The sequence below is a fragment of the Theobroma cacao genome, chromosome 9 (genome assembly GCF_000208745.1).
Source record: "Theobroma cacao cultivar B97-61/B2 chromosome 9, Criollo_cocoa_genome_V2, whole genome shotgun sequence".
NCBI classification, from domain to species: domain Eukaryota; kingdom Viridiplantae; phylum Streptophyta; class Magnoliopsida; order Malvales; family Malvaceae; genus Theobroma; species Theobroma cacao.
In genome coordinates, this window is record NC_030858.1 from 35,225,329 (window position 1) to 35,293,767 (window position 68,439).

The window sequence follows — 68,439 nt, forward strand, 5'->3', positions numbered from 1 at the left end:
AAATTGGAACTTTGTACGACAGGTTAAAAAGGTTAAACGTTCCCTTACGTTAGGAAAAACAGAACCAAGAAGCATTATCTTTTGCCAGAGTAGACACCCTGTCTGCATAATGTTTGAAGGGAAGAGATTGATTTGAAGGGAACAACAGCAATTAAAAGACCGGTTAATTGCCCACAAAGCAGACAGCACGATTGGTTTTCAACTTTCACATTTTACAATGTTAATTGTCAAGATCAACACAACTGCCTGGCGAGAAGATTTTAAGTAAAAGCGGCCCAGTGGCAGCAATTCTTTTCAAACATACCATCATTAATTTTAAATATAATAAGATTTATCTAATTATGAAAAACAGTAACTATATCATAAAATGGAAAAAAAAAAAAAAAACAATTTGTTGGGTTCATATACATGTGAAACATATTTTTGGCATAGGCAATTTATTCCTCTTGACTTCTTCGTTTTTGCCTGTTTTTTCAAAGATGGCATAGGCAATTTGTTCCTTATGCACAACTTGCCTGGTGGTAGTGAATTATCGTTTCCAATGCCCAACAGCGAAGGCAACATACATATATTCTCCATATTTTTTCAACTTCCATTACGTTCTTGGAGAAATTAAACTAGACCATCTAGAACTTCAATTTTTATGTACTATGAAAAAATAATTAAAAAATTAAATAAACTCCACTTACAGTCGGATGTACAGACGGTTTTGTCGACTGATAGGTTTTATGTTTGATACTTTATAATTAAATAAGAACAGTCCTCCAATAAATTAATGCATCCTTTTATCGACTAGACAAGACAAGTGATAATTTTTTTTTTTTTGAAAAAATCAATCCCGAAAGAATCTTCCCCATATGATATGATATCACCGAAATTCACCTTGTTTAATTGTTGTCTTCCTAATATGAAGCACGTAAAAAACATGGATAATGTACAACATATCACCTCCTCTTTCTAACTCCTAGCCCTACAACTGCAACCCCCCTTCAATATCCCCCCTAATAAGTCCACCATATCTTCGTCTAATTGCAAGCAAGACAACACACAATTATTGCAAGTTACGACCGAAATGAGTCTGAATAAAATTTTATTTGAGAAACATTTTAAAGGAAAATCTATTAACTCATGGATGGAGTGAAAACAAAAGTAATACGACAAAAGTTTTATTTGGGATTTTAACATCTTGTTATACCATTGGTCGATTATTTCAACAGAAAAAAAAAAGAAGACAAAAATAAATGGACCATCAAATGAATATATCAAAGTGGCAATATTTAATTTTATAATTTTAAAATACTTTTGTCATGTTCTTTTATTTGTTTATTGATACGCGATGATTCGTTCACCAATTTCTCAATAATTGCTTGGCTTATCTGAGCTGAAATCGCATTTTTATTAATAAGAGTTGAAATATAATTTACTTGGAAAGTTACGTATTGTATTGTTAATTATTTTAGATATTTACTCAATTTATAATGGAGTTTGAAGATACGCCTTGAACATATCTCAAGTTAAACGAATCAACGGCCTAGGTTGCATCGCCAGAACTAAGAAAAGTAAAAATCCATGTCAGCTATGAGATCCAGTTTATGGATGACACGTGGATGGTTGAAAAGAGGGGAGGGGCACGATAATTTTGACAATGTACGCTGCTGCTGAGTCAGAAATTGGAAATGGATAAAGCTTTAACCGTGAAAACTGGGGGGAACGGTCAAAAGTAACAGTAAAAACCAACCACGTGGCGAGAGGAGAGCGGTGGACCGGAAGAAGTGACGAAGCGGTGTCGTTTTGGGGCTTCACCTGAAGTTTTGCAACTATAAATACGTGGCGTTTGAGATCTTTAAAACACAGCTACGTGTTGGCTTCCCCTGATTACGCTCCGCTGTTTTCTCTGTTTCGTTGCTCTGCAAAATCCTTCTTCCTCGTCTCTGTTCTTTTATCCTTTTGTTTTTTTAAGGATTTTAAGACTACCCATTAGTTTAGTTTAGTTCTAGTTCTTGTAAAAAAAAAAAAAAGGGAAAAAAGGTGTCTGCGAGTGTTTATTATTGAAAGAAAATGTGTGGGATTTTAGCAGTTTTGGGTTGTTCTGATGATTCTCAAGCAAAAAGGGTTCGAGTACTGGAGCTTTCCCGCAGGCAATAATCTTTTCTTTCCACCTTTCCGTTTTTCTTTTTGGTCTCTACTCTTAGCTTTTGATGTTTGTGTCTTTAAAAGGTTGCATAAAATTGGTCAAATAGGTTTAAATAATGACAAGCTTTTTGAGTTTTGTTGCGTACAATGTAAAGAAAAAGAGTTCGGTGACTTAAGGTTTTTGTGTTTTTAATCCCTTGATTGTAAAGTTGAAAGCTCAAGGTAAAAAGTATAGATGCATTTTTATGTCGCATATTTCGGTTATGATGAAGTTCAACCTTGAACATGGTCTTGAATCCTTGATCATCAGAAGGTGGATAGCTTATACGGAAAATTTCCACCTTGAGAGGTTGCCAGAAACATTTTTTTTCTTAACTTGGTCTTGGTCGTGAATTCTTGATCATCATCATTTTTATGGACTACGGAGATGGAGGCGAGAGCAAGCCAAGCTCTGTCAAGAGTCTTGAAACAGGGAAAAAACAAAAGAGAGGGAGAGTCTATATTTAAAGATTCTAATTCAATCAGATAATGAAGACAAGCATAACAAATTTCCATTAGATTTATCACTTATTAGTTAGTGATGTGGCCATAATTTAACAATTATTTGGAGAAAAATATAGTAATATTTCTAAAAGAAAAATGATGGATGTAGAACAATCAGCTGAAATAGCTATACTACTACTCTTTTCAACAGGCTGAAGCACCGTGGTCCTGACTGGAGTGGGCTGTACCAACATGGAGACTGCTATCTGGCCCATCAACGCCTTGCCATCGTTGATCCTGCTTCCGGTGATCAGCCTCTCTTCAATGAGGACAAAAGTGTTGTTGTCACGGTAGGCCTTTAAGCTTTTTTCTATTTTTTTGTCTTAGTCGAGACAAGTGGCTCTGCCCTATGTGCCTTGAAAATGGAAAAACCCCAAAGAATTTGGGATATTGGAATAATTGTAATTTATGTGTAGTTATCGGTCATGAAGCAAAGTTACTAACAAAGGAAAAAAAATATGTGCTGAAAACCAGGTGAATGGAGAGATTTACAACCATGAAGAACTAAGGAAGAAGTTGGCAAACCACATGTTCAGAACTGGCAGTGATTGTGATGTTATTGCCCATCTGGTAATTCGATTCATTTGATTTTTGGTCAAATTTTGTTGTTTGTAAATTTTTGCTCAAACAAGTGTAAGTTGTTCTTTAAATTTGTACTATATGCTAGTATGAGGAGTATGGGGAAGACTTTGTGGACATGTTGGATGGAATCTTCTCATTTGTGCTGCTGGATACCCGTGACAACAGTTTCATTGTTGCACGTGATGCTATTGGGGTCACCTCCCTCTATTTTGGCTGGGGTCTTGATGGTATTATTTTCTTGCTTCCTCAAACAGTATTCTTTTGCATGGATTTATAGCTGTCTAAATTGTGATTGAAAATTGGTTTTTGCTAAAATTCTTTTCTACTTGTTATGTTCAGGTTCGGTTTGGATATCTTCAGAATTGAAAGGTTTGAATGATGACTGTGAACACTTTGAGACCTTTCCTCCTGGCCATTTGTACTCTAGCAAATTAGGAGGATTTAGGAGGTGGTACAACCCACCATGGTTCTCTGAGGCCATTCCATCAGTTCCATATGACCCCCTTGTTCTCAGACATGCATTTGAAAATGTAAGATTGATGAATTGCAGCCTGAGAAACATTTGACACTTACTAGACTAAGCAAAGAATTTTTTTTTCTTTTATTTTTGTGTAATTATAGCTTACTGGTCGGATTCAATATATTTGCAGGCTGTGATCAAAAGGTTGATGACCGATGTGCCTTTTGGAGTTCTGTTATCTGGAGGGCTTGATTCATCATTGGTCGCTTCTATCACAGCTCGGTACTTGGCTGGTACCAAGGCTGCCAAACATTGGGGAACACAGCTCCATTCTTTCTGTATCGGCCTAGAGGTAAAGCTCTACTAGCATAGGACGAAACCTTAAAGTACAGCTTTAAAGGATTTAATTGGTCCTTAAAACCTGTTTCTCAATTTGTCTGCAGGGTTCACCAGACCTGAAGGCTGCAAGGGAGGTTGCAGACTATCTGGCCACTGTTCATCATGAGTTTCACTTCACTGTTCAAGTATATTGACTGAATATTTAGTAATAGTTTTAATTCAAGAATTGTGGTCTAATAATTCTAGAGCAAGCTAAATTTCTCTCTAATGTGGCAGGATGGAATTGATGCCATCGAAGATGTCATATACCATATTGAAACCTATGACGTGACCACAATCAGGGCAAGCACTCCTATGTTTCTGATGTCACGAAAGATCAAGTCACTAGGAGTGAAGATGGTTATTTCTGGTGAAGGCTCTGATGAGATTTTTGGTGGATATTTGTACTTCCACAAGGCACCAAATAAGGAAGAATTCCACCGTGAAACATGCCACAAGGTAATAGATTATCTTACTTGGCGCTTTACGTATTAGCAAGAGGAGTTAGGATAGATGGATATAACCAAAACTGGTCTGTTTTGATACTTTTATGTAGATCATAGATGGATATAACCAAAACTGGTCTGTTTTGATACTTTTATGTAGATCAAGGCCCTCCACCAGTATGATTGCTTGAGAGCTAACAAAGCAACATCTGCATGGGGATTGGAGGCTCGAGTCCCCTTCTTAGACAAGGAATTTATCAATGTTGCCATGGCTATAGACCCTGAATCAAAGTTGGTACGTACTTAAACAAGTATTTCTCTTAAAGGAGAAAAGTATATTTGTTCCAGGAATTGCTTGGTTTATTCTTCCACAGACTTATCAAGAATGCTTCTCTATTTTTTGAATCAGATCAAAAAAGATCAAGGACGCATTGAGAAGTGGGTTCTTAGAAGGGCCTTTGATGATGAAGAGCGTCCCTACCTGCCAAAGGTGTTTTATCATCTTTTGTTGTCTTTGGTATTTGTCAACTAATTAAGTACCCAACTAACATGTCCTGTTTAATTTACCCTGCAGCATATCCTGTACAGGCAGAAAGAACAGTTTAGTGATGGTGTTGGTTATAGTTGGATCGATGGTCTCAAAGCCCATGCTGCCCAACATGTAAATATCTTTCTACTTCCTTTTATTGTCTTTCTTTTCCCCTCAATTCTTTTTGCTGTTTCCGTTAGTCTATTGTATATTTAATAACCATATATAATTTCCATTTGGAATCTGGAATTTTAAGTATACTAACTTGAGGAACAAATAATTCTCACCTTATACTTTCAGGTGACGGATAAAATGATGCTTAATGCTTCTTACATCTTCCCTCACAATACCCCAACTACAAAAGAAGCCTACTACTACAGGATGATTTTTGAGAGGTTCTTCCCTCAGGTGAATATCTAAATTTTGCTGTTTGAATACATTTATATATGCTTTTAACTTTCTCAGAAGTACTGATGACTAAAGTGATCATCCTCCTTTGCCTGGTCTAACAGAACTCCGCTAGATTGACTGTCCCTGGAGGAGCTAGTGTAGCATGCAGCACTGCTAAAGCTGTTGAGTGGGATGCTGCCTGGAAGAACAACCTTGACCCTTCAGGCAGGGCTGCCCTGGGGGTCCATCTCTCAGCTTATGACGCAGAGACACCTCTGAGCAACGTGCCATCCAAGGTTATTGATAGTATACCAAGGATGATGGACCTTCCAGGAGTTGCCATACAAAGTTAGCGCCTGCCTACTGGAGGGAAGCAGAATGTGTGAATCTAATAATTAAGAGTAGGATTTGTGGCATATCCATGCAACTTCAGAATGCTCTGTTGTATACGATAGGCGATGTGTACGAGTACTAAAATATTTTGTGGCCGTCTGATCATGTTTTCTTATCATCAACCTGCTGTTGTTTTTGCTTTTGCAGTGTGTTATCCATATTTTGCAGTGGAAGTTAATCATTAATTGAGAATCTTCCCTTTTGTTCTTATCATGTGCGAAAGCTTGAGCTGTTCCCATTTATAAGTTGCAATATGAAATGTGAAATCTGTTCTGTTCTTTTACTTATTATGACCTTTTCCCGAAACTAAATTAGTCCTTTGTTATTCTGGCTTCTTTTGTCAAATCCAGAAATCTTGTCCTTAGAAGACTGTTATGTCAATTAGCTCAGCCATTCAATAATTCGACAAGAAATATGCTGTCCCTACTAATTTAATGGAGCATTACCCAGTCTAAATTCTAGCTAATATTGGACTTGACAGGAGGAACTGTTGTGAGTATCATTATTGAGTAAGTGTCCTGTGGGAGGAGAGGGATGATTCAAGGAAGTTTGTCGAAGACCGAGTTGAGCAATTGGCTGTGAGGCAGCTCTAAGAAGTAGGACCTCTAATGGCCCAAACTGGCCCGCAAAAGGATCTAAGAAAAAACTTAAAAAGACCCAAAGCTTTTCCCTCCTTCCCTTTTCCTCCCATCTTGGCTCACATATCTAGTGATAATGGATATTGGCAACATAATAGTCTCAAAGACACCATCAGGAGAACAAATACGAAATAAGTTGCCTTATTTCTCTTTAGAAACAGTATGTGTTACTTTACAACAGAGGCTACACTAACCTTGACTAAACCGACGAGAGAGATACTATAGATGCAGAGTAAAGTGCATTTTTTCACCCTCTGCAAACCTATAATCAAAATTAATAATAATTAATTATAAAATGAAGAATACCACATACAATCTAATAGAACAACACCGTGTAGAATAGCTCATTCCAGGTATCAGGCAATCCAGGAAGGCACCAATGGCTACAATCAGCTGACCGGTCCGGGTTGGCCTTCTGAACAGGGCTTAAATCACCACTGTAAATTGAAGGGTGCCCATCTTTCCGAAGCTCAGAAAGCATGGTTATGTCCAACAAATATGCAGGAACGTGCATTTCCCTAATGACTTCATCCACCACTCTCATCTGGTCAGGGTATGTGCCGGGGTACGTAGCTTCGGTCATTGGCGTTGTTTCTCCATAACAGTTTTTTGTGGCGGCCACTGTTGCTCCAGCACTCCATTCACTTGGACTGTCAATGAAATTCCATCAAGATCATTGAATTTTGAATAGCAGTCAACTAACTAGCAAGTCTTATTAATCATGTGACACTAAATGGAGGTCATCTTACACCTCCGGGAGTCTTGTAATGAGACAGTATACATGTTTACATCTACTCCAAAAATCCAGTCCCAGATCAAAGAGGGTTTTTGGAATGTGTGAAGTAATTTTCTTTCTGACATATCAGTTATGAGAACAGAACAATATACTCATTCATGCATCATGTGTTTTTTGTGAGAGCCATGGGCAGTGGTCCACCGAAAAATAGCAGTGAGGCAAGGTGTGGTCGGGCATTTTGCAGGAACGTTTGTAGTGATATATTTCTAAGCATTTAATAATAAAGGGTCAGTTTCCACCGACACAAAACGTTGTTCAAAAAGACACTTTCCTCACTGTATCACGAGGTTACAGTTGTAAAAGGAAAGAGCAAGGAGTAAAATCAGCTAACCACATTACTAGTTCTTGTACTATTAGATCTTTTTTTGCTGCAAGTACTCCTATTCTTTAATCAATAAAAGTAATTTGACTATCTCATGAAAGATGGGGAGATGGGGGTGAGAAGAACTCGAGGGTAGTCTCAGTACATCAACCATCTATCATGTATTTCTCATGGGAGGCTGGCAAAATATCTCCCGTGATGAATGGTCGAGTGAAGTTGAAGAGTGTATGCACCAACATTTTGTCCTTTACTTCATTTAACAGATGACCGACACTGATATTTTTATACTGCTTCTTTTTTTTTCTGCAAGTGTGGTTTTTTTTGCCCTTTCACATCCATGAAGGACCCATAGTCCCACACCGATTTTCTTTGCAATCCATTCAATTATTTCCTGGTACCAGACCAGGGGCCATACTGCATAACTTCTTCCCAGTTTTAAGCTTTTTTTAAATAATGGTTCACACTCAGATATCTCCAACCTGTATGGTAACATTTACTGTAGTTGCTTACACAGTTGTAGTAATTTCGGCAAGTCGCCATAGGCTATCAGCCATTTGTTTAATCAGTCACACTCTTCTATAATCAATGTTCTGTTGGGATTAACCTAAGCAGACGAAAACTGAACTCAGGTTGGGGCGCTTCAGGCAGCCCTACTGCACAGCTCAGATTGGACCGAATTTTTAGTGCTTGGAGTCGTGTTACTTTTCCAGTTCCAAACACACAATTATTATTAATCAAAGCCTAGAGCTCCACTCCACACAATTATTATTAATCAAAGCCTAGAGCTCCACTCCACACAATTATATGAGAGAGAGGGGGAGAGAAGACTTACTCGTAATGTGTGGGGGAAATGGACTGGAAAAAGACCCTGGTTCTCGTTATGTCAACATTGGTGTCAACCCAATTGGCCCATGTTCTCAGCCCTTTCTCCAAAGCAACCAAACGATCCATGTCCTTGTAATACTTACCCCCTGACTCAATCAAATCCCACCTGTCCAGATTTACCTCAAGCTATTAAATTACACAAACAAATCCCATTTTACAGTAGTACATGGTCAGAGAAATAGAAAAATTGCCTACCCTTGGAGGGATCCTTTATGAGTCCACCAGTGGCCTGTGTTGAACAACAGCACGTCTGCCATTCGCCAGGCGTTTCCATTTCCAGCTATGTCCTCTAACTTCAGGATTCTCCTCCCTTGTACCACATCTATGTCTACCAAATATGGAGCTCGATAAAATGATATCGATAAACCATATTCCTGCATTAATTACCATTAAAACAAAAATTCAAAATCAATACACGTTTTTAGTGCTAAATAAGGATTTTGGGGGGAAGGAGTGTTAGTTTCAACTTCCAGTTTGAGCTGATTGAAATTGCACTCTCTAGCACATGGTAAGTCACACCAATGGAGGGAAAGAGACCGACAGGCCATCCTTAATGATTTGGGATACTAAATTGAAAGAACGCCAATTTATGATGCTTTCGAGGCAAGTACTACAGTATAACTCGAGGAAAAAAACAACCTAGCTAGTGCCTTGTAGTTGGCAACAATTTACATGCCTCTGGCAATATAATGCTCACTTTGGGTCCCTCAAACCGTCAAACGTCAAATCCATCTCTGCCCCTTACCCAGCACCTTTGGTTTTTGGCTAAAATACTGCTGTAAAGACACATTACGGTGCGCTTGAAACGCCCTTTTTGACCAGATTTTAAAAGCTTAAAACAAATTCTGCGTGTAAGGAAGAACAGTTCAAAAAAAAAAATTGTACACAATTTCTGGAAAGAAAAATTAGATCACAGACAGTAACCCCAAACTACAAAAGTTTCAAATAAAGTTAAGACAAAAGCAGTTGCTTCCAGCCTTCATTCCACCACCGTAGAAAACCTTTCTTTTTCTATTTTTTCAGCAGCATTATAATTTTTATAAGAGCTAAGGAATCGGAATAAAGTACTAACAAGCTTTCATAAGACTAACCAGGAACTTGAAGGTGGAGAAAGGATCTCCTCTGATCATCTGAGTCTGCGTTTGTGGATCTGCAGCTGAAATCATACAAATCAAAGACTCCCATTGATTCCTCCCCAGAGAGTCACCAACAAACATCACATTTCTCTCTCTCATTTTCGACAGAAACACAAGTCCATCGAACCTGACATAAAGATACTAAAACCAAAATCATCACAATGTAAAACATAAAAAAAAAAATGGCATTGCATTTTATATATAAAAAAGAAAACTAGCAGCAGAACAAAGCTATCTGATACCTTGGAAGCTGACAATTAAGAGGCTGCCATCGATATTTAAGGTAATCAGAATCAGGTCTTCCATTCATTTGGCAGTTGAATCCTGCATCTATGATTGGACAGCTGGAATATTGGTACAATGGATAAGTATCATCACGAACCCAAGTGCCTGCAAACAATGCACAAGTACTTTGGTTTGTTTGGAACATTGGCCTTCTATGTTGTGGGTGGCTATGGTGGTTCCTCAAGCTCATTATCAGAGCTGAAGAAGCTGTGTCGGATTGAAACAAGGCTAGACAAAGAATGGTTAGACATGACTTGAAAAGATGAAATGAAGGAGATTGGGGAAAAAGAGGGGCCATTTTGCAGAGCCTATAAGAGAAGTGATATTGAAAGAGAAAAAAGCCAAAAAAGAAAAGAGAGAGAAAGAGAGAGGGAGAGAGGGAAGAATTTGTATAGTATAAAGAGAAAGTGGGGCTTTAGATATATAGTTCCTGTTAAGTTCTTATAAAGGAGTACAGTTTTTTGTTCTGTTGTGGTGCATGTGAAGTTTAGCGGAGAGGCTGCTAGGCCTACACGTGAGTTTAAATGGAGTGTTTGCAGCTTGGCGGTGGATTCGTGTTGTTTGATTTAGGCCCTTTGAAACAGAGTCTCAGGCTTCCTTAATTCCTATTGGGGATTCTTTTTTGTCTGCAAGTTTATCTTTGTCCATTCCATGGGGTTTCCCTTTCCTAATTCCTCCCTCTTCTTGGGTTCTCTGCTAATCTGAATGTAATTAAATCGTGAGATTCTTGTCTGAAATGGTCAAAAATTGCAAATTTATAGAAAGAAAGAAGATGATATCATAAAGAAGGGAAGTCGTTGATAAAAGGAACTGGTCGGGAGATGGGGCCAAAACTGACAAAATGCAATATAATGTGTTCCTTTTTTCTTTTTCTTACAAATTTATTTTATTATTATATATTTTGGAGATGGTCGACATAAGACTCCGACTTGGCGTGTGGCCTTGTTGTAGATGTCGGGCTCTGGTAGGCGCCATAAAGTTTGATCCTTGATCTCTCGTCCCTCTGATCATCAAAAGAGAAGAATACTTGCTGCCATGAACAAAACCAAGATTTCCAACTTTCTATCCAACAAGGCAAATTTTTTTGCAAAAGCAAAATGTTCTTTGCTTTCCTTCATCCACATGCACAGAACATCATTCTTTAGCATTCAACTTTTTTTAGTTGATTAAACTACGGTGTGAGATTCATGTTTCATGATCATCTCCATCATCACCCATCTCTTACACATTAACAGAAACTTGATGCCAGTACTATACTTTTCTTCCTCTCGTCAGCTTTCTCAATCATCGGAAGAGTTCATCAGAGTGATGAAAGGAAAAATTTAATCCCAATCTGTTTGAGTCAATTTCAAGTTCATGGTACTAGAAATTATTGATCAGGTGGGCTGCCATTTTCAGCTAGAACTTTATCAATCCAAATTCAAATGATTTACCCGCTATGACCAGTCTCATTCGTTCAAAACAAGTTGCAACAACTAACATCAGTCATCACTGCAGGAGTCACGAGTGACAAGACTTAAAGAAGAAAAGTCGACGGTGATCTCGCTGCTGGGCCGATTACACAAGTGCATATAGCTGGTTGGGGGTCCAGACAGGGTTAAGTACGGTGGCTGAAAGCCATTAATACCACCAAAATGAATGGGCGAAAAAGTTGATTGTGATCAATGTGGATCGTGCAAGTTGTGACATAAGAAATTAGAAAGATTTGGTGTTGGAAACATCGCAGACTCTATAGCTGGGTGGGGGGGCGGGGCTAGCAACAGAAGCTTCTTTTGATATCTTTAGTTAAAGCGGTTGTACTTTCTACTTGGAAATTTCTTTCTCCAAGAAACGTCACTAGGTTTTTTAATAACAAAATCCAACAACTGACCCTAAACGTGTAAACTTTAACATTATCAAATATCAAATTAAAATTTAAGATTTGAGTAGTTATAAGGTTAGGAAATCTCATCAAATAATAAAGTTTAGATAAAATATTTCACAATAACGAGTACTTTATTTGTTGATATCTGAAAAAAAAATTAAATTATATAAAATCTAATCTCACACTCTTTATCAACAGTTAAATAATTCATGACGTTTGAGTGAGAATTGTTATTTCTTCTCATGATATACTTATGGTTAATTTTTTTTATATTGAAATTATCTTATCATAATAACGAATTAGGTAAGATTCATCAAAATATTATATGAAGTTTACATTTAGAAGTTTTTTTTCCTCAATCAATGAAATTTTTTTTATTAATAATGTAGAGGATTATTCTAAAGAAAACCATACATGATAGTTGCTCAGTCATAAAGATATGAACAAGTAATAGAAAAGAAAACAAATACAATACATATTTATCTTTAAAAACTAAAAAATCAAAAACACCCAACAAGAAAATCATATTGAAAACAACATAAAAATCAATCTAAAATTTCACCCGACAAAAACTCCGTTAGAACAAAAAGCCATTACAACACCAATAACAATGATAATATAAATCTAACTCCACTTTTCATCCATGAACCATCAAACGGTTTCCAAACCATAGAACAAATCCATCATACCATTACCACCTTCTTGCCCTTTCTTCTCCCTTTTTCACCAATTTTGTATATTTAAATTTGATGCTAAGTTCAAATAAATCCACCTCTCACGTAGTATTTTGTCATTTTTTTTATAAGTTATGGATCTTATGTAATTTTTTTGTTATTATTATATAATTATAGAATTATAATAAAATTAATTGTAAGGGATATCTTCCTTGTTTTAATATCTATTCTTTGGAGCAAAATTAAGAAACATCTGATTTTGATTGTAAAGGATAATAATATTTTTTTTGCATATCTTTCACAAAATTTTCAATCATAATAGTAATAATCAACGTTACAAAAGTTATTGTTTTAATATAATTTAGTCTAATTGCTTAATATATTTATTTTATTAACATAAGCAACATTTGAACCATCCAAACTAACATAATATTTTAAAAGGATGAAATATTCCTTAATAATTTTCTCCTTAACTTAAAATTAGTAAAATTGATCCGAACTTGAAAAATCTATTTAAACTTGATCTAACTCGATCGGACAAATGAAAGTCAATAACTTAACATGAAACAACTCGATTCTAAATTAATTTAAACTTAAATTAATACTAAGACAACAATTTAAAATTGACTCGACTAATGAAGACCCAATCCTTGCCACCTCTACCTTAGTTCAATGGTTAGTTTGATTAAATTAAATTAAAAAGGATAATGATTTAAGGGTAGGAAGTTGAAGGGCCTCATTATGGTTTATCTTTCCATTTTAATACCGCATTTGACATTTATTTCTTTACTTAAAGCAAAACTCATGAATTCCATTCATGGAGTTTACATTAGATTAGTTAGGAGTAATAGATTAGAACTGTTTCCCATACACGCTTTGATAATGACCTCGCCATGCATGGACAACACAAAACATGAATAAAATAGAACACATTGGTTTCTACAACTTTTGATGTTCTTATTATTCTTATAAATAAAATGCTCTGCAGAAAAGCATTCATTGGACAATTCAGTTCCCAAATTAAATTATTTAGGGAATAAGATAGCCAAGTTTCGATAACATTAACATCATCATTAATAAAGGAGGGAGGAGGGATTGGGCTATCAGGATAGGACAGAAAGTCATGGGTGAAAATGAATACAGCCTCCATTGAACCACAAAAGTTGCTGTCTTTGGACAAAATCCAAGAGCACATATAAAAAACAAGTGCCTTACGATCTTATTTTTACCTAATTATTATGGATTTTTTTACCAGAAAGTTGGACTAATTGCTATGAAAAATGGGTATGTCAGGAAACTAGAACCACCTAGCCAAGAGCTATAGAAGTAGGAAGTCTCCTTCTGTCCCCAAGTAGAAATTTGGAACCTCCTCTGCCTCATTCTCTTCCTCTCTGCCAGGCCTGCTTTCTCTTGTATCCTCCTTCCAAAGAAATGTTTAAGGAGTAATAAACCCAGAGTAGCTTCTAGGGTTGATCACATTGCCGTATCTATAGCTATAAAGTTTGAATATAAGTTTAATTTCCAAGAAGAAAAAGGTTTATGCCCTACTCTGTCTATCGACTTTCCATTTATTTATTTACTTATTTTTCTCTTGAATGGAAGGTAATAAATTGTCTATATTCAGATCACCAAGACAGGAATATACCATTATTTTACAAGATCTGTTGCTTCTTCAGAGGCTATCTTATGGCATTTTAGTTTCCACCCAAAAACCAATTAAACAGACATGAAGGAAAGGTAACTTTCACTAATATAAAAGAAGGTAATTGGATATGATATGCTTCTAAATTATACATCCATAAGGTTAATAGGGACAAAAGGATACTCAAAATAAGCTCTACGTTATTGATCCTAAAAGGTAATGAACTCTACATAATCTCCTAAACTATAACGTTAATAGTCTTTATCTGAGTTTGAGATGATCTGTCCGACTTATATTCTGTACAGAGGATTTACACATCCATGAGGTAAAATTTGGATGTCCTGCAGCCGGTCTACATGACAGCATCAAAAAACCATCTAGGCTAACCGTGGCACAATTCTTCCCAAGAGCAGCCTGGAAAATCATTCACTGGTCTAATTGCAGAATCTATGCGAACAAAGCAACACTCAGGCAGATATCCTCCTGCGCTTGTAGCACCTAATGGAATCACTACCACTGCATTTTCTTTTCTTATAATTGGTATCTACAACTGAGCACTCTGGATTGGCTTCAGTATCACATGGTTCATGGTCAATTTGAGTTGGTTGGTTTACCTTTAAATAAGAAGAGATCAAGTATCTTGTCAGAAAAGAAAGAGAAATGAGGATCAAAAGGAGATATAAAATGAAAGAATAGGTTAATGATGGAAAAAAATGAAACGCTTCAGAGTCAATAGAAGCACCATTACCACAATATGAACACAGTCTCCTTTATTACCACTCCCCCCACCTGCTTCAATCCTGCCGAAAACTTAAATCTGTTAGCGACTAATTGAGCACCATTGAAGACGGTAAGTTTGAAAAAGGAATAGAAAACCATGCAAATTCAAGAACAAAAAGAGGTTGCTCATGTGATATATAGTGGACTCAAGTAATGTTTAAACCAATATGATTCTAAAGGAGGATGGGAGGATTTTACCGGACTAATTTTCCTTCAACTTTAAAGACACATCAAACGTGGCACTGAGCAGAAACAATTAGATTGATAAATAGCTGGTATAATATTCAGTACAGCCTCATTTCAGATGAGTAAGGATTATATTCAGCTTGCCTAGAAATATGATGGAGCATGATTGATTTGGTGCCAGAATGAATGCAGATTGCAGATTTTCAAGTCATTCAAATTACAAACTGCTCTAATTCAAGCACACTGTTCTATCCTAAAGTGATAAAGTCCACTTCATCCTCAAGTTTGGTACTAGCCAAAAGAAAACTACGTAAAAGTATACAACCTTCCTTTCATTAATGTTAGTGGCTACAGCTCTTCATCATAGTTTCTTTCACAAGCTTAAGCAATAGTAACAATGCTGTTCAATTTTCCCTTCCCTAGATTGAATGGCATTAAAGGCCAAGAGCTATAATTGGTAACATGCCTTATTTTTCTCTGTCCCCTAATATTGATAAGGAATGGTTTACACACAATTAGGCCCCATTTGGAGCTGAGCTGAGGTGCAGCTGCGCACCTTTTTCAATCTCACCACAATAAATCTAAACTCTAATCTCATCATTACAGTTATCAATTTCACCGCTATCACTGTTTTCAATCTCACCGGAGCCAATCAAGCCCTTACTGTGGTTAAGATAATAGATATATAAATTAGATTCTTCTTTTCCAATAAAATTCAATGGGGATGAAAAAGAGGGGGAGAGACAAAAGTAGGCATGGGAGAAAGAAAAAAGGCAGTTCTAACAAACAATTTCTCAAAGATGAAGGGGAAGAAACAGGAGAATATCTGACTCATTTAAAATATTTTCCAAAAGAGAGATACACCAACTTAGCTCATGGCTTTATACATTAGCATAGATAGTGAGGTTACACATCTATGCATCTGTGTGTTTGAGTGAAGAGACAAAGGCATCTTCTTTCATACTTTGATCATTTCCAAAAGGATGGTAAGTGATATGCTTGAAATAATTCAGGGTTCAAAGAACACCAACCCATCGCTATTACTATCAAACACCATATCCAACTGAAGCATGCCAATCCAGTTGAATTATAGGTTTTCCTTACCTTACTATCAAGGTATTCTGTGCCAGTTAGTGCTTCACCAGTCTTCCTTTGCTTTAGTAGTACATTTACATACGCAGACATGGGGCATTCTAAGGTCACCAATTTTCATATTTTTATCGAATTTACAATATCATTTATATACCATGGACATTTGCTTGATGAGAATTGTCATTTTATGATCTCTTCTTCTCCAAACACATTCTCTTTACCAAGCAACTCAAATACTCAAAGTCAAGATGATTATCTAACAATATTTTCCTCCCATATAATCATGATTACCTGAATTTAATGACTGTCAGATATCCAAATGGATGATATTTACATAGGAGAGCTTTCATCTTTACAACCTGGTTAGAAGTCTAAGCCAGTAGTTATCATGAGTGTGACCATCCTAACAGGAAGAGTGAAGCTTGAGTGTTTTTTATTTTTTTCCAATTTCCCTTTTTTTATTTTTTTGCTAAATAGATTAAAAAAGAGGTGAGACATACTCCACTAGTCCTTGATCAATAAATCCATTGTCCTCGATTTGTCCTGCTTGAAATACTTCAGAGACTGCACTGGATCCATCGAGGTCGACATTATCACTGCTTTCAATAGCATCATTGTAAAGTTTGAACTGCGATCCTGCAAAACATGAATGAAACATGAATGTGATTCAGTGCAGTAATTAATACTTGAAGAAGGTGGCCAGGGAATAGGAAGTACCAATTGATAAGTTTGATTCCACTAAAGGTCTCTTAAGTAAAAGCTTCTGGCACATGATGGCACCCTGGAAATCTAAAAATGTATAATCTACATATGTTAATCTCTCAGAAGGCATCATCTTTGAAAATCCAAATGAAGTAGTCCACGTGTGTAGCACATTAGGAACAGCAGGTAATATCAGCCTCTGTACTCCTAATTCCATGAGTTTCTGAAGAAATCATGCAAGAAACACTAGTAAGAAATTTGTCAGATGCCACATATATTAGCGAATAAATGTGGGATTATATTGAACCCCAAAAATGTCGTGCAATGTGGTTCGCCCCCGCCCCCCTCTTTTTTATTCTCCTTGATTTTTTTTTTCTTTTTGAAATATTATCTCCAAAGAATATACATGGAATTAATCTACAGCCATTATATTCCTTCAAAACATGTAGCAGCATTAATTATAAAGTATCAATTCAATATTAGTACCTAATTATCAAAACAGACACTGAATTGAAATGTTTTACATATTTTGATGCTATATAAAATGTGAAAGACCATATAATCAACATGTAAAATTTTTTAATTTTGTAATCATATGCTTCATAAAATTTATAAATGCTGCCCTTTATAAATTAATCTTAGTGCTAAATTATTTTGAATTTTTAATATATTTATCAGGTCATAATGAAACCACAAGTCATATATCCATTTGAACCTGATTAAATCTCTAGACCTTAACCCTCAATTTTACAACTTGAAAACTGTCTTAGTTTCTAAAACATTGTTTGGAATCCTCATCGATGTGAAATTCACCAATAGTAAACATAAAGCACTACCAATAAAAGACCCTAGAAACATGATAAAAATTACCTTTTCAAGCTCGTTCATCAAAATTCGACACATTCCAAGTCGCCGATATTGAAACCTGGTACCAATTAAAGGTATTTCGGCCACCTTTTCTCCATGGACCCTTGAATAGACAAGTAGCAATTAAAACTACTATTATCAAAAAAAGCATGCGCACAAGACAGCCTAACTAAGAACTGTAGTCCTATACATCTTACTATCATTAATTAGAGAAGCTTACCTAACATTAGCAACGGTAATAAGTTCATCATGTCTTTCCAAAAGTATTGTGTAGAACCCTTGGAAGTTTAGGCGGTTAAGTTCTGAGCTGCAAAAGTCAAAATCACAAGGATCAAGCTTGAAGCTATTTCCTTATATTAAACACCCAAAACACGAATAAATCATCACTAATTATACCGAAGCAGCAACAATAGATTATGAAACTCAAGTATCAGCAGCAGAATAAGGCCCGATGGCCTAAATGCATAGACCTTGATAGGCTACCATATTAAATATAAGGAGGAGAAATCCAGGTCATTTGATACTAATTTAAAAATGTAGCCAATTTAAGCAATCAACTCCAAACAGGTTAAGGCAGATGGTCAGTCCAAGACAAAGTTTGGCCAGATTATTGAAGATAAATCACACAAAGTAGAGAAATCTGCTCTCTGTGATGCAGGCTTTGACAGCATGCATTGCCTACAGTTCTGCTGCCAGGAGTTTTTAAATCTACACTACTCCCCACATAAAGTGACAAGAATATATGAATTACAATGCTGCAACATGAACTAACAAGCATGCCAAAGATATAAAATTCAAACCAGTCCTCAAATCAAGAGGCAACATCAGAAAGAAAATCCGAGTAACATTGTTTAGGAACTGCAATAGTGGCATTCACCAAAACATTTAATATGGTTTCCATTTGTTCCTCAAATCATTTTAATAGCAAAAACCATGATAGTTGCAAATGAATCCAGACTTTGCAGCTACATTTTTCAGAATAGTAACAAGCACAACACCCAGTATATATTAAAGTTATCAAGATGACATCAGAAAACAAGAATTACCCACCTTCTACTGAATATAATATCTGCTACAAGATCTCTGCCGGTGTGAGGTTCTTTCACAGGCTCAAAACACTCATGCATCACATCAAGCGCAATGCTAAGCTTGCTGTAATTCTCAATTATGGCTTCGTTATCTGAAGCATCAAGATCATGAGTATCCGACAGCATGGTTTTAATTAGTGTCCAAGTTAGATTGTCCCTTCCAACAGGAATTGGTCTCCCTAAAAGCTCATGAAGGCCCACAAATATCTGCAGCAAAGCCACCACTATAAGCAACATTTCAAGATGTACCATCAACAGTGTGATATTACATTGCTCATGCACTAGAAACTTTTAAGGTAGGCTGCTGCCTTAAGAAATGAGTATGACATAACATTTATGATGTAAATCCTACAAATTTTTATCAATGACTAGCACAATGAAGGCAAAAGTTGACTGTTAATCTCAACCACATGAAATTCAACTGGATATAAATAATTTCTGCAAAAAGATTCTCTAAATTGCAGAAACATCTCCCCACGAACAATCATGCTCATCACTTGATCAAATCGTAAGAACTTTTGCTGTAAAAGCCAGTTCTCTGCCACTGCTTACTAGGCTTGCACTACTTGAATTCTAAATTTGACATATAAGAACTAAAAGTGGTCAAAAGAGAGAAATGAAAATTTTACTAGCTTCTCATTGTGAAGCACTAAAGTATTTAAGAGAGGAGTGAATAGAGAAACAATTTATGCCCAAAGAAAAAGGGCAGAAAAAAGTCAGCTACTAGTCAATGCACAGTTCAATTCACAAAAATAAGCTGATTGGATGTACCTTTTCACAGTTTTTGCTGCAAAACCAATTTTCTTTTGCACATATTTTCAACTTATTCACCCCTCTACTGCATATGCACACAACGTGATCTGCACCAAATGCATGAAAACTGCATAAGAAACTATCCAAATGTGCTTTTAACCAGTCAGCAAGTGGAGAAAAGCAACCTACATTTATGCTCACACTGAGCACAAGTGAGAATTCTGTCATCCACAAAATCTGCATCATCTTCTTTAGGCTTGCTTTGACCACAAATTCCACAACAACATGATGGACAGAACCAGTCACCATCCGGAACACTCTATGACAGAAAATTCCAACAGAAGAAATCAAAGATTTGTAGGTTCTAAAAAAGGGAATAGAAGTAAATCTCGATAGGAATGAACTGACAATGAAACAAAAGAGATACCTCTAAACCAAGGCAACATTTGTGGAATGAGGATGGACATTGATCACATAAAATTAGTTCGCCCCCATAATGACAAACAGAACAAATGCAGTCGTTTCTGTCTTGTCGCCAACTGCCCTTCAACCGGCGATTCTGCTTTTTTTCAAACTTCATCTTATTATTATGTATCATTTGCAGCTGGCAATCTAACAGAGACCTACCATCTTCCAAGAAGATGTTGGCAGCTGGTCTGTGGCTACTGCTACCAGCATGTGCTACAAAGCCACCAAGGGTGTACACCTTGTCACAACAACTGCACTTAATTCCATCACGAGTTATTCGCCCTTCAACTTTCAACCTCTGCTCCTTCCTCCAGTAAAGCACTTTTGACCTTGGCAAAACAACATTGTTATCTATCAACCAAGACAGCACAGTTCGTGGATTCTGGTGCAATGGACTAGGGGTTACTACCTGCTGCACTCTTTTGGTTGATCGTAGCACACGGTTATGTTGACTACCTTTGAGATTCTCTCTTAATTTCATCAATGCCAGAGGTGTCTTTCCACCTTTCAATCTTGAGATGCTAGTGTTTTCAACAGGTGAGTTGGCTGGCCTTTTATCTAAGCAGGACACAGGATACAGTGAACTATCCTTTCTCTTCCTTTTGGGTTTTCGAGTTCTTTGGCCTCCTCTACTTAGCCCAACAAGATTTCTCTTCTCCAATTTCAAGTAAGACTCTCTGGACAAATTTTCCGATTCAGCATTTGATCGCATCAAGCTTCTCTGGATACCTATATAAGAAAGTGCAGAAGAAAGCTTCTCACTTGCTAGCTGACTATCAGCCTCCTCAATGACATTAATTTTCTCCAGAGGTCTAGAAGGAGAAGCATCAGTTTGAGACACTCCACCTTCTTCTATACACATTTTGCAGGCTGCTCGAAGTGAAAAGTATATCCTTCCACTTGGTGACGTGTAGCACAAATAGCGCCTTCCATTGCTGCTTGCATGGTGAAATGCCCAACCCAGCCATGAGAGATGCCTTTTTGCCTTTAGTGTCATATCACTTCTCTTGGAATGGCACTTGTGAGTCTCATCCAGTCCAGCCTTAGACCAGTCCAAAACAGCTTGAGGACAATATTCTGGTTCAACAACATGTACATCTTTCGTGGTTGGTTCACCAACAGATAAATCTTTGGTGTTTGAACAAATAAGTTCCCCGGATTGTTTCATCAAATCTAAACAGAGCTTATAAAGAGAGTAATAACAATCCCCAGTAGGTGAGATGTATCTCACTCTGACTATATGTTTGTCTTGCTTAGACTCAATTTTCCATCCCTGATATAGAAGATGCTTCCTAACATCAGTTCTCAGAGCATTCGCATGTTTCTTACCAGAAAGAGCATATTTGGTAATGGCATCAGGGCATGACTCAGCTTTAGGAACAAGGTCTACGCCAGCAGTCATCCATGTCGCAGTTTCATCGAGTCTTGAACTTCTGGCCCTCCTTTTGGCCATATCTAAATTGGTTCCAGAAAACCCTTCATTGCTAGTAACAGAACTGATGCAGGAAGTGCCATCTGCAACAGAGGGTGAGACCAACAGAGCCTCAGGTAAAACACAGACTGCTGTGTCAAGACAGAATCCATTTGATCCAGTCAAAATATTGGTATCATCCTTTGAGGTACACATCAACTGACCTATATCAGATTTCTCTTGAATTGATTCAACAGTAGCTGGGTTTAGACTCATCATAGTATTGCCAATTGGATTCTCAACAGGTACAAGAGCAAAAGTGTAAGCTAAATCTGCATCAGAACACATATTAACATCTGCTGCTGGTATAACAGGCTCCAGTTGTGACTTGGAGTCTGGCTGGGAGGACCCAGAAAGGCCTGATACCCTGATAAAATGATTCACTGTGATTTCATGGTTATCTTTTATAACCTCCAGCACCAATTCTTTCCACAAAGCTTCACAAGAAGATGTCCACTCTCTAAGATTTTGAAAACCCTCTTTCTCCCGTAAATCATACCAAATTTGCTTCAGAGAAACTGAAATGTACCACTCTTGCTCATATTGTTCAATCAGCTCAAGAAACAACCAAGTCCCACGTCGGTGCCACTCCTCCTCCAAGTCATCCCAATCTTGAGTAATCCGTAAGTTTCCAATTTCAGCAATCATTTCATCACCCAAATCAGGGAAGAAAACTCTCCTCTTCTCCAAACCATCTTCATAGTCAAAAATCACACCTTCCCACCAAGAGTCCATAAAATATACATCCACACAGAGTCCATAGTAAAGACTCCATTTGCTAATCTCTATTTTCAGAGGCAATGGCCTAATAGACCCACGATAGTTACATTGATTTCCACAGGGACAACCAATGCCACCTACTACAGGTGAAGGAACACCCACAATGTCAACAAAATTATCTGAACTATCGTCAACGAGAATATGATCATACTTGACGTGACACCCTTGCTTATCCCATGAAATAACAGTTCCTTGATGCCATGAACCCTGAAACCCCTCTTCCACACTCCTCACCTACAAAATTCCAACATTTTTATGCACAGAACCAAAACTTCAAATGCATCAGATATTCATACTTTAAACAGTAAGTGATCAACCAAGGACTCTCAAAATTTTGAAAAAAAACTTCTAAGTTAACATTGCATGGCTACCAAGCAGACCCAAAACCAGGTGTATAAGAATGTTAATAATGAGATAAAGAATTAAACAACACAACGTAGCTCTAATCACACTGATTAACAGCATTGGAAACTTTCGGCTATAAACGAAACCAAATTAGAAGTTATAACCCAGTTTCAAAAAAAAAAAAAAAGGTTCCCACATTAAGAAAACTCAATGAGACACCACAGAAATCACAACCCAGGATTTGAAACCCCCTCTAAAAAAAGAAAAGAAACCCACCAAGAAGAAGCATATAATTGAAGGAAAATCATTCAAAACCAGAATGGGCATTAACCACATTACCTCAACTTTGTCATTAACATCAAGAATCTTATTTTCACAGATTCTCCGACGTTTCTTTTTCCTCAAAACAGAGCCTTTCTCTTCTAAAACACCAACCACCGCCATTGGAGAACTCCCTCCCCAAAAAGAGAAAACTTGATAGTTGATACCCTTCTAACTGAAGTACGTATTAACCAATGCCAAGAGAGTTATAGAGAAAGAGAGAGAAAAACAATAAAGGGTAAAAGAAGGATAACGAAAATCGCATTTAAAATAACAGCTTTCTTCTCTCTCACATTTAGTTTCCCTTTCTCCACCCGATTCTTTCTCACCAAGAAACAGCCTTATATACTCTACTGTCCTCTACATGTATCATAAGAAAACCAAACCTTCTTGTGCATGCACTATCATCCGTCCATCAACTCAGGACCCATCCGCAACGGCTGTGATTTGTTTTTCTCCTGTTTCACGTTTGTGCAGCAACGAAGATGTCGTCCGTCGTCCGTCGTGTCATCAATATATTAAATTAATTTTTAATATTAATTTTGAAAAATTCGTTTTGATCCTCTACGTTCGTGTGTTAAAAAAGGGTGGGGCCTTTTAAAAGCCTTGTGATTATCGTATGGATTGATTTCCCGTCTGATGGCAAATGGGAATGTGAAAAGAGATCTTTAAGTATAATTATCAAATATCTTTACTTAATGTTAATAGTTGACTCCACCTAATTGATTTAAGGCAATGGGTAATCTCCAATACATATATATATATATTTTTAAACCACAAATTTAATTACCTAAATAATTAATGTGATGATTTTATAATATTAAATCTTTTAGGCACCTTTTGTCTTTGATATACATATATTACATTTGGTTTTTCAGAGTTTCCATTGCTTTTTCCAATGGCAAAGAAAGGTTGTTTATCGTGTGATTATATTCTTTTTAGAGTCTATTTGTTTGTTCATGTAGCATGCATAGCTTACCATGCAAACACAAGAGGAATTGTGTGACTACGAAAAAAGCATATTCCGAATTAAAATGGATAGAGTACTGCTGGTGATCATCTTTCTTTCAATTCTTGTGTGAGTCTAGAAGTTGAATGTTTTTCTATTTATTCATCCAAATTTTGAGGGAAACATTGATAAGAAGAATCCAAATTCATTCATGGTGGTTATTTTATGTATTACCCACATGAATTTTGACTGAATTTTGTCATTCTTCAGTTGCTATACATACATATCCCTTTAAATTTTCAAGTAAGTTATAGTAAGCAATATATTGGAGGTAGTTCCCGAATTCTAGAGGGATTGTTTTACTCTTTCCATGTTGACATAGATATCATTTAGGTAAAGCTTTTTTTTAAAAAAATAATTTAAATAAAATCAGATAGTTTTGTTTTACTATAATTTGATTAAACATATTTATAACTGACACTCACAAAAAATAATTAATGTTTTTGAAATGTCAATCTTTCAATTCTGCAATTGTAAAAAATAAATAAACGAAAATGAATTAGAAAGTTTGACTAAATCATTATTTGATTATTTATTATTATTATTATTTATAAAATCGACTTAACAAAAACATCTGGGTAAAAAAAATTGTCTGATTATCATTGTTTGTTTCAGCCATCATCACAAAATGAAATCATTAAGCCAATAAAAGCTTAATTATAATTCTATTTACTAAACTTGAAACCTTCAAAACCAACTATGAATCCAAAGACTCAATATCTTTCTGTCCTTGTGCTCGAAATTCATTTTTTAAAATCTCAATCTTTCAATTACGCGATTGTAATAAATAAATAAACAGAAATGAATTAGAAAATTTGATTAAATCATTATTTAATTATTTATTATTCTTATTTATAACAGTTACTTAGCAACAAAAACATCTGGTAAAAGAAGAAGAAAGATGTCTGATTATTGATATTTGTTTCAGCCATCATCATAAAATGAGATCATTAAGCCAAGGCTTAATTAGAATCCTATTTACTACGCTTGAAACCTTCAAGCCAACTACGAATCCCAGGACTCAATATCTTTCAATCTTTATGCTCGAAATTCATTAATTGTAACTGAAAAGCTTATACGTAGAGCTTCAACCATCATCACAAACTGAAATCATTAAGCCAATAGAGACTTAATTATAATCCTATTTACTAAGCTTGAAACCTTCAAGGCCAACTATGAATCCCAAGGATTCAATATCCTTTTGTCCTTGTGCTCGAAATTCATTGTAAGTGAAAGGCTTGTACTTAGAGCTTCGGATAACACAGTCAAAATCTGGAAACACAAAGTAATTTACCGAGATTCGATCTTCTTGCTTGTACACCCTCACTCTATGCTTCGCACTGACGTACCTGTCATCGCTTATAGCCTAAACCAAATCAACAAGTTAGTAAAAAGTAACATAAACCATGTAAAAAAGTAACTGTATTCGCACTTAGTCATAACTTGTCGGTTTTAACTATTATGTTTTGATTAAAGGTTAGAAAATGATATTAGAAAAGTGCATGAGAGCTTAAACAGACCTTCATCATTTCACCAAGATTGATGAGCAAGGTGTTGGCAACGGGTTTCACAGGAAACCATTTGTTGTCCTCGTAAACTTCCAATCCTCCAATTTGATCTTGGCTCAAAATTGAAAAAAGAGAGCCGTCTCTATGCGGTCCTGCACCCCAAGCTTGCTTACCTTCAGAAATTTGAGGGTATCGGTGAGCACGAATAAATGCAGTTGATTCTTCTAAATATGATTCGGATTGCCTTGGATCTAGATTGAGGTTTTTCGCCATAACTTGGAAGATAGTTCTAGCAATTCTAGCGAGATGTTTTCCATATTCTTCCACTTGATGTCTAGTGAAACCACAAAGAATAGAGATCCTGTTAAATTTAGAATGAAAACCAAAGAAATACAAGAATCCAGACACACACATATGTTGAAGACAAGTTTAGCATAGTGATCAAGCAGGCAAGTTAATCTTACTTCATGTTTTTAATGTCAATTTATGTGAATATAATAGATTATTCTCAAAATATTTAAAATAGTTATTAAAAAGGGATCTAGAAGAAGGAACGTAAGACGCACATTTATAACTGCTGTACCTGAAAGAGTCAAGCAAGGAATCTTGAGTTTGGAACTGTGAGAGTTGAGTGACAGGAAAATTGATGACTTCCGCCCAACAATTGAACATATCCTGCGAACTTCTCACGGCAGCCCCTGATGAGCTAAGGAATACAGTTCCCCAAACGTAAGATAGAGGACTGCTTATAACGGCCTGTTTATGCTCAAATGGGAGGGAGAAAAGCTTTCTGGCTTGGTCCTGGATTTGGCTTAGAAGTGTTGAAGGCACCCCATGGTTAACCAAACGAAAGAGACCCCAATTTTTACAGGCCCCATCAAGCTTCTCCAGGCATTGAAGGTCTATGACAGGGATAGGATCCAAATCTTCGATATGTTCGATGCGTTCATCAGGGTCAATGTTCTGGGTTAGATTGCTATGTGGCCTGAAGAGAGGAGGGTATGATTTAATGTTCATTTCAAAAACATAAATGTTTTTTGTTCTTTACTTTGTATCTTTGCAGCTATATATGATTATGGTTAGGTGTCGAAAAAGCTGCTTTTAGAGTAGTACATTATCGTCTATGGCAAGCACTAGTATGTTATGCTACATACAAATGAAACATAATACATAACTTTGGAACATTACTAGATATTCAGAGCAATTATAGTAACGGTTTTTTTTTAGAATATAGTATTATTTTGTCCGAATTCGGATTGTTTAGTTATTAAAACAGGACCTGAAATGATGTATAATAATTTTATGAATTTTTATTTATTATAAATAATATAATAAATTATCAAAAAATTAAATATCTAGAAAACTCATCCTATACTAGAACAAACCCCTTGAATATACCATAAATAGAGCTGCTCCACAACAAAAGCATCAAAACTAATGTTAAACAAACAAAAAGAAAGAAAGAAAGAAAAAAAACTGATTAACTGGTTCAGTCATCAGATTAGCTAACATGATTAACCCAACATATGCTTAAATATCCCTATTAAGCTTAAAATCTTCAAGGCCAACCTTATATCCCAGTGTCTCAATATCCGTCTGTCCTTGTGCATGAAAATCTTTGTAAGTAAAAGGCTTATAATTAGAGCTTTGTATAGTACAGTCAAGTTCCGGAAACACAAAATAGTTTATTGAGATTCGATCCACCTGCTTGTTCACTCTTACCCTGTGCTTCACACTCACGTATTTATCATTGCTTATAGCCTGATCAAAACAAAATATTGTCAGCAAATTAAGCTATAAACATAACGACGTAACAATTTAATCATAAATTAGTGTATGATCATAAATTAAGAACTTGTTATTTGGTAGAACACCCAGTTTGAACTTCTTGTTCCAAGAAGAGTCAAGAGCTTATTTACCACTAGTCTGCACTGAATCAAAGTATTACAATGAAGTAGCCGGATGCAAGTACTCAAAGGGGAAAAAGAGATTGTTAGGGTTTAGATGTACCTGCATCATATCTCCAAGATTGATAATCAGGCTGTTGGCAATGGGTTTAATAGGGAACCATCTGTTTTCTCTGAAAGCCTCTAGTCCTCCAAGTTGATCTTGGTTCAATATTGAAAGAATTGAGCTGTCTGTATGGACCCCGACTCCCCAGGCTTGGCTGCCTTCAGAAATTCTTGGGTACCGATGAACGCGAATAAATCCAGTTGCTTCTGATATATAAGATTTTGATAGTCTCGGATCAAGATTGAGGCTTTTGGCCATACCTTCGAATAAAGTTCTAGCAAGTCTAGCCTGGTGCCTTCCATATTCATCCAATAAATATCTAGTGCAACAATAAAGATTTGTGGCTTAATATCTAAATAAATCTTTAAATTATATCAAGAAAGTCAATTTAGCATATATCATTTTTTTACAATAAATCCCTTAATTTTTATTTTGAATAAAATAAACTCTTCTCATTAATTGTTGATTAACTTTTGTTAGTCAACGGTACCGTCATGTTAATGTGTCATCTTGATAAATTCAATGTCACGTGATAGATGATGTAGCATCAAAAATTACTGACTTGAAATTAGGTTTTTTCCTTTTCAAATGTCCAAAAACTATTGATTGGAGATTTGAAATAAAAAATTAAAAAAAAACTAATTGTTTCAATTCTTTAACTAATTACCATCCATCATTCGTAATAAAAAAAAATCTAATCCAATTTTTTTAGTTTGATTGAAACCATTGTTGCTCAATTGAAAGTTGGTGTAGAGAAATTCGAGAATACTCAAAAACAATTTTGAGAAAAGAAAGAGTAAAGGTAAGACACACAACGTTTATTATATTGAAACTAATAAAGACACGTAATGTTGATTTACAATAAAATAAAATTAAATCCTTCTTTTCTCTTTCTTAAAATCTGTAAGGAAAATCTAATATTCTTTTCTTCCCAAGAATCTATAAAGAAAATTTAATAGTGTCGAATTTTATTTATTAACAATAATAGATTCTCTCCTTACATCTGATTTAAAAAATTCAAGACTACTCAAAGAACTATTTTTAGAAGAGGAATAGAAATTGCATACAGAGAGAGAAGAAAGTAAAGGCTTGATGATTTCAATATAATAAAAGTTAGGGAATATTGAAGAAAGAAAAGGTTTTTTTTTTTTGTTAGAAAGGATGATTTCAATTAAGAACATGGTAATTAGTTAAGAAACTATGACAATTAGTTTAAAACAAATAGGTTATTTTTTAATTTTTTATTTTAAATCGTAATTAATAATTTCTGAATATTTAGATGGATAAAAAAGGAAAAAAAACTCAATTCCTAATCAATAATTTTTTATGCAACGTCATCTATCATATGACATTAACGTCATCAAGATAACACATCAACATGCTATATGAAAAATAATGTGCCAAAAAAATTATTAATTGTAATGTTGAATAATGGAAGTTAATTAACAATTAGTGTGAGGGTCTTATTTGATCCAAAGTAAAAACTTAAACACTTAATTAAACATAATAAAAAAATAAAAATTAAATTAACTTTCTTAATATAATTAAAGGATTTATTTCCATATTTAATCAAGATTTAAATTATTCAAGGAATTAGAGAAAAATGCATCCCTCATAGGGTGCCTTGGATTCATTAAAGAACAGATAAAAATAATTGTCAGTATCTAGATTTCGAATGCAAAAGTAAAAAACCTTACATTTTGCTTTAATTTATTATAAGAAAGAACTTATTAGCCTGAACCTAGTTCTTCAAGTTAAATTCATTCTTTTTTTCTTTGTCACGTGACTCACCTAAGCTAAGCTAAGTTTTGCTTAATTAGTGACTAATCAGGTTGATGCTTGATCCAAAGAGCCGTCCATGTGAAATTAACATGCGCAACCTAGCTAGCGAGTTGCCAACCTTTCATCGTCAACAGTACGGTTGATGTGGAAAATCCAAAGAAAGCTATGCTTGAAATGATACAGTCAACTACAATAATTGGCCTAGCTTTCCAGTACAGATGCACCATTATTTTCTTGCAACAGTGAATTAGTATAGTTAAAAACTGTTTACCCCAAATTTACCATGTCTATTAAGATTAGTTTGTTTTGACGTAAAATATATTTTAAAATATATTTTCAGAATTTATACTTATTTAAAAAATAAAAAAATTATTTCAAATATAAAATATTTTACAAATTAATAGAAAAAATATTTATTGATCACCTACAATGTCTTATACTCTTGTGAGGGTAAGACATTTTAAGAAGAACTAAAAAAACACTCTTATACTAAACGTAGTAATATAAGTTTAATGGATATTAATATTTAACTTAAAATATTAAAAATATTAATATTTAATTAAAAATTTTTAACTTAAAATATTAATATTTAAATTATTCAATACTATAAAAATATTAAAAAATATTTTTTAATGAAATCATTCAATGCAATTAAAATTTTTATTTATAAACTCAATAAATCTTACAAATAGTTATAATAAAAAATATGTCAATTATGTTACTTAATGAATACACATTTATAAATATAAATTTTGAATGTTTTACACAATTGATAAATATTAATATTTTTATAATTATAGTAAAAAAATGGGATGAAATTTTTTTTGGAAAATTAAAATTTACTTTCAATATAGATATGTGCTTAAATGTTCTGAAAAATATTATCATTTATTTTATCAATTTTTATTTACATTTTTAATTTTGTATATGTTATATATATATATATATATATATATATATATATATATTTGGAGTGATGTATATGTTATATTTTAATTAGCAAGCAAACCCTTAAAACTAATTTATGTATGTGACAAGAAGGATCTTAGCTATCTAATCAGTCAGTATACCCTACTGAAATCGGTGGAAAGGATAAGAAGCAGATAAAGGTTTTTTACCTGAAAGAGTCAAGTAATGAATCTTCAACTTGGAACTGTGGGAGTTGACTGAGAGGGAAATTAATGACTTCTACCCAACTGATACTCTTGGAACTCCTCAGGATCCCCCCAGATGTTGTACGAGCCGTGGTGCCCCAGAAATAAGACAGGGGACTCCTTAGAATGGCCTGTTTATACTCGAACGAAAGGGCGAAAAGCTCTCTGGCTTGGTCCTGGATTCGGAGCAGTAGCTCTGAAGGAATCCCATGGTTGACCAAACGAAATAGGCCCCAGTCTTTGCAGGCTTCTCCAAGCTTGTCCAAGTCAAGGTATTGAAGGTCTATGTGAGGGATTGGATCCAAACCTTCCACATCTTGGATGGATTCATCAAGGTCAACGTTCTGGTTTGGGTTGTTTCGTTGGCTAAACAGGGGAGGATAGGATCCCGTGTCCATTTCCTATTGGAGGAAGAGGAAAATTTATAAAAACTAGTTTCAGTCACTTGCATTTCAATTGACTAGTACAAGAGGTATTTATAGGGACAATAAATGACCTTCCCATCATCTAGTTGCATAAAACAACAATTAATAGACGTACGTGAATCACATTAATTTAAGATACATGCAATGAATTTAAACACGCAAAAAACTTCAGATTGCTAATTTCAACATTCACCCTCAATTTGAAAATTTCTTCATCACCCCAAGTTTTGTTCTTAATCTACAAAAATCTTTAAACTTGAGAGGGTTCCTACAAAATATCTACGACTTGATCATGAGTCTTCATTTACTTGAGCTCCATTTTCTTTCTAGCAATACATTCTCTAATGAAATGATATCTTGTGTCTATATGCTTGCTTCGATCATGAAATATTGAATTTTTAGCGAGTGCTTGTGCGGACTTGTTGTCAATGCAAAACTCCGTAGCTTCTTCTTCTTGTTAGAATTGTAGTTCTTTCAACAACCTTCTAAGCCAAATAGCATAAGTACAGGAAATTGCAGCAACTTATTCGGACTCACAAGTCAATAAATGGAAAGAAATCATACATCTGTTCTTCTTGTGCCTCTCAATTCCATGTAGTATCAAACTTAACATGTCGACTTACCACAACTATTAGCCTTTTGAATCCGAATCATAACCAATAAAGACATGCTTGATACTTGGATCATTAAGTTTGGATCTTTCATATTGGGGTACATGACCATATCCAATACTTCCAAAGACTTGCAAATGATTCTCCAAGCTTCTTGAGGAGTTTGATCTTTGACATTTGTTGTTGGAGATCGGTTGGACAAATAAACTGCACGAGCAATAGGTTCAGCCCAAAACTCCTCGAGCATATTTTTGGCTTTCAACGCGCATCTAGCCATGTTAAGAATAGTTCTATATATTCTTCTTGTACGCTACTCCATTTTGTTGTGGTAATCTAGAAAGTGTTAAAAGAAATGAAAAGTAGGAAATATTTATTTATTTATAACAAAAGAAGATGGATTAATTGGTCCACACTCATGTATCGGTAAAAACAAATAGAAGTGGCTTGGTTGCTCGTGACATGGATTCCTTTGGAAAACTTTTACTGGCGTGCTTACCAAGTAGGCATGCTCTACACAATTGATTGGGGTGATTGATTTGAGGGCCTCTTCTTTTCTCTCGTAGCTTTGAGTGCACCAAAGTTCAGCTGGACAAACCTCATATGCCAACATCATGCTTCAGTCTTACACACTAGCCTTCAAGCACTTTGGATCAATTATCTTGATATTCAACTTGAACATCCTATTGCTTGAGATAAAGATCATAGCGATCAAATTAGCATTTTGATCTCTAATTCGATTTTTCCATGATAAGTTCATATTTCTTTTCAAGAAGTCGTCTTAAAACATAAGATATTACTTTTCAATTTAGTAGCATAATAAACAATATCAATCATGAGCTTATGACTACCATTTTTTGAAAAAGTTAAATGGGACGGTTCTTGCTGTGGGTCTTGTTTGATACTTTGTTTTTGCTATTTCTGATAAAATTATCTTGATGCAACCATTGGCTATAACTAATTGTGCTGAGCTCTCATCCTTAGCAGATACCCATGTACACTAGTTTTGATGAGAGCAATTTGTAAACTTCTCATCTCCAAGAGCTGAACATTGTTTCCTAATTTCACTTTCATCTCAAATCAAAGAGTTAACACATGTCAGGCTGTTGTTCAAAATGCACATCTTATCATAAATCTTCCAATGCCTCCAACAGTGATTTCCCCAGGCCGGCTTATCAACAAATTGCTGAAAGACTTTTGTCGGGGAGTGATCGATGGGATCTATATTTTGAGTTCGATGACGAGCAGGTTGTCACTTTAAGTCAGTTTGTTTAATCATTCACAAAAAGCAACAAAAAATAAGAGACAAGATTCACATGGTTTATCAAATCAAAATCTAGTTCTGCACTTCCAAACTGATATCACTAACTCAAAACTATATATCCCCGAGTATAGTATAGTGATTTGATGTCATAAAAATGCAACCCTTTCGACATTTGTTGAACAAGTAGTAGGTGTAATTTCATCATTCAGGCCCCGCCAAGGGAAGTACCAATTGAGAGTGCGAAAAGAGGGTTGCTCTTTTAGCACCCAAAAGAGAAAGTGGAGTTCCTTTTTTTAAACTCTTTATAACTTTCATGCATCTTCATCTATCATTGATTATCACTATTTAGTAGCAAAAATTGTTTGGACATATTTAGAAATGGAATCAAATGGAAGGGTGAAGATTTAGATATATAAATAAATTAATATTTATAATCAATGATTCTTTTTTAATAGTTCACTGAAAGAGTTTTATAAGTGAAAAACTCAAAATAATAAAAAGTTAATCATAAGATTCAAATTTTTAAATAATTTAAGCCAAAACATACCAACTAATCAATTAAATTAAACAATTCAAAGATGGGGATTCAAATTATTTATACCATTTTATCATGGTTGGTAAGTCAATGCTTCAGCCTTGATTTCAATAATAAAACTTTAGCTAGCTGGAGATAAATGCAGCCTAACTGCCCAAGTACACGAAGGTAACAACGGGTTTGCAGACCTACTTTCTGGCGACATATTGAAAGCAGCCCAACCCTATCTCTCTATTTGTCCACAAAGTAGCTAACTTAATTATTGAGAGGCAAAGAGCAGCCAATCCTTTGTCTACATCTTCAGTTCTTGAGGGTTCCACATTCCACTGCTAGCTAGTAGTTTTTCCATATCCTCTGACATATTTTATATTAGGGCAGGCCTTTGGTCAAGAATGGAAAGAACAGAACACACAATGAGCACTGAGATACGCATTTTCCATAATCAAACTTCTGCTGCACACTCTTAGTCATGATCCCAGGAATAGGGCAGGAAACATGGGATTAAGACGTTGAAGTCTAACGTTTTCCGTAATTAACTAGTAACTAGAAAAGCACACCATAAATGAAAGAACCCATGATCGCTAAGGACTAATCAACCATCTGCAATAAGCCTGAATCTTTCGAGCCCAACTTTATATCCTAGAGTCTTGGTGTCTTTCTGCACTTGTTCTTGGAAATCTGTGTAAGTGAAAGGCCTGTACTTTGAGCTGTGGATGACACTGCCTTCTGCTGGGAATACGAAGTAGCAAATTGAGAACCGCTCCTCGCGCTTGTTCACTCTCACTCTGTGTTTCACACTGATGTATTCGTCATCGCTTATAGCCTATGTCACAAACATTTTAACAAAAAAGGTGAACTTTCCAACAGTAATGAATATATATATAGGGATATTGGTTAATATACATCTTGGTCTCATTTCCTCAGGTTACTTATATGATTGACATCTTGTATATGGAATTCACTGACTGTGTGATTTTGAATTCCAGAATAGGATTTTCGGGGAGTAAACTTCAATTGTGTAAGTAAAATTATTCAGAAAATTATGACAAAGTAATAGGAGATGAAAGCTGAAAAGAAATTAAAATCAAGTAAGATTTTGTAGACCTGCATCATGTCACCAACATGGATTATAAGAGTGTTTGGGATTGGGTTAACCAGGAGCCATTTATTGTCCTTGAAAATTTCGAGTCCCCCGACTTGGTCTTGGCTCACTATAGAAAGCACTGAGCTATCAGTGTGTGCGATCATGCCCCAAGCCTCATCAGCCATGGAGCCAGATGGATAGCGGTAAACACGTACGAATCCAGTGGATTCTGCCAAGTAAGACTGGGATTGTTTAGGATCCAGATCGAGATCCTTCGCCATTGCTTCAAACAAGGTCGTAGCAATTCTTGCGAGGTGCCTTCCATATTCTTTCAACAAAAGCCTAGCGAAAAGGACAGTTAAAGAAAAATATCTTGTTACACAGAAAGAAATAAAAGGAGTTAGACAAATACATATCAGCCTGTAGAAGCTCATCACTTATCATTTTGATTAGCAAGACATAGCAAAGTAGTAAGGTGGGGCATCTCTTTGTGAGTTGTAGCTTGGATTTATGTTATGTGAAAGGGAGATATAATTCAGTTCTTATAAAAAGTTTTACACTACTTTGAGCGACCATGATAGTCATGTCGAGAACTGAGAAAGAAGATTCGTTTTAAAAATATGCAGACCCCAAGGACTTTATGGTTTTTGTTTATATATATGATGGCAAAGAATAATTTTCTATTGATAGAAAAGCCTAAGACATTGAGGGGCAGTGCCACTTTTCTTCACTAAAACATATCAATCAAAAGCTGTTAGAAAGTCATTCTTGCTCCTTCATGCTTTTGATGATTTTTCCTTCTTTGCATTAGCTGACAAAGCATGCAATGGGAATGAATAATTAGTTGCTCGATATATAAAATATCAAGACGCATTATATATATTCTGAGAGGATCCTAGGCAAAATGAATTCAATCTTACTCGAACAACTTCCATTTGAGTTAGGTTTAATTCGATAAAGGCATCTAGCTAGATAGATATGGGCAATCAGAAAAAATTGTTAGTGTCAGGATTTAGGACATGAATCTAGTTATAGTTCAGGCTTTATCATCATTCATAAAGTAAAAGTTTTAGCGACTAATTAAGATCATTAAATATAGTTATCCTTTTGTGAGAAGAATGAGATCCAAATCGTTCCTCTCTCTCTTTATATTTTCTCATATGTACATATATAAAGATCACTAATACGATGAGGATGCTCACATGGACCCCACCTATGAAGTAAGACTAGTTATCCTTTTCTATGGTATTTTGTTTGCTACATTTAGTTCAATGTTCATGACATAAATTGGCATTGGGACATATATAGTTTGACAACTATGGACGACGACCATCTATGATTAGCATTCTCCGGTCGTCTCCACAAAGTTCATCACAAGCAAAGGGAACAGTGGAAAGAAAAATATTCATTGTACCATCAATTTATGATAGTTAGCCAAACCGACGTATTGGTCCCACAGCCAGGAAATTCTTGATGAATCTAAGACTGACAAATGAGGTATGTGTTATTAAAATATATCCAGTTGCAGATGGTGGATACCACCTCCCCCACAACCAGAAAATATAACATCATCATACTCAAGTGCCTAGAAATTAATTAATTTCTTCCTATTTTAAGCTTCAAACTTTTAAATGAACCATATGGTAAAAAATGTAAGGCATGGGAAATTAAAATTCAAAGAAAGTCTGACGATTGGTCTATTATTTTGTTACATACATTTTTGCCAGGGGTCTGAAAAGTTATTGATGCTGACCTTGCAATCTTCATTTTATGCAAAAGAAAATCCGAGACAGTTCAATCATTTGGTCACTTCGTGGTATTATTGCCCACCCAAAAGCAATACAAATCTCAAAATGCCCACCAAAAACAATCAATAGGGAAAGGACAAGAAACAAAATGAAAACAGTTACCTGAAACAATCTAGCATAGGATCTTCAGATTGGAACTGTGGTAGTTGACTGAGTGGAACGTTTAAGCCTTCCAACCAGTTGATATTTAAGGCACCCCTTAGGGCATCCCCGGATCGGGTAAGGGCAGGGGTGCCCCAAAAGTAAGACATAGGGCTTGTGAGAAGGGCTTGCTTGGATTCAAAGGATAGAGCAAATAACTTTTTGGCATGGTCTTGAAGTTGGCTCAAAAGGCTTGGAGGAATCCCATGGTTGACCAAACGAAAAAGTCCCCAATCTTTACAAGCCTCTCCAAGCTTATCCAGGCTAAGAAACTGAAGATCTACCACGGGAATAGGAACCGAACCCTGAGTGTCTTCCATGGCGTTTTTCAGTTCAGCAGCTCTCTGGGGAGCACCGTTGAGATGGCGAAAGACTGGAGGGTAGGAATCAAGGTTGCTCATCTCAGGCATGGTTTTTTTAAATTCACGCTTTACGACCGCTAGATGGACGGGGTATCTATATATAGAGAAGAGCTTTTGTCTTCTTAGGAAGTTAATTTATTCCTGGTAGGGGCCCATTTGGATTTTTCCATGAAACGTGTCTATCCGGTCTATATCTATGTCCTGGCTGACTTGTTTTCTTTGGCATTTGGCCATCTTTGCAGCTGGGGTATCTTCAAAATCTGCAGCTCTTGGGTTGGATTCCCCTGCTTTAAACGATAAGCACTGGAAAGCCTACCTCATTTCCCTTGCCTGGCTGGTCTTGAAAAGCCTTCCCCTGGTGCAGTGGCAGTGCAACTTTTCAATCAAAGTACACTAATTCATGAGGGTTGCTTCTGGAACCAGGAGACAGGGGCCATGAAGTAAGCAAAGCAAAAAATAGCAAATGAACGTGGGTCTGTCCATATTACTCAGACTGCCCCCCCTTATGGCCTATGCCGTAATAGAAAGTGTCCATATTACTCGCAACCGAAATCCGTGAGGTTGTATTTATTACACCAAAATGTTCAAATTTCTGACAACTACATGGGTGGACTACTATTCGTAAGAGGTAAATACTCATAAATTCGTGATTTATTTTATTTTTTAAAAAGTTAGTGAATTTGAATCAACGATGATAGATACAAAAGAGAATAAATTCATGATTTATTATATCCACATCATATATTAAGGATCAATTTAATTACTTCAGACTGTCCAACCACTTAATCACAAGTCTTTATATGCTATTTGTGAGAGGTCAAACAACCAACCTATATTTGTAAGATTATCAATGAGTGCAACTCTTCTGCAAACCATTAAGGCCGAGTGCAGTTTTACCTAGGCTGAAAACATAAACCCGTCTCAAGGTTTTAGTTTAATTATGAAGATGGGCATGAAATAATCAATTAAATGTGGGGTTATAGGTCGGGTTTGGGGCATTCCAAGATCCGCCTTAACTACCTCTCATTTGCCATTTCCACATTGTAACACGTGGTTTGGTTTCTGGTTTGAGAAAGAGAGCGAGAGAGGGGAGATTGAACTTTCTAGTCACTTGGCAGAGACGAATGTTCGTTAAAATCCTAATGGATTATTGCAATTGCTCAAGGCTCGTAGTGGCCTACTCTTATGTTTGAATTGAAAGAAAATGGAGAGGAATAAGACTCCCATCCAATCTTGCATAGAGTAATTTTCTAGTCAAATGCTCATTAAGAGTGACAAATTTCATTTTTTTTAATATTAAAATTGGGCAAAAGAGGAGAATTGACGATGTTGGGGTGGTGATGTGTTGAATGTTGATAGGTTATATAAAAGTTGAAAGGAATTTAGATCATCACTTTAATAGAAGCAAGACATCATTGTCGGAGTTTGGATGTTAGTGCCCTACTGCTACTAAGTTTTTTTCCTACTATTTAATTAGTGACAAATATGCTTATGGATGAGCAATTGACTGGTTTAGTTGGTTCAGTTAATTATATTTAAGGATCAAATAAATTAAATATTTTTAAAAAATATTACAATTGATTAAATTTTAAAGATGATCGAATCGATTAAATATCGAATTGATTCGATTGATTCGATTTTCAACCAAAAAATCAATATTTTTTTTATAAATTACAATATTTAAAATTTATAAATTTTATCTATAATTATAAAATATATAATGAAAATTAGTAATGAAAATATATATTTTATATAAATTTTTAAAAAATATAGATAATTAATTTATTCTTTTGGTTAATTCGGTTTAAAATTTTTAAAATAAAAATTTGACCAAATAAACCAATTAAACCAATAAATCCAATAAACTAATTAGATCCAACCATTTTACTTGAATTACATTCGATTTGATTGAATCATTGATCCAGTCCAATTTTATTTACCCCACCTATTTCCTACTATGCTCTACCCCTTTTTCTCTCTTATATTTGAAAACATTTGCCATCTTATTCATTTTCGTTTGTTTCTCCTTTTCCTCCATTTTCCCACGCTTATTGAAAAGATAAGTTTCATTTCTTAGACATGCTGAAATTTACAAAAGCATTTTAATGTCTCCAAAATTTAAATTAACTTTTAACATAATAAAGGTATCAAACTTTAATCTTTATTTTTTTTCTTCATAATTAATGTATTATATTTTTAATTTATTTTGAATAGTGCATTCACTAAAAAATAATTTTTAATATTAAAAATTTAACTAATTTTAACAAATTATTTTTTACAAGATTTAAGAATTATTAATAATTTTACTTCCAATATCAATATATACCACGGACGAATTGTGTTAATGTTAAATTATGGTACCATATTCAATGTTGTTAAATTTTGTTGTTGTGTTTGTCGATATATATATAGGGATGAGTAAAATTGGATTGGACCAATGACCTAACCGAATCGAATACGATTTGGGTAAAACGATTTAGTCTAATTGGTCAATTAAATGTAGGTCTAAAAAGTTTGGTATAATTGGTTTATTTGGTTAGTTTTTAGTTTTAAAAATTTTGGATCAAATCGACCAAAAGACCAAATTAACATTCTATATATTATTTCAAAATTTATGTAATATATATTTTTATAACTAATTTTCATTCCATATTTTATAATTATAGATGAAGTTTATAAATTTTACATTATAATTTTTTAAAAAAAATGATAAAATTTTGACTTTTTTGACCCAAATCAAATTGATCGAACCAATTTAATGTTTGATCAATTTTAATTGATTTTTAAAAAATATTTGATTTATTTGATCTTTAAGTATGATAGATCAAATTGAGCAAACCGTTCAATTGCTCATCTCTAAATATTTGAATATAGAATAATGAAATTGATGAAATATTGTCAATTTTCAACACAATTAAAAGTATAGTGATAAAATTTAATATCAAATGGTAAGATAATGATATATTTAAAAAAAAAAAAACAAGGGGTAAATTTCAGAAACGCGTGAAACATGATGGCATCAGTCACCGTCAACCTGTATTTTTCCCATCTCTAGCAGAGATAAGTTGCTAAATGGGAAAGGCTGTACATTGTTCTCGGGTCCCCTTTTAAACCATTGATGATTAAGCTTCAAAAGTAAAGTGCCAAAAAACAATTGCTCTCCTGCCTGGTTGGCAATGAGAGGTCTTCCCCGTCAGTTTATGGCAACAAGGCAAGGAGGGGTTTGGAGTTTGGGGAGATAGAGAGAGAAAGAGCGAGACAGAGAGACGTGACGGGAAGAAACGATGACAACAAATAATTTAGAAATGACAAGGAAAGTTAAAGAGGTGATGGGGATTGGTTACTGAGTGTACGAGATGGAGCTAGTGCGACGAGTGATGGACATTGCAGGCCAATTCCTCCATTTATGATTGTCGAGGTAATTCATGACTGTGATGGTTGTCCTTCTTTTTGTTTTTTTGGACGAGGATATATTATAGTCCTGCAATACATTTTTGACCTAGAGATTTGTTCTTTGCAGACCCTCTTTTTTTTTTTTGGTGAAACAGGTTACGTGTCATTTTAAAGAATATCTACAGAATTTTTTAAGCTGTTTAAAAAATTTTAAATAAAACTTCCTTCTCTTATTATCGGTTAAAGTAATGCAAAATCACACCGAATTGAAAACGAATCAAAGTGAAATGAATTTCATTTTTACGATTCCATTAGATTGATATATATGTGGTGATATGGGGTAATTAAATTCGATTAAAAAGATATTATCCATTCAATTTTCGAATTGAAAACTTTTTTAACTAAATTAATTGAAATCCATATTAATTATATCATAAGAGGTACTTTGGAATTTTTTGGAATGTTGGACTTTTGTTGGTGGTTGTTTAAAATGTTGTTCAATATTATTGAATTTGCTTGAGTAGGTTAACATTCATATTTTAAATCTTTTTATTAAATTTTGGGAAAATGACCTTTGGGTATTTAAGTTTAGTTTTCGGTTCGTTTTTAGTTTTTTCATGAGATGAGTTCAATTTTTTCAATTTTAGAATTTTCACTGATTTCATCAAATTAATCGATTGCACAATCTTAAGTACATTCCTTAAGTTTTTATATTTTTATTTCGAATTAAATAAATTTTTATAATTAACGGTTGATTAATAATTATTTATGTCACATGATACTAACATAATATATTAATATGTTATAACAAATAATAACGTAACACAATGATATGCTATTGTGATATGGTCACGTGGTAATTTTTATTTTCTACTTTATTATCACATAGATACAAAAGTGAAAAGTAACTTTTTGATTAATGATAAATTAGTCAACCATTAATTATAAGAATCTATTTAAATCAAAATAAAATTATAAAAATATGATTGAATGTAATAAAAAAACTTATATAATTTTCTTAAATAATTTAATTTTTTAAAAAAATATTATATTTTTTAAAAATCAAAACCAAACCTACACAGTCGAATTCGACGAAGGACTATCATAGCAATAGGGTTAGAAATTTTGGAACCATTGTAACAAGAATGTAACGAGATTGTTTTTGATGAGAACCATACCAATTACAATATTTTTTTTTTATATAACTAATCAATCCCAACCATTAATAATGTTATGTGAAGCTCACTTGAAGTTTATATTGATGGTCATATGAATCCCAATACTCATTTTCTTTATTGAGATTGTATAATTATATAAATTAGTTGAAATGAACTATAATAGATATCATATGGTCAACCAAACCATATAAGGTTGCTAAAGAATTTTGCTCTTGAAAATAAATTTTAATTTTTGTCAAAAATTTTGATATAATATTTAAAACAAAATTTAAATAAGTTTTTCTTCTTTAATTACATTTAATTAAGTTCTTATACATTTATTTTGAAACGAAATTTTTTTTTAATTAACGGTTGACTTATTATCATTAATCAATAAAAAGTCACTTGTCATTTTTTTATTTAGCTGCTCAATTAAGAATATGACAAAAAAAATTCCTCATTTTGTTTGATAATAAATTGAATAATATTATTTATAATCACATAAAATATAAATTAAAAAAAAGAAATACTCAATCTTCTTGTTCCTTAATAAATTATTCACGTTAAGAAAAATTAAAATTTCATGTTAATTTTGTCAAATTTAACAAGTGAACGGCCCCACAAAAGCCCAACTACTTTGAAACAAACGTCCATGATGTTATCGAGACTTTTCCACAACATTCTAAAGTAAATACGGCCCGAATTAAAGCCTAAATACTTTTAAATGGGCCAAACCTAAAGCCCAACTGACTTACCCCATTGACCCTATCTTCTCTTCCAAATCTCAGCCCTTTCTCTTTCTCTTCTTCTTCGCTGCGTCGAGACTCTCCGGCAAATCACGATAGCAGCTTTGCTAGGCCCCCTCAGGTCAGCCTTACCTCTCTCAGTTTCTTTTCTTCGTTAGCTCATATTCCTCGGCTTCCTGTTTCTGGAAATAATTTCTGGTTCAAGTTTGTGGTTTACAAGTTTTTTTTTTTTTAAAATAGTGCTTTTTTAGTTCTCATTTCTTTTGTTTGTTTTGTCAAAGAAAAAATTTCACATGATGGGTTTTGTTTGGAGAACAAAATGCGTCATTTTGATTGTTATATGGAGTGATTTTGTTATAATTTGTGTTGTATTTTAGTTAAGTGTTCAATTCTGTAGCGATTTTTAGGAAGAAAAAGCTGAGAAAAAAAATCGCGAGTGGTCAAGGAAGGGAGTCTTAATAAGTTTCGTCTTTGATTTTGTGATGTTGGTTTTTTGAATTTATCTTCATAATAATCTTTACTATTGTTTGATTATTATGGTTTTTGACTCTATGAGGGTTTTTATATGCTTTTTGTTTCAGTTACTAGAACAACTTAGAAACGAGTTGCGGCAGTCATGGCCAAGCACCATCCCGATTTGATCATGTGCCGGAAGCAGCCTGGTATTGCAATAGGACGGCTGTGTGAGAAATGTGATGGCAAGTGTGTAATCTGTGACTCCTATGTGCGTCCTTGCACCCTTGTGCGGGTGTGTGATGAATGCAACTATGGCTCGTTCCAGGGTAGGTGTGTTATCTGTGGAGGAGTGGGAATATCTGATGCATATTACTGTAAGGAGTGTACACAGCAAGAGAAAGATCGGGATGGTTGTCCGAAAATTGTTAATCTGGGGAGTGCCAAAACTGACTTATTCTATGAACGTAAAAAATATGGTTTTAAGAAAAGATGATTGCTGGATGATTTTATCTGTAGTGTGATTTTCTTTTTTCTATGGTTATGTAGTTGAGGAATGAGGGATTTTAAAATGTCGGAATTATAGTTAAGGCTTTAGGTTTTGAGATTGTTGTCTGTTAAAGATTTTATCTTCAAGAACTCCAATATAAGTGTACCAGAGGCCTGATCTACATTTTATCTGTTATGGAAATAGCTAGTTTTATTGCTTATGGAGTTCTATTAACTGATTTGCTCTTATCTGATTCGTATTTGTATCATTGCGTCTTTACATAGATATAATGATTTACTTTACTATGTTTATGCCTTCCTTTTGGTCCATGTGAAAATCTATTGGATTTTGCGGTACATGATGTGAAGTAGCTTTCTTTTATTCTGTCAAGTCTCATCTTTTTTTAAGATTTGAACATAAACCTTTTAATTTGAAGACCTTAAGTTTTAACTGTTAGGATATTTTGTTAAGGACATGTCACTATATGTCTATTTGTACAATCCTTCATCATCATTCTACAAATTTATGTGATTCCTAGGGTTCTTTGTGTTCTTCAACCCGTCTATTTCTTCAATTTTAGTGACTTTCAAGCTGGTGAAGCTCATCTTTGGACAGAATACAGGGGAATTCATGCAATTACAATGAATACTTTGCGTTTTGCTAACTGTTCATGACCTCAGTTCAAGTAAATTTTTCGAGTCATAAAGTTAAGTCTTCTGAACTAATACAAAGAAAATGTTGATTTATTAATGGTTAACTGAATGATGGTTAGGATGTACTTGTGAAATACCGCCATACTTGAATGGTACTTACCTTTCTCCTAGTGTTACTTTCAGTCATCTGTCCTTGCTTATAGATGCTTTAGTGAGCTGCTACCTCTTTGGTGATTTGAGACAATCTGGTTTCTATTCTCCGTTTGTAACTGTGATTGTGCTCAGTGACTACAGCAAAAGTTGAGAGACAAATAGACAACATAATCTGCTTCAATTGGATATGGATGATGATGTGCTAGCAGAGATCATTCAAGTGGTGGTTGGATGAAAATTGATGCTAGATTATCTTTTGCAAGCAGACTGAATCACTAAGATCTTAAATTCAACAGCGATCACTGTACTCCAAAAGGTAAAGTGATTGGATGTTTGTTTATTAACTCCTGCTGTTGTAGCAATAAAGTTGTCGCTCTTCCTGTGAGAATAAAAGCAATTTCAATAAGGATACGATATTGTGGAGTGAAATTCATATTCAAAGTAAGGTGATTCATTTCAGAAACAAAAATGAATGCCTATCATTAACTTTTGAGCCATTCAAAGAAAGCAAAGGAGAAGAGCTCAGTTGTGGTTTTTGTCAATAGAAATGGGCAATTGACGCTTCTGCTATATTGTGCATTGCATTCAGATTTGGGATAAGATTGTTCCTTTTAGGCTGATCATAGTTTCTGGGAATTCATATCCAAAATTGGAATTAGATTTTCCTTTTCGGGTGGATGTTACTTTCTCTAGAACTCTCTTCATGGATCATATTTGTATCTCTTCTGTAAAATATATGAAACTATTTTGCTAAAGGGGGACAGTTCCCAGTTTCAACACTACAGTTACTACTGGAAAAACTTTGTTCTGTGAAGTGAAAGTGATGGAAGTAGTTTGCCCATGGTATTCACACAGACAAAAATGTCAACAGATATATCAAGTCTAGCTCTAGTGACTCCATTTGCATTTCTATAATGCCACTAATTTGAAAACCTTATTTAAAACGTTTTCTAGTGGAGAGAAATCTTCCTTTGATGGTTTCACCAATACAGAAAAGATAAAGCCTCTCCAAGTTGCAGAAAGCCAGAGATAGGAGCTCCTCAATGACATTGCAAACTCTGCAATGCGGCTACAAGTAGCAGTATTTGGAGAATAAAACAATGGATGGAGTTCACTTTGAGAAGAGCAAGGGAAGAAATTGCTACTGCCATTGAAACCAGCCATAGGAAAACACCAGCTTGCACTCCAAAGCGGTACGGAAAGTGGATCAGTGTCAATTGAAAGAAACAACAATATGCTGATAGCAACTGCATTCATTTACCCCTAAACAACTTATTTTTTTAACACAGTTTTTCACTCTTAATAAGCCACTAACATTAATTCTACTTTTCACAATTAATATGGCAATGCCTTTTTTTTTTTTCTTTTTGGTGGCAAGTCATGTCTGTTTTCTAAACAAAATGATATTGACTAGCAGACTTGTCTGATTAGATGGCCGAAACTGGCTCCAGCTGACTTCCAGATTTCAAACATTATAACACCCTGTGATTGTCAACATCTTTCTCGAAGAGATAATGCTCCTTACTGCTTGAATCAATTACTAATCCATTATCATGGTTTTGGCCAAAATGCTTTATATTTTAAGCCTGGTACGATGAACCAAATCTCTATCATAATCCATAGCTTTATTGAAGTTTATATGATATTCATACAAGTCAAAATGTCACAACAACATGGATTATAATTTATTAGAGTAAGAGAAATAGCGAGCCTCTGAATGTTCCCAGGTTATAGCGGCTTCCTTTATAAGCACTTTGTTTAGCAAGCATCATAACACATTTAACAAATATTGTTTTCATTATTGCTTCCAAAACTGGGAATTATGAATTTCCGCTTTTCTTATAGGTTTGAGAACTAACAACGTACTCTGAATAAATTTTGTTAATACCTTAACCAATATGCTTAGACCAGTACTCCTCAATATTTCAAAGCTTCTATATAAATCTTTTATTATTATTATTATTATTGATTTATTTTTTTGTAATTTGAGAATATCACAAAAAATCTCAATTTTCTAAGGAATTTTTACAATGTGAAAAATGATATCAGCGAAATATTCTTTAATCAAGAATACGTCGAAGACAATAATGAATGTGTATGTGCAATGAGAATGAATGAAAGAGTAAAATTTATTGTATTACGAGAGAACTATTAATTGGTTTGGGTGTGGAAACACAATTATGAGTAGCTGGACATTCATGTATAATCTTCAGCACTTACTCCCATTGTTATTTGATGATTAACTTCTGTCTACACTCTAAACAATATATTTTCTGCCGAAACTTCACAGTTTATTACTATTTGGCAGTGTAGAATAGCTTGCAAGATACACATTCTATCAAGGGATATGATCCCACCATATAAATATATACCAGTGACAATACGAAAATTAAAATTAAGCATTACACATTAATTGTTTAAATCACAACTTCCAACTGAATTAAGTAGGATATATGTACCTACAGTATTTTACTCATCCTATCATGGAGTAGAGTGTACATGAGAAAAATGATTACGACTTTAGGATAGATAAAGCTTTCTTCCTTCCATTTCTCTTGTTTTTTTTTCTTTTTCTGGTAAAGGAAGCGACAGTAACCTCGTTGACCAAATGGAGATCAACCAACGGCTCAGATCCAATCATGTAACAACTGTTGCATGAGTTGAACGTGGCATACATGATCTTCAAAACGTCAACTCTCAGCATGAAACTTTTCTCTCCATAAATACGTCTTCCTGGTTTCTACCGGACTAGCAAATATTCAAAGGGCTAGAAAAATAGAGAGATGGATTGTTTTGGAGTGAAGCTTTGCTTCTGCCTTTTGCTCACCTCGGCCATTTTTGCCTCTGCAGCTCGTAACACCATTCCACTTTCAGGTATGTTCTCTACTTCGCTTCCATTGTTAATTACTCAGTCATCCAAACCTTTAATTGCTTGCATAACCTAGTAAGTGTCCATAGAAAAGCACCATACATAGGATTTGTATTGAAATCGTTGTTGTGCGTGAAGCAAGCCAGTTTGGTTTACCCTACATGCAGGGTGGCATCCATGGATTGTCTTTGTTTCGGAAGAGACAACCTTCTTTGTCTGCAAATACAGATTTCCAATGGTTTTTTTTTTAATGATTTAAAGTTTAAACTATGTGGATTGAGTTGTAGTAATTACGAAGTCATGTTTGTTTAATTAAACTGAATTTCTGCTCCCAAGGCATATAATTTTATGTTAACTTCATGATGATCACCTTCTACTGCCAAACTAGCATTGGTTTTAGCTCAATGGTCGGTCACGTGAAAAGATGAAAAGATACAAGTATTTGTAAATTGTAAGACCTAGGATATGGAATCTTTTCATTTTCTATAAGACCTTAGTCGGGGACAAAATGCCTATAATCCGTTTGTGTATTGAGCTTACTTTGATCATTTTGCAACCAATATTGATTTTTTTTCTTTTGATTTTCAATTCATATAATTTATTTAAATTATATTTAAAAGTTTATAATAATTAAAGATTGCATACGTTAGTGATTTTATGCATAAACAAAAGTAATAAATCTAATGTAGCAATGTAGTTAAATGAAACATTGCATGGGTTATATATGTTGCAGGGGACAAGGTTGTGTTGGCCGCCGAGGGAAGGTCTCTAATGGCAAGCATCGAAGATTACAGTGAACCGACGGCAAATCGTGGCCATGATCCTCCTTCAAGGACTAGAGGTCATAGCGGCAAAAATGGTGGTGGCCGCAGAGGTCGAATGGATTAATGATACTTAATTTTTTTTTAAAATCTAAACATATGCCTCAGTATTGTGTATATGCTAGGGTTTTGCCGTGTAAGGTTGCTATATATGATTGCAATATATGTCAAATAAAGATTATTGTATTCTCTGAACTTTAATTGCTTCAAGTGTATAAATATGACTGCCTTTTATAGATAATATGCCCCAACAAGGACTCACCCTCCTTGCGGCAAAGCCACAAGCATTGCTCCACCCCCCGGCATAGCCCGCCTCCGCCTCATATGCAATGAGCTCAACATATACTAAAATCTCTCTCATCTTTAACTCAAATGAAGATCAAAGTAGATATTTCCATAATTTAACAGAAGATTAATAATTGCAAAACCTTAGAACAGAGTTCCTCTTTTGTGAGATTGATAGGAATATGATCTCATCTTTGTGAGATCAATTCCATGAGAAAAACTTGGCCCGTTGGGCTTTGTGCTGTAAACATGAGTTCCGTCACGTGGCTTCTTGAACAATACACGTGGCACGAGCCCATCAACTCTGGGGCCAATGCAGCCTACCACGTAAACTGAAATCTTTGCACAAATCAAAAAGATCTAGAATATCCACAATCCTGGGACCTAGAAAAGGCATCTTTGTTTTCCCAAACAAATCTGCAACAGTTTCTTCCTTATGAATGGTAAATAGTAATCAGAAAGAAAAGAGCAGCCATGTTTTGGTATAGAAACTTAATCAAAATCTCAACAGCAACCAGACCGAAAAGCCCCATCACCACAAATCTCCTACTGACTTCCTTATCCCACTTCAGCACCGCCAACCAATCCCCTGCGGTGGCTCAGCCTTCAGGGCTGGGACCCACCAAGCCAAATGAGAAGCCAAGGGTGGTGGTGTTAGGGTCAGGGTGGGCTGGTTGCAGGCTAATGAAAGGCTTGGACCCCAACCTGTACGACATCGTTTGCGTGTCACCTAGGAATCATATGGTGTTTACGCCGCTCTTGGCTTCAACTTGTGTTGGGACTCTCGAGTTCAGGTCCGTGGCTGAACCCATTGCCAGGATTCAGCCCTCGATTTCTTCCGCACCCGGGTCGTATTTTTTTCTTGCTAATTGTACTGGTGTGGATACTGAGACCAATGAGGTAAGTGAAAAAAATGTTTCCTTTTTTGGGGTTAAAATAGTTATTTCCTTTTAGTGGGACTTTTGGACATGGGGGCTCTTTGAGAGAATGAAACGGTGTTGGCTCTAGGCAGAATTGGAAGTTAATTCAAAGCGGGGAGTCTGTTGATGATCCTAATTGCTATTGCTAAATTTATGATGTTTATTGGATTTTTTCTTAAAACTCGGCTTGATTGTTTGAATATTCTGGTTTTCTTCCCTTTTATTAGCATTGTTTTTTGGAACAATGAACTGGAGAAAAAAAAGTTGTGAAGTGGCTTAACAGTTAAAGTTTTGGCTTTGGGCTTTTGGCTATTGAGTTTAGTAAACTTTTAACAAAAATTTAGTTTTTAGAGAACAGTGTCGTTACAACAATCATAATAAATTGATGGATCTTATTTTTATATTGCTTGGTAGAATGAAATTGGTTGAATTAAGCTATAGCTGGTAGCATTCCTATACCAAGTGAATAATATGATATAATCTTCTTTTCTTGGTTGGAAACGAAAATGCTGTATGAAGTTTTTGAAGTTTGGGCTTTAGCAGTGGCTTAATCATGGAATATTTGGTTTGAGCATTGAAGGTGCAATGTGAGACTATTACTGCGGGAACTGACGCCTTGGATCCATGGAAGTTTAGGATTTCTTATGATAAGTTGGTAATTGCATCAGGAGCAGAGGCATCAACTTTTGGAATCCATGGTGTGAAAGAACATGCAACCTTTTTGCGTGAGGTTCACCATGCTCAGGAAATTCGCAGGAAGCTACTTCTGAACTTGATGCTATCTGATGTGCCAGGTAAAATACCACTTGATTGTTTTACCTTTTTTTTTTGTTTCAAAAAATTACTGTAAATGCTGACTTTTACCATTTATGGTGGAGACAAATAACTCAAGTGTGATTAGATATTTTGCTTGCTGGTTTTGTGTTGAAGCAGGGGTTTCTGAAGAAGAGAAACGTAGATTGCTGCATTGTGTTGTTGTAGGAGGTGGTCCTACAGGAGTTGAGTTTAGTGGTGAACTTAGTGATTTTATTAGGAGGGATGTTCACCAAAGATACACACATGTAAAAGATTTTATCCATGTTACACTGATTGAGGTTGGTTTTACTTTAATCTAAGTTATGCAATACAAACCATTGATACTTCTTGATGTATTCCTCTAGTTTTGTCTTCCAACATATTTGTTTACACATTGCTGTTTGTTCCAAACTTTGCCTGGAAACATGGACGCCTACTCAAGATTCTTGCTGTTCTCCTGTATCATGTGAATTCCAGCATTAGGAGGTTCTCAATTGTAATAAAATTATTCTTTTCTTACTAGGCAAGTGAGATACTGTCTTCGTTTGATGATCGCCTCCGACGATATGCAATTAAGCAGTTAACAAAGGTGAGAGATAGTTGATTGATGCAAACATGAGTTTGTCTTTCCTATTTCTATTAAAGGAATTTCAATATCTCTTCATGTGTAGAACAGAGGATTTTCTTATTTTATTTTGCGCTCTGGATTTTTTTCATATTTAATTAAGTAGTTTTTCTCAGTCAGGGGTTCGTCTAGTTCGTGGGATTGTCAAGGATGTTAAACCTCAAAATCTAATTCTTAGTGATGGTTCAGAGGTTCCTTATGGATTGCTAGTGTGGTCAACAGGTGTTGGTCCTTCTCCTTTTGTAAACTCTCTGGGACTTCCAAAATCTCCAGGTGGAAGGTAAGATAGATTTGCAGAGCGACTTCTTTGTTCTAAAATTTTTCATGAAGATTCTCTTGATGTCATGGTAGTATGCACCTTATAAAAGCTTCTAACTGACATAAAAATTTAAAGCACGGTACTGGAAAATTTTCTTAAAATGGATGAATATAAATTTTGGACTTCAGCTGGTTCCCCTCTGATATTGAGGAAGGAATGTAAATTGATTCGATTTCATGCCAGTTGATTAGATGCCCTGCCCTGTGTCATAAGTGCATTATCTTTGAATTTACCTGCACTAATATCCTGCTTTGTGAAGCTTACTTTATTATGGGGTTGATTTTAATTTTATGACTTATTCCTTGTTGCTAACAGGATTGGTATTGATGAGTGGCTTCGAGTTCCTTCTGTGCAAGATGTGTTTTCAATTGGTGACTGCAGTGGGTTTCTGGAGAGTACTGGTAAACCTGTGCTTCCAGCTTTAGCTCAGGTAAGCTAGGAAGAGGTCTGACCTTTTTAGAGCTCTCCTTCAATTCTTTTTGTGCTTGTAAAGCTCTCTGGTGGAAATTGGACTTATTTGTCCAACAAGAGTTACCTGCCTGTGTTACTTCATGAACTCATTGCACTGACTAAGTAAATCAAAGTCTACCTACGTTTAAGTTTTTGTATCTTGAAAGGGGTCATATCTTGAAGGGGACAGAATTGAGTCTTCTTAATGATGTTTTATTTAAGCTGCTCTTTCCATCCAAAATAGGGGTACAATACAAAGCTGTGTAGCCTATTGGATGTCAAGGACTATGGTGGACTTCCTATACTATCTTTTTAGAACATCTGTACTCTTTATTCCTTCAAGGTTGTGGGTATCTTTTGTTGCTTCAAAAACTGTGGTGGAAATGTTTCTCTCTTGGACAGGTTGCTGAGAGACAAGGAAAGTATCTGGCGAACCTATTGAATAATATCAGTAAAGCTGGTGGAGGACATGCTAATAGTGCCAAGAACATAGACTTTGGAGATCCATTTGAGTACAAGCATCTGGGAAGCATGGCGACTGTTGGCAGATTCAAGGCTCTTGTTGATCTGAGACAGAGCAAGGTGAACGCTCATTCATTTTTAACCTATCACTTTTGAGCTAGTAATATTGATGACTTATGAGCCGTCTTTGATATTTCCTGTAGGAGGCAAAAGGGATATCTCTAGCAGGATTCGTCAGCTGGTTTATATGGCGTTCAGCATATCTAACGCGTGTTGTTAGCTGGAGGAACAGATTCTATGTTGCTATTAACTGGCTGACAACTTTTGTGTTTGGTCGTGACATAAGCAGAATATAGATTTGAAGAGAGGTCAATGCCAGGTTTAAGATCTGAATCCCCTATTTCTCTCAATTCTTTTTGTTTCTTCATATGCTTTTCTGTACCTTTTGATTGCATGGATGATCGGATTACAGGGCATATTATGAATTTATAGTAGTACCAAGTTTTAATTGGGTGTCTAATTTGTAATTTTTACTAAAGGTTAGCGGCTTGGAAAGTTCCTCTGGTGTTCATCGGAGAATGGGATTATCAATGTTGCAAGATCTCTAGTTGTTGCTCTGCCGTGTGAGCCTCCACTCCAAAAAAGGAATCCAATTCAATAATAACACTATTGATGCTATTGACTAAAGCATATCATCCCAAAAGTACCTAAATTTCCCTTTGGCTAGTTTTTTGCTGTTCTTTATGCATTTTGTGTACACAGAATTAAGTGATATATTAAATCCACGGCAGTGTAGACTGAACTATATAAATAAAGATCATTGAGTTACAATAGATGCTCTATCTCATGCTTACATGTAGGCATCTCCACCATATGTTGAAGGTGGTTGCTAATACCTTCTCATATCATCAATCTTTAGGACAGCTTCGTTGCTGAAAATTTAACATTTGATATGCCAATTTACGCGGACAAAGTAGCAAAAGATTGGAATACCAGTAAAATGAAACCGAAACATGCTTGCGGATTTTGTACTCTCACAGAGCCTTGGCTCGACAGTAAGGTGTTCATATATAAATCACCAAGTAAACAGCCGACCCATGCATACCTAGAAACAAGTCATTAGACACACTGCAATGCAGGAAAAAAGAAGCACCACGAGAGAGGCACAAAGCTAGGTGCCAATGACTAAATGATTATAGAGGATCGTACGTAGAAAATTTTCATTGGGTACTGGAAAATTATAAGTATTGACGTTTGCAACTGACATCGTTTCTAAAGTGGCGAGATAAGTGAAAATGGAAGCTCCATACAGAGTATATAAACCCTGCTCCCATTTCTTTTAGATATTTTCGCTACAGCAATCTAAGAACTAATCGTAGACAACCTCGAGCCTGGGACAATTCTGCTTACTTTCAAACTAAAAGCTCATATGTCCAGCCTATGAGCTAAGGCCACACTACTCCAACGTTGTCAGTTACTGTTGATTTCGCCAACGTTTTGCTGACAAGATCTTTTAGCTCGATCTCACCTGGAAACCTTCCCTCCTCCAGTTTAGAGAAAACCTATAATTTGCAGAAGTGAAAAGGTAAGTAAGCGAATGGAAACATGAATTCCTGAATTAAGAGTTAATGAAAAGAAAAGAAAAAGCTTTCAACACTCCTCACGTACTTATGTCAGGGACAAATAAAAAACAGATGAGAAATGAACGTAACTTTATTATAATACCAAAACTCAATCTAAGGTTTTCCAAGCAGCTAAATGAAACTCCATGAATCAATAAGCAATAACAATCTGTAAGTACGCATTCTCCAATGCTTGCAAGTATTAATTAAGTTTGGGCTCTCGAATGCCGGGAAATAAACAAGGAAGAGACTAAGATGGAAGCAAAATCATGGACTGTTTCATAAATCTTGGAAGCTCCTAACATTGGTTCGTGATCTTGTTCAAGGTTGAAAACATCTAGTTACGTATCATGACAGTGGAAACCTTTATATGTATCATCAATCAAGAATCTGTCAAGGATTTTCACTAATCTCACCATATTAAATTCCTGACAAGCAGAAGAAATTCAAGCCAAATCATCTAAAACCAGACATAAGATAGTAGAAAGGTCACTTTACCAGTTCATCATTGCAGTAAACCTCGAAAGCCCCTGAGCTTTGCAGAAAAGACTGCAATACATTCCCAAGAAGCCAAGCACTTGCAATGGACCCAAATCTATTTGCACGCAAAGAATAATACCATGGCGGTGGTGTCATAATCCCAATCATAGGAAAAATATGTTCACCTGCCATTATAATCCCTATAACTCCAAACTGAAAAACTGGAACCACTTTCGAAAGCAAACGTTTTGGCAATGGTGGTGGATAGTTAGCGAGGATTACATCAATTCCAGGAAACTGGGTTTCTAACATTTTCTTCATTGTCACCGCGGTTCCCCTGCAAAATTTCGTCGTTTACTTTTTAATTCTTCAAATACAGTATCTACGTTGTACCAAGGAAAAGGCAAGTATGAAAAATAAATATGAAATGGAACCTGTAAGAGCAAGAAGCGCAAAAGTTGATATTCACGGTGCTGCCATAACCGATTCCTCCAAGAGCGCTGGGTTTCTATAAAGGTAATAAAAGGAGAGAAAAAAAATTAGATAAATTAAAGAAGAAGTTTACTAAAACAATTGATCAATGGCTAAAATTACCCGTAGAGGAATATCTAGGGTTTCATCGATGAGTGGAGGTTTGGGTTGACTGTGGTGGTGGTGGTGGGACGGCGGTTTGGGCGGCGGAGGAGTGAAGAGGCTGAAGAGATCGGAGACGAAGAGGACGAGAGGCAATCCTAGGAGAAGGAGCTGGGCTCGATCCATGGCGGAGATGCGAAAGCCAACGAAAGATTGGGAACTTGGGGAAGTTCGAGAGTGGAGGAACGATTAAAAAATGTTTTTGGGCAAGTCAAATTAACTAACAACCTGTTTGGGTGATTGGATAACTCTACGCGGATCAAAGATGGAGCAAACCCGAAAAAATCTGAAACGGGTGGGATCGGAGTACGTTGCGTTGTTTCTGGAAAGTTGACTTAAACGTTCGTAGAGTTCGGTACAGAGCTTTCTTTAATTTTTTAACTTTCTTTCTTTTATCTTTTAGTCACAACTCAGAGTCAAGCTTCCTTGCGTTTGCCTAAAATGTACTTATTAAAACAACTTGGTATTTGAGAAACGAGTCAAACCAATTGTCCAAGGGGTTTGCATAACGATAGGAGTGGGAATGGTAAGTATAATATTAGATTTTTTTTTATTCTGTTTTTTTTAAGCTAAATAAGTTGAAGTTACCGAGCTATCCCTCCTACTTCTAGATTTACTTTGTCATGAAGCAATAGCATTGAATTATGTTATTAATCTTCAATCTAAATTCATAAAACACAATAATTAGATAAATTTATAAAATCCCCCACCCGCACCCAATATTTAACTCTAATATAAAAAAAATTACAGACTTAAATAAATTTTAAATTATTTAAAAATTTCAAGAATATTTTTATTTTTCGATATGATTAATAATTTTTTTTAAATTAAATAATTTTTTATAATTTAAAAAATTTAATCATCATTAATTAAAATAATATTGATCATTTTATATTAACATTATATTAATGTGAAAAAATAAAAAAATCACATAATTGTACCTATCATGTTATATTAACATCATATAATATAAAATAATAAATAAATAATTATCATTAATTAACTGTTAATTATATAAAAATTTATTTAAATATAATAAAAACTTTTAGATATTATGCAGTCTTTACTTTTACCTGACTCAGTCAATCTTCACCTTGATTTACCGAGTTATGAGACAACGTCAAGCCCTTTGGATCGGGTCAAACCCGAGTACGAACTCATAATTTACAAGGTACAACCAATATAACATACAGGACTTTACCAGAATTTAACCGCGGGAAGGAAAGTCCGCGCCCGCCAAGTTACACCTTGACTTATCTCCTTCAACTAAAACTCCTTTGTATAAAAGCTTAACTCCAAGAAAAATTCAAACAAACAAACAGCTTCAGTCTTCAGCTAAGCAAACCAAACAATTGTTTAACCTTAGTATTTCCGATTTTTGCAAATGCAAACCTTCCAACCAACCGCAATTTCTTTTACGTTCAGGTCGCCGTGAAATGACTTCACCAGCACCACCTTCCACAGCGGCCGCAGCGGCGGAGTCCATCCACCGTTCACTCGCAGAGCTCACTTCTTCCTCGTCCGATTCTTTCGACAACCCCCGCCGGTTCACCGCCTTTGTTTCTCGACTGCGGCTCCTCCTCAACCACAACCACTTCCTCAACCCCGACTCTCTCCCTCCGGCTCTCCAAACAGCTCTCAAAGGAATCGCCTCGGATCTTTCCAAAGCCACCGAAACGGTGTCGGTTTACCGTAATAGAAGCAAGATCTTCGTCCTCATCAACTGCAAATCTCTCTCTTCTTCTCTGCAACAGCACTCCTCCGCCATAGCTTCCTGGCTCGCCTTGATCGAATCTTCCCTCTCCGACAACCTCCCTGAACTCCGCAAAAAAACCTCCGATCTGTCGCGTGACATGAAACAATCTCATTTCACCGTACAAAATCTCACCCCAAAAAAATAAACTTTTCTTTTTTTCTCAAAATATAAATATTAACAAATTCGTTTCTTTTTCCATTTTAGGTTACTGAAAATGAAGAGAGAGTGCATCGTACGCTACAAAAAGAAGGAGAAGGAAGGCAAACAAGTAAAGCAGTACAAAGCGCGATAATAATGGATTTAGCGAGATGCTTAGGAATTGATTCCGATAACCACGGGGAGTTAAATAATCAAGTTAAGTTGTTAAAAACGGATTTATCAAACGCAAATTCAGTTCCCGCAAGGCGGATTTTAGTGTCCTTGGAGAAGATTTTGGATAACTGGTCAATAGTTCCGGGAATGTCAACCTCAAACGTTGACCGTGATTTTGAAGAAGAAGCTCACATTTTACCTTTTAAGAATTTTTTGTGTCCGTTAACAAAGGAAGTCATGAAGGAACCCGTTGTGTTAGAGTCATCACAGACTTATGAACGAACGGCAATCAAGTATTGGTTCGAGAGGTGTTTGGAGGATGGAAGGGAGCCGACGTGTCCGGTAACGGGTCAGGTTTTGAAGTCGTTGGAGATGAAACCGAATATTGGATTGGCGGGTGCTATTGAGGAATGGGTTAATAGGAATGTTGAGATTCAGGTGAAGGGCGCGGTGGAGCAGCTAAGTAAGGAGGTGGAGGTGGAGGTGGAAGGTGTGGAGAGGGTGTTGGATGTGGTTTATAAGATATCAGAGGAGCATCCTTCTAATAGGTTTCGAGTTCGAAATGCTGGGGTTGTGGTGATGATTGTTACGTTGCTTAGGAATTGTTCAAAGAGTATTGGAACTGTTTTGAGAGGTAAAGCTCTCGCAGCTTTGCTTAGCATGGCAAAGGATGAAGAAAGCAAGGTTAGGACTTCCATTACATGCTCTTACATGTTTTATTTTATCAATGTGGAGAGTAAAAACTAGAATGTGATGGAAAAAATTTGGCTGGATTTTTCTGCTCCTTATTTACATTTAAGATTGGTTGCCGAATTTACTTGTATGCTTGGTTGAGTTATGTCTTCTGGAAAAGATATGAATTTGTTTCTCATATGAAGAAAGGATGATACATGTAAGTAATTAGGAATATTAAGTGCTTGAGGAAGTATTGAACTAGACAACGTCTTGTAATTTTGAGTCTTCAAATGTTTGCCTGTATTTCAATTTGGCAATTATTATACTTGCATATTTCTAGCTAAATTGTTTGTTTTCAATTCTCTCACACAAAAAAAGGAAGTAGAAATATTGCTTGCACTTTTGTTATACATATTTTATGCTTGTTGTTTGACAATGGAAGGTCTGTTCTGGAAAAAGGGTTCTGTGATGCTTATCATGTCTAGTTTCTGATATTGTTTCAAAATGTTTATTAGAAAATAATGCTTGAAGAGGGCATCACTAGATTGGCCATACATAGTCTTATTGGAAGCTCAGAGAAAGAGAGGGAGTATGCTGTGAAGTTATTACTGGAGTTCTCTAGTGATGAAGCTTGTTGTACGAGAATTGCTTCGGAGAAAGGAGCATTAGTTCTTCTCTCAAGCATGGCAGGAAATCTGGAGCACCCTGCTTTAGCCAATTTGGCCGAGGGGGTATTGACACAAATGGAGAAAGTTGAGGGTAGTGTTCAGCATTTAGCAGCTGCAGGAAGATTTGAACCCTTGCTCAGTCGATTGCATGAAGGTATGTCTAATGCTAACGCATTTCATGTTTGTTATTCAATTGATATAGAAAATGGGGATATGAAATATGTAAAGTATCAGCAGTTCTGGAGAAAGCAGAGAAGCTTTCTTTTTATCATTTGCTCAAAGTAGAATTTATGATATTACATAAAAGTGAAGGTGCTCTTTTACTTTGAGCAGGACCTGATGATGTCAAAATAGAGATGGCATCCATTATTGGGAGAATGACCTTGACAAATAATAGTAAAGAACGAATTGCCAGGCAATGTGCTCAAGCGCTAGTTGAGTTGTTATCTAAGACAGAGGGAAGAACACCAAGCTTGCAAGCATTAAATAACCTGTCAGGGTTGGATGACAATGCAACCATTCTTGTCGATTCTGCTGTACTTCCAGCACTGATAGCTATTCTTTTACAAGACCAAGGTGCTTCAACAGAATGGAAAGAATTAGCAGCATCAACAATTGCAAACATAGTATCAAATCCTGGGCACTGGGAATTAGCTGCAATCGACAAGAAAGGAAATTCAATGCAGTCAGAATCAGTAGTCTTTAGTCTTCTTGGACTTCTTTTTGTTGCATCCCCACAATGTCAAGCGTCTATTCTCCGCATCCTATATGGAATGGCTTCCTCACCACAGGCTGCAGGTAAATATTTTTTTTGAATTACCTCTGTGAAAACAATCATCTTCTTGACAATATGAGACCATTATGTCTTTGCTTATAAAGAAATTTGTGAAGGAATTTGGACTTCATGTACATATATTTGCATTAACAAATATGCTATTTGTTTGCCTTTTTTGTTTGTTTATTTATTCAAATATGTTGGATCTTTCAGAGTCAGTAGCCACACATATAAAAAATTCTGCGGATGGCATCAAAACGATTATACCATTTCTTGAATACCCAGAGGATGAACACAGAATTTATGCTTTTAAGCTTATAAGAGTACTCACAGAAAGGTTTGGTCATGATTTAGCTCTTGAGCTTAAACCTTCTGACAAGCTTTCCCTATTAAAAGAGAAATTACTAGACGACCAGTCAACAGACAGTGAGAAATCTGATGCTGCATGCATACTTGCTAATCTTCCACTCTCAGAAGATGAGGTAAAAACAATCCTGGGGGCAAGCTTTTTTCAATGGACAGTAATGACTCTTAAAAAGCAACAGCGTATCTCTAATGGAAGAACATCCCGACGTACATCAAGCATGGCAGAAGGACTTCTAGGCCTATTACTCCACTTTACAATGAGCCTTGATCAAGAGACTATTGATGTGGTCATGGAGTATCAACTCATGACCATTTTCTGTGAGCAGCTCAGTTTTGCTGCAAAACCTAAAGTGAAAGAGCTGGCTGCTGTTGGATTGAAGAACTTGTCTGAAGCTGGAAGGTTACTTGCACCTGCAGACTCAGAACCATTACCTCCCCAAGGCTGCTGTGCTTCCTTGATGTTCTTGTTTCGGAGGGCTTCTCCAGAACCTTCCACTTGTCCCATACACAATGCTTCATGTGAAAACAATAGTCAGCTGTGCTTACTAAATTCCAATTGCATCAGACCCTTGGTTGACATTCTCCATGATGAGGATATGAATGTTCAAATTGCTGCAATTGAGGCTCTTTCAACTCTTGTGTTAGATACTTCCAATGGTTACAAAAGAGCTGTCGATGAGCTCGAAAAGCATGATGTTATTGCATCTGTCATTGAACTTTTTACAGAACTTCGTCCTGGGTTGCTTCAAGAGAGGGCACTTTGGATCATAGAGAGGGCATTGAGAGTGGATGGCCCTGCCCATAAGTACTCACTCAATCAATCACTGGTTAGGGCTTTGGTAGAAGCCTTTAAGCATGGGAATGCTAACGCAAAGAGGCATGCTCAGGATGCTCTTACCCACCTAAAGCAGCTATCAGGAGTAAGCGGAAAAGCCTCCAGTCAATCTCGGCCAAGGAGGTAGGTAGCAATGGCAAATACCAATTGTTTTTACTTCTTCTGTGTCAATATTGTATAACGCTATGATGCTTCTATTTTGTACAGCATTCACAGATACCAAATTTTGTATTCATTACTGTATGAATTCATCATAGATGTTGTGTATTCATCAGGCAAGAAAATTGATTCATAAATTCCTTTAATCTTTTCCCTGCTCAGCAGCATGATTACATACAGTTTACTCCTGCTTTAGAATTTAGAAATTCTGAAAAAAAAAAGAAAAAGAAGAAAGGTTCTCTAAGCTGATAAGCATTCTTTTGAGCACTTGTTGCAATGTCTTTTACCGACAACATGCCCCTCAATTGTAGAAAAACAAGTGACATGCCGAAAAAAGAGGAAAACAACTTTGCCCCCAGACAATTCAGCAGGACTTGGTGTTGATGGACAGGAAAAAAAAATTATATGTTATTTCTTTATTTTCACTGATCTCAAAACATTTATCCGACATAATTGAGCATGTGAGTTAGCTTAATCTGACTTATAGGGACATACAACAGCGGCTTTAAAATCATTAAAGCCGAGTGACTTTCCTAAGTTTTCTACAGTCTGCTTCCTTCACATGCCTGATTTAGTAAATGTCTTGGACACTGAAACCCCATATTCACCGCTATGTTTAATTAATTAGAGCAAAATCGATGCAGCAGATTGAAAAAACAAATATATATATATATATATATATATATTCTTTCAGTAGGAAGAGCAGAGTATCCCATTGAGAAAACAAATAGAAAGGAACAGAAACTGTTGTAGCTGGCGACTGACAGCAAACGACTTTATTATATTTTGATCCATATAATTAATTTTTCTGAAATTTTTTGTCAAGTTTGGGTGGAGGATTTAAACTTCGAATCTATAAAGCATTACATGTTTTTATCAATAAAGATTTGTTGAATGTGTTGATAGTTTTAAACAGTTGTTATATATTGATCCAATTGAAAACCTTTTTCTGTAAGCATTAAATCAAATTCACAGATCATTAGCCCTCTAGGTTAAGTTACATACTTGGCATGCAATCCATATGCTGTTTTTCTCCTCAAATATGATTATATTTATATACACTGTCATCCATTATTTTTATTTTCACCCAAAAAACGTGTGCTCGAAATTAAATCTTTTTAAACAATCTAAAATTCTGGGAATTGGATTCTGAGAATGCTGTATATCAATGGATCCACAGTTGCAGGAGAAGATGACTTGCAACATAAACTGTCTAAACTGCCCAAAAAGGACCAGTTAACTGCCAGCACCATTGCAGCAAGCACCACCCGGTGACAGGCTAACATTGGGCTGCCATAGTATATATCCGGCCTCAAAGCAATCTATATTTATTTTCATCAAAGGTACGTTGTCCCTGCTTTCTACTATTTTAATTTCATAATTTATAAGTTTAATTAGATAATAAATCTATGTCTAAAAATAAAAAAAAAATGATGATATTAAATTATGTTATTCACGTAACTAACTTTTTTCATCATCTATTGTCATTTAATTTTAATTTAACATATTCAACAAGTAACCCACTGTTTACCATATAAAAAAAAAAGGTTTTTCCATTTGAGCATTCAAAGTTCTTTGTCCTAAACCTGACAATTCTATTCAAGTAGCCCCATTTTATGATCAAAAAACGTATTTCCATAGAGCAATCGAAGCTTTTTGTCCTCCACGTACCGACAATCCCATGCAGCCAGCCAAAAAGGGTTTTTGTTATAATCAAACTCTATGATTGTTAAGCATAGTAGGGGGCAAAAAATTTAGGTTTGCACGTTTTCTGGCATTATAATCATAGTGTTTTACGATGGATGATTGTTATAATCAGACTCTTTTGAGTGTTAAGCATAATGGGGATGATATTTATGTTTGCAACTTTTCTTTTTTTGCTTGCATTATTGATGTTTTATGATGTTGCATTGTGACCACCCCAGATCTTGATGTTCATACATTTGATTTCAGGATGTCAATAGGCAGCATTTTCGTTACTTTGTTTGAATATTGAGCCCACTACGGTTTTGACATTATGCAAGCCGAGTGCAACATCACCATGATTTTGTACCCATTCAAACGAAAGAAAATTTATATCATGGGGCTATATAAATTGTAGATTAATTAGCATTAAAGCTAACCATTTAAGAAAGAGGATAATGGTTCAGTAATAAAGTTGTGTTAGAATGGATTTAACTTAAATTTAATTCATACTAAGTATTTAAAAAAAAATAGACAAAATGTCAACTGCGACAAAAACGTGATTGGATTAGATAAGAGAAAATATCACGTAACATATTTTAAAAAATAAAATAAAATAAATAGTATGTTTTAATCTTAAATTAAACAGATAGAAAGATTTTAAAAAATTTATAAACATAAACATTATAAATCCTATTAGCTTAATTCTTTCGAAAATATATAAAAAAGATAAAATTAATTCATTCGGACAAAATTAGTTTTTTTTTTCAGATATAGACAATTAAATATAACCACAGACCAAAACAAAAATGTTTACAATTTGTTTCTCCTCTAAAATGCAATTCATAAATAGTCGACAAATTGGTCCAGAAAACAAGTGTTTCTACCCCCCACGCCTTTTGCATTCTCAACCGTCAAACTATGAATATTAATAAGCATATTTACGTAACTTATCATGCAGTTTGTACCTCATAATATTTTCCAAATTAATTAGCTGATTAATTAAGAAATTAAACTACTGATGAAGTAGTATAGAAAATTATGAAGAACTCTAAATAATTAAAGACAAGAAAGATGTAGAGATGCCCTTTATTAGCTTTTATAGCAATGAATCAAAAATTTCAAATTACCTTTGCTTTCTTTCCCATGTGTTAATTGTAGTCTGACATTTTACATGTGCAAAAGGGTTTGCATGAAGGGCAAGTTCAATGGGGATCTCCCCGATTGCGTAGCTTTTTTTAACAAGTAAACTTAGTTTAGGTCTAGACTTAGAGTCTGTTTGGCCTAGCTTTTTTTTAATTTAAAAATTATTATGAAGTTTTTATAAAAAATAATAGTTTTTAAAATTAAGCTAAAGTTGTTGGTAAATTTTTTTTTATAAGTTTTTTTTTATAAGTTATAATTTTTATTAAAATTATCATAAAATGTATTTTTTTAGAAGGTAATATTGTAATTATTTTTAACAAATGAGGATATTTTTTGAACAAAAATAAAAATGTTCTTGTATTTTTAAAAGAAGAGAAGAAAAAGTTTTTCATTGGAGTTTTTTTTTTAACTCTTTTTTTAAAAATTTTGTTTTTTTAAAAAAAGTTATTTTTTTTTAAAAGTTTCTCAAAAGATCATGTTTGTCTTGACTTTTGCTTTTAAAAAATAAATAAGTTAAAAAAAAATTAGGCCAAACATGCACTTAGTCCTTCCATATTATATATATTCCTATGTAGATTTAAGTTGTTAATTTGCTAAAGCATTTACATCTTCCTTGACAATATGCTCCCCTTGATCGTCCCCATTGCCTAGTTTTACATAAAAGAAGAAGAATTGTCCAAGTTTAGTTTGTAGCATTGAATCAGACTTAAACTTCATATACAGCTTCTTCAGGTACGCTGCCATTGCATTGCTTTATTCTCCTCTTTCCCATGTGCATGTTGTTTATTAAAGCATTTAACCCATGCTTTTACAATTTAAAAAAGGGGTTTTCTTTAAGAGCAAGGTCGAAAAACCTCCTGCGTAATTGCCCAAGGGACCCTATTTGTTTCCAGACCTTGTAAAGTGGATTCTATTTCTTTTCATCATCTTTTGGCGTCAGTAAGAAACCTCTAAACTATTTTAAAATGTATAACATGCAACACCTTCTACGATCTAACCTTGCCTCTTCTTCTTCTTTTCCCACCCCTTTTTCACCGTGCTAAAGTTGGATTGTGGTCTATAGAATTTGTTCCCTCATTTCCGATAAATTAGAATCCTGACTTTGAAGAATAAGTCTACTTTGTTCAGAAGTTATTCTTTCTTTTATTCCTTCATGATGATCATTCGTTTCAAACAATAACTTCCATTGCTTTAATTAACCTTCCGCCTCTCCAATCTCATCGATGGGCATTTTAATGGACTGTTGACTTATTAATTTGCATGATAAGTTATGCTTGCGAGATCATTCTTTTCAAAACTGCCGACTTCTTAAATTGAACAGCATTTCCAATCCCCCATTGGTTGATAGTTTTCATGTACTTTTGCAGCACCAAAAAGTTTGATATATCATTATTCTGAAAGGAATTAATTATCTTTGAAAAGATTCAAAAGTCCTACTTCTTCAAAGAAATTCCCCAAAAATCTTCCTCACTTTTATTTCACCCGATCACAACTGCAATGTGAACGTGAAGAGAGTTATGAGTGACTTGTGGCTCAATTCCAACTTCTTTATTTAGTTTAGCTAAGTGAACAAGTTGGGAACTAAAATTGTAAACTGGTATAATGAAGGAATCAAGATTGGACACGGTTAGTTAATGACCCACCCTTCATTTAGACTCATCAAATTCATTAAGCATGAACTTGTTTACTATTAAGCACATTGCTTTTTCGAGGGGAAAGTGGTTGACACTTGACAATGTGTCAAGAAGTATAGCCTACGCAAAGGAGTATTTGGTCTTTAAGAGAAAATTATGAAAAATAAGCTTCATTATAATTTTAACTATTGTTAATCAATTTTTGACATAACTTGATAATAATGCCTTTTAAATAATTTCTGACAAATTAAAATTTTTTCAGTTTTCTCTATCCTGCTATCTAGACAAAAATTTTAAAATTAAATATCGATATTTCTCTCTTGCCAAATACTATCTATCTCATCATCCAACTTTTTTTCGTCATTCCAAAGAGCAAAGATGAGATTAAGGTATATATTTTACGTTTTTGGGTTTATTGGTTTATTCATAAAATCTCAAAATTGAAAAATTGAAATTGGTAAAACATATCCGTAAATTAAAACACTATATAATTTTGGCAATTTACATTTGATGGCAAGTAGGCAAATCAATTAGTTATTAGATATTGCATTACTGATTTTTAAGTATTACGAGATTGATTTTTAGGTATTGCATGACGTAATCATTGTGTCTCTAGTTTTTAGATATTACGTGACTGATTTTAGGTATTGCGTGATTAGTTTTTAAGCATTGTGCTCAATGCCTAAGTCACACAATGCCTTAAACTTAGTTACGTAATGCCTTACTAATCAATCACATAATGCCTATAAACTAGTCACGCAATACCATATCAACTAGTCACGTAATACTATATCAATCAGTTACGGAATACTTAAAAATCAATCATGTAATGTCTAAAAACTAGTTACGCAATGCTCAAAAATTGATTACACAATGCTTAAAAACCATCAAAATTACTGAATTTCATTTAACAAAATCAACAATTTTAAGTAATACACCATATTCCATTTAACAATATAACCAACGAATATCCCTATTTGGCGAAAAATACTCAAAATGCTTAAAAGTTTTTCTTCATATATCAAAAATCATTTTAAAATATTTAAAAATACTCAAAACCCTTAAAGGTTTTTTTCGTGTATCTAAAACTACTCCAAAATGCTCAAATGCTTAACAGTTTTTTTTTCTGATAAGAAATACTCTAAAAATGGATAATTTGACGAAATAAACTTAAGAACGTAAAACACATACTTTGATGTCTTCGCTTAAAAGATATGAGTCGGTTTAAGACGTAAACTTAAATATATTGATTGATTTCATTAAAGATAATTTTATTTAAAATTATTTTTTAAAATTAAAAATAATTTTATTTAAAATTATTTTTTAAAATTAAAAATAATTAAAATTATAAATAAGATTATTTTAAAAAACACAGGAGTATTTTTAAAAAGAATCCTTGCTTTGTCGTATAGCCCAAATGCAGACCCCGTAAACCCCAATTTGACATGACATCCATCTACTTCAGTATCCCTGTTTGCTCTGTTGTTTTGCCTCTGTTTCTTTGGTCCCTGTTGTTATTCCTTTGGTTCTTGCTGTCTCGAGTTCACCACAAGATAATGAAATAGAGTGAATTGAAAACCACAGTTCCATGCAGGCAGGGAGAGGGACATTGATTGCTTGCTTTCTCCGAAAGAGGGTTCATTATGTAACCCTTTTCTCAGCTTTTAAAATACGGCTAAAAGTAAGAAAGAACGTTAAACTGATGCTGTTGGATATCTGATATCTTTCAAAAGGGAAACTTTTTTTTCCCTACCAGGTGCAGCAATTTGAACAATGTAAAACTTTTTTCAAACGCACGTTGTATACAGCTTTTAATGAGATTTATGAGGGAAGAGATTGGTCCGTACACAAATATTTATGAGATATGGTAACTCGTTCGAAATGACAACCATCATAAAAGAAATGCAGTTTCTCGATTACCTTTCCTTTCCCTGGAACGCCAAAGCTCTAAGCTTGCGTATGGCCATCATCCACCGTCACGGGTAACCCTAGTTTTATATGGGTACTACTATATGATTTCGAGACGTGAAGATATAGATTAGTGCTAATTATGATACAGGAAACAACCTAGAAAAGGAATGGTGCGTGTGATTGGAATATTGTTTTCTTTCTTTTAACTACAGAATGATTAACTCCGTGCTTTCAAAAGGTTTAGCTTTTTGTTTAGAGAAAACACTCTTTTACTTTTTCCAACTTTTTGTCTTGCACTTTTTGGCGTTTTACACTACAAGGAAACATTAAAATCTTGGGGCTATTTCATTTTCGGTGGTTCAAATGGTAAATTTAGAGTTCGACAGCTATATTAAGGCTTCAAAGATCAAGTCAAGATAACTTGGGATATCGTTGGCTACTGGTCACCTGTTGGCTTAGTAGTTCCAGTCTTTTGATTTTCTATAAACTCGACTTGGTTTTGCAGACAAGGGTGTGGAACTCAGAATGAGCCCTTCAATGCAGGATGCATCATTCGGAACAATGGAGAGGAAAGGAGAGTACGTTAATGGGGTTAGTGGAATCAATGACCACAGTGATTTTGATCCGAGTGCTCCTCCTCCATTCAGGATTGCTGATATCCGAGCCGCCATCCCGAAGCACTGTTGGGTCAAAAATCCTTGGAGGTCGATGAGTTATGTTTTCAGGGATGTCGGTGTGGTTTTTGCTTTAGGACCAGCAGCAGTCTACCTGAATAGTTGGTTCTTTTGGCCACTCTACTGGCTTGCACAGGGAACAATGTTTTGGGCTATATTTGTCCTTGGACATGACTGGTAATCTTTTCTATACTTTATCGTCGTATGTTTTCAGCTTTGGTTTATATTTCAGAGTTAAATCCATTTGGTTTTGGATTGTGCAGTGGCCACGGAAGCTTTTCGGACGATCCCATTCTTAACAATGTAGTGGGACATATCTTACATTCTTCAATACTTGTTCCCTACCATGGATGGTAAGTTAGGCAACATTTACTCAGTACATTGTATACTTGGAATCTTTCTAGGGGCATGCAATTCCATAACTTCATTTGAAAATCTTGCAGGAGAATAAGCCATAGAACTCATCATCAGAACCAGGGAAATGTGGAGAAGGATGAGTCATGGGTTCCGGTCAAACATTCTCTACTTTTTTGCTTCTGTTCCGTGCAAAAGTTTGAGTGTTTGTTTCAAGGTCTCTTTACAAGGATAACATTGGAAACTGACCCTTCACGCTCTCTTTTTTAATCTCAGCTCCCTGAGAATATTTACAAGAATTTAGACATCAGTACGCGATTTCTGAGATTCACTCTCCCTTTCCCCCTTTTTGCGTTCCCCCTATATTTGGTGAGAAAGCTTGTTTTGATTGAATTTATATGAAAAAATTAACATTGTGCCATAAGGAGTTAAATTCCCTATCTTTGCCTTGTTTCATTACAGTGGTATAGAAGTCCAGGCAAGGAAGGATCTCACTTCAACCCTTACAGCAACTTGTTCACCCCCCAAGAGAGGAAGCTTGCAATGACTTCAACCGCTTGTTGGACTGTGATGGTTATTTTGCTTGCCTATTTATCCTTTGCAAGAGGTCCAGCCCAAATGTTTAAGCTCTACGGTGTTCCCTACTCGGTAGGTCTACCTTACTCCTCACGTTTCTAGATTTTTGAGTACGGAATTTCTCTGATAGTAATTTACTATATTTGGGAATGGTCTACCATTTCGTAGATTTTCGTGGTATGGCTGGATTTAGTGACCTACCTAAATCACCATGGCCATGAGCAGAAACTTCCTTGGTACCGTGGCAAGGTAAGGGCATAGCCTACCTAAATACACTTCAATTCACTTTGAATGCTGCACTGGGCAGTAAAATTTTCTTCAACTTGACAGGGGATTTTACCACCCAATGCAAAAGAATTCATTACTGAGGGTTCTGTTCTGTATTTGACAGGAATGGAGTCACCTCAGAGGAGGGCTTACAACAGTTGACAGGGATTATGGTTTATTCAACAATATCCACCATGACATTGGCACCCATGTCATCCATCATCTCTTCCCTCAAATCCCTCATTACCACTTGGTAGAAGCGGTATGTTCTTTATTAATTTCATCAGACAGAATGATCAAACAAGACAAAGTCTTTCATCTGTTTGAGTTTATCCTAATGGTTTGATGCTTTTGGCTTGCAGACCAAAGCAGCTAAAGCAGTGATCGGAAAATACTATCGGGAACCAAAGAAATCTGGGCCTATTCCATTTCACTTAATAAAGACTCTAGTCACAAGCCTTAGACAAGACCATTATGTTAGCAACACTGGGGATATAGTATTCTATCAGACTGATCCACAGCTGTTTCAGTTACTTTCCCCTGGCAAATCTGGATGATGCTTCTAGGATATAGCTGAAGAAGGATTATTATAGTTCTTTCAGTTGTTTCAAAACCAAAACATGTGGCACAATTAAGACTTTGAGCTTTGTTCTTATCATTTCCAATAAATTTAACATTGT

The 68,439-nt window shown here is 35.2% G+C and overlaps 11 protein-coding genes across 14 annotated transcripts in view; 5 read left to right on the forward strand and 6 right to left on the reverse strand.

The window, feature by feature from the left end:
• LOC18590469 (asparagine synthetase [glutamine-hydrolyzing] 1) lies at positions 1,851–6,137 on the forward strand. Its single transcript, XM_007016008.2, has 13 exons — positions 1,851–2,138; positions 2,828–2,966; positions 3,151–3,246; positions 3,344–3,485; positions 3,598–3,788; positions 3,909–4,070; positions 4,162–4,242; positions 4,334–4,555; positions 4,703–4,837; positions 4,952–5,032; positions 5,117–5,203; positions 5,372–5,479; positions 5,584–6,137. The coding sequence occupies exons 1-13, from the start codon at positions 2,059–2,061 to the stop codon at positions 5,812–5,814; spliced, it is 1,755 nt and encodes a 584-aa protein (XP_007016070.2). The 5' UTR covers positions 1,851–2,058; the 3' UTR covers positions 5,815–6,137.
• Positions 6,608–10,408, reverse strand: LOC18590470 (protein PMR5). The gene is made up of 5 exons (XM_007016009.2): positions 9,874–10,408; positions 9,587–9,758; positions 8,691–8,869; positions 8,443–8,601; positions 6,608–7,142 (listed from the first exon to the last, which is right to left on the reverse strand). Exons 1-5 carry the CDS (start codon positions 10,212–10,214, stop codon positions 6,809–6,811), a joined length of 1,185 nt encoding a protein of 394 aa, XP_007016071.2. The 5' UTR covers positions 10,215–10,408; the 3' UTR covers positions 6,608–6,808.
• LOC18590471 lies at positions 14,208–23,072 on the reverse strand. Its single transcript, XM_007016010.2, has 11 exons — positions 22,968–23,072; positions 19,992–22,517; positions 19,754–19,883; positions 19,583–19,671; positions 18,774–19,018; positions 17,944–18,030; positions 17,727–17,826; positions 16,872–17,079; positions 16,655–16,790; positions 14,845–14,896; positions 14,208–14,710 (listed from the first exon to the last, which is right to left on the reverse strand). The coding sequence occupies exons 1-11, from the start codon at positions 23,070–23,072 to the stop codon at positions 14,564–14,566; spliced, it is 3,825 nt and encodes a 1,274-aa protein (XP_007016072.2). The 3' UTR covers positions 14,208–14,563.
• Positions 24,850–26,517, reverse strand: LOC18590472 (gibberellin 2-beta-dioxygenase 7). Its single transcript, XM_007016011.2, has 3 exons — positions 26,050–26,517; positions 25,479–25,800; positions 24,850–25,324 (listed from the first exon to the last, which is right to left on the reverse strand). The coding sequence occupies exons 1-3, from the start codon at positions 26,481–26,483 to the stop codon at positions 25,100–25,102; spliced, it is 981 nt and encodes a 326-aa protein (XP_007016073.2). The 5' UTR covers positions 26,484–26,517; the 3' UTR covers positions 24,850–25,099.
• Positions 26,859–30,813, reverse strand: LOC18590473 (gibberellin 2-beta-dioxygenase 8). The gene is made up of 3 exons (XM_018127108.1): positions 30,380–30,813; positions 27,477–27,798; positions 26,859–27,227 (listed from the first exon to the last, which is right to left on the reverse strand). Exons 1-3 carry the CDS (start codon positions 30,811–30,813, stop codon positions 26,997–26,999), a joined length of 987 nt encoding a protein of 328 aa, XP_017982597.1. The 3' UTR covers positions 26,859–26,996.
• Positions 33,294–36,738, reverse strand: LOC18590474 (gibberellin 2-beta-dioxygenase 8). The gene is made up of 3 exons (XM_007016013.2): positions 36,242–36,738; positions 34,352–34,673; positions 33,294–34,070 (listed from the first exon to the last, which is right to left on the reverse strand). The coding sequence occupies exons 1-3, from the start codon at positions 36,688–36,690 to the stop codon at positions 33,840–33,842; spliced, it is 1,002 nt and encodes a 333-aa protein (XP_007016075.2). The 5' UTR covers positions 36,691–36,738; the 3' UTR covers positions 33,294–33,839.
• On the forward strand, positions 41,982–43,109 carry LOC18590475 (PHD finger-like domain-containing protein 5B). Its single transcript, XM_007016015.2, has 2 exons — positions 41,982–42,059; positions 42,520–43,109. Exon 2 carries the CDS (start codon positions 42,555–42,557, stop codon positions 42,885–42,887), a length of 333 nt encoding a protein of 110 aa, XP_007016077.1. The 5' UTR covers positions 41,982–42,059; positions 42,520–42,554; the 3' UTR covers positions 42,888–43,109.
• Positions 48,025–52,068, forward strand: LOC18590476 (internal alternative NAD(P)H-ubiquinone oxidoreductase A2, mitochondrial). Of its 2 annotated transcripts, none has more exons than XM_018127706.1 (9): positions 48,025–48,562; positions 49,163–49,376; positions 49,516–49,676; positions 49,901–49,966; positions 50,119–50,282; positions 50,637–50,751; positions 51,174–51,353; positions 51,437–51,612; positions 51,778–52,068. In XM_018127706.1, exons 1-8 carry the CDS (start codon positions 48,137–48,139, stop codon positions 51,587–51,589), a joined length of 1,479 nt encoding a protein of 492 aa, XP_017983195.1. In that variant the 5' UTR covers positions 48,025–48,136; the 3' UTR covers positions 51,590–51,612; positions 51,778–52,068. The 2 variants fall into 2 exon arrangements, with proteins under 2 accessions (XP_017983195.1, XP_017983194.1); XM_018127705.1 differs by having other exon boundaries at positions 48,026–48,562; positions 51,773–52,068.
• On the reverse strand, positions 52,258–54,346 carry LOC18590477 (selT-like protein). The gene is made up of 4 exons (XM_018127707.1): positions 53,930–54,346; positions 53,770–53,843; positions 53,354–53,672; positions 52,258–52,795 (listed from the first exon to the last, which is right to left on the reverse strand). Exons 1-4 carry the CDS (start codon positions 54,092–54,094, stop codon positions 52,679–52,681), a joined length of 675 nt encoding a protein of 224 aa, XP_017983196.1. The 5' UTR covers positions 54,095–54,346; the 3' UTR covers positions 52,258–52,678.
• Positions 55,183–59,660, forward strand: LOC18590478 (U-box domain-containing protein 44). The gene is made up of 5 exons (XM_018127894.1): positions 55,183–55,842; positions 55,929–56,720; positions 57,227–57,533; positions 57,713–58,177; positions 58,368–59,660. Exons 1-5 carry the CDS (start codon positions 55,405–55,407, stop codon positions 59,480–59,482), a joined length of 3,117 nt encoding a protein of 1,038 aa, XP_017983383.1. The 5' UTR covers positions 55,183–55,404; the 3' UTR covers positions 59,483–59,660.
• Positions 60,695–68,439, forward strand: part of LOC18590479 (acyl-lipid omega-3 desaturase (cytochrome b5), endoplasmic reticulum) — a 7,838-nt gene continuing 93 nt past the window's right edge. Inside the window, exons 1-9 of one of the 3 annotated variants that reach the window (XM_018127895.1) lie at positions 60,695–60,857; positions 66,394–66,739; positions 66,826–66,915; positions 67,006–67,072; positions 67,193–67,285; positions 67,379–67,564; positions 67,661–67,741; positions 67,884–68,021; positions 68,122–68,439. The exon at positions 68,122–68,439 is cut by the window's right edge and continues 92 nt beyond it. In XM_018127895.1, coding sequence (XP_017983384.1) covers positions 66,414–66,739; positions 66,826–66,915; positions 67,006–67,072; positions 67,193–67,285; positions 67,379–67,564; positions 67,661–67,741; positions 67,884–68,021; positions 68,122–68,316 — 1,176 coding nt within the window. In that variant the 5' untranslated portion in view covers positions 60,695–60,857; positions 66,394–66,413 and the 3' untranslated portion in view covers positions 68,317–68,439. Of the gene's footprint in view, positions 60,858–62,957; positions 63,076–66,393; positions 66,740–66,825; positions 66,916–67,005; positions 67,073–67,192; positions 67,286–67,378; positions 67,565–67,660; positions 67,742–67,883; positions 68,022–68,121 lie in introns of those variants that run through there. The other 2 variants (XM_007016019.2, XM_007016020.2) reach the window with 2 other exon arrangements.

Bases quoted from the DNA above. Each gene is read 5' to 3' on its own strand.
- LOC18590469 (XM_007016008.2), top strand. From the start codon at position 2,059: ATGTGTGGGATTTTAGCAGTTTTGGGTTGTTCTGATGATTCTCAAGCA. The intron at 3,247-3,343 runs GTAATTCGATTC...ACTATATGCTAG, and splicing joins GTGATGTTATTGCCCATCTG to TATGAGGAGTATGGGGAAGA. The intron at 4,243-4,333 runs GTATATTGACTG...CTAATGTGGCAG, and splicing joins AGTTTCACTTCACTGTTCAA to GATGGAATTGATGCCATCGA.
- LOC18590470 (XM_007016009.2), bottom strand. From the start codon at position 10,214: ATGGCCCCTCTTTTTCCCCAATCTCCTTCATTTCATCTTTTCAAGTCA. The intron at 8,870-9,586 runs GTTAGTCTTATG...TAATTAATGCAG, and splicing joins TCTCCACCTTCAAGTTCCTG to GAATATGGTTTATCGATATC. The intron at 8,602-8,690 runs GTAGGCAATTTT...AAATCTGGACAG, and splicing joins CATAAAGGATCCCTCCAAGG to GTGGGATTTGATTGAGTCAG.
- LOC18590471 (XM_007016010.2), bottom strand. From the start codon at position 23,072: ATGGCGGTGGTTGGTGTTTTAGAAGAGAAAGGCTCTGTTTTGAGGAAA. The intron at 16,791-16,871 runs GTACTTCCTATT...CATGTTTTGCAG, and splicing joins GGAATCAAACTTATCAATTG to GATCGCAGTTCAAACTTTAC. The intron at 14,711-14,844 runs GTAATGGTGCTT...TCTTATTTAAAG, and splicing joins GAGACTGTGTTCATATTGTG to GTAAACCAACCAACTCAAAT.
- LOC18590472 (XM_007016011.2), bottom strand. From the start codon at position 26,483: ATGAACATTAAATCATACCCTCCTCTCTTCAGGCCACATAGCAATCTA. The intron at 25,801-26,049 runs GTACAGCAGTTA...TGGTTTCACTAG, and splicing joins TCCTTGCTTGACTCTTTCAG to ACATCAAGTGGAAGAATATG. The intron at 25,325-25,478 runs GTCTGTTTAAGC...GATTTGGTTTAG, and splicing joins ATCTTGGTGAAATGATGAAG to GCTATAAGCGATGACAGGTA.
- LOC18590473 (XM_018127108.1), bottom strand. From the start codon at position 30,813: ATGGACACGGGATCCTATCCTCCCCTGTTTAGCCAACGAAACAACCCA. The intron at 27,799-30,379 runs GTAAAAAACCTT...TTGTTGCACTAG, and splicing joins TCATTACTTGACTCTTTCAG to ATATTTATTGGATGAATATG. The intron at 27,228-27,476 runs GTACATCTAAAC...TGTTTTGATCAG, and splicing joins ATCTTGGAGATATGATGCAG to GCTATAAGCAATGATAAATA.
- LOC18590474 (XM_007016013.2), bottom strand. From the start codon at position 36,690: ATGCCTGAGATGAGCAACCTTGATTCCTACCCTCCAGTCTTTCGCCAT. The intron at 34,674-36,241 runs GTAACTGTTTTC...CCTTTTCGCTAG, and splicing joins CCTATGCTAGATTGTTTCAG to GCTTTTGTTGAAAGAATATG. The intron at 34,071-34,351 runs GTCTACAAAATC...TTTGTGACATAG, and splicing joins ATGTTGGTGACATGATGCAG to GCTATAAGCGATGACGAATA.
- LOC18590475 (XM_007016015.2), top strand. From the start codon at position 42,555: ATGGCCAAGCACCATCCCGATTTGATCATGTGCCGGAAGCAGCCTGGT.
- LOC18590476 (XM_018127706.1), top strand. From the start codon at position 48,137: ATGTTTTGGTATAGAAACTTAATCAAAATCTCAACAGCAACCAGACCG. The intron at 48,563-49,162 runs GTAAGTGAAAAA...TGAGCATTGAAG, and splicing joins TGGATACTGAGACCAATGAG to GTGCAATGTGAGACTATTAC. The intron at 49,377-49,515 runs GTAAAATACCAC...GTGTTGAAGCAG, and splicing joins GATGCTATCTGATGTGCCAG to GGGTTTCTGAAGAAGAGAAA.
- LOC18590477 (XM_018127707.1), bottom strand. From the start codon at position 54,094: ATGGATCGAGCCCAGCTCCTTCTCCTAGGATTGCCTCTCGTCCTCTTC. The intron at 53,673-53,769 runs GTTCCATTTCAT...GAAATTTTGCAG, and splicing joins TGCGCTTCTTGCTCTTACAG to GGGAACCGCGGTGACAATGA. The intron at 52,796-53,353 runs GTAAAGTGACCT...TGCAAATTATAG, and splicing joins TTTACTGCAATGATGAACTG to GTTTTCTCTAAACTGGAGGA.
- LOC18590478 (XM_018127894.1), top strand. From the start codon at position 55,405: ATGACTTCACCAGCACCACCTTCCACAGCGGCCGCAGCGGCGGAGTCC. The intron at 57,534-57,712 runs GTATGTCTAATG...TACTTTGAGCAG, and splicing joins GCTCAGTCGATTGCATGAAG to GACCTGATGATGTCAAAATA. The intron at 58,178-58,367 runs GTAAATATTTTT...TGGATCTTTCAG, and splicing joins TTCCTCACCACAGGCTGCAG to AGTCAGTAGCCACACATATA.